Source organism: Diplotaxodon limnothrissa, linkage group LG1, assembly GCF_057381915.1.
Source record: "Diplotaxodon limnothrissa isolate DT_005_m linkage group LG1, D_limnothrissa_male_GT1.1, whole genome shotgun sequence".
Lineage (NCBI taxonomy): Eukaryota > Metazoa > Chordata > Actinopteri > Cichliformes > Cichlidae > Diplotaxodon > Diplotaxodon limnothrissa.
Window position 1 is genome coordinate 28,258,405 of NC_140596.1, and position 68,235 is coordinate 28,326,639.

The 68,235-nt window shown below is 42.1% G+C and overlaps 2 protein-coding genes and 2 long non-coding RNA genes across 4 annotated transcripts; 3 read left to right on the forward strand and 1 right to left on the reverse strand.

Moving 5' to 3' along the window:
* Positions 1-3,918: 3,918 nt before the first annotated feature.
* Positions 3,919-10,571, reverse strand: LOC146639921 (interleukin-1 receptor type 2-like). The gene is made up of 8 exons (XM_085356534.1): positions 10,240-10,571; positions 7,646-7,901; positions 5,714-5,897; positions 5,455-5,599; positions 5,311-5,373; positions 5,091-5,214; positions 4,832-4,974; positions 3,919-4,734 (listed from the first exon to the last, which is right to left on the reverse strand). Exons 1-8 carry the CDS (start codon positions 10,295-10,297, stop codon positions 4,547-4,549), a joined length of 1,161 nt encoding a protein of 386 aa, XP_085212660.1. The 5' UTR covers positions 10,298-10,571; the 3' UTR covers positions 3,919-4,546.
* Positions 10,572-23,998: 13,427 nt separating this feature from the next.
* On the forward strand, positions 23,999-35,368 carry LOC146639922 (coiled-coil domain-containing protein 81-like). The gene is made up of 13 exons (XM_085356543.1): positions 23,999-24,076; positions 24,162-24,236; positions 24,318-24,489; positions 25,206-25,323; positions 25,934-26,006; positions 28,586-28,732; positions 31,141-31,218; positions 31,460-31,629; positions 31,719-31,797; positions 33,089-33,199; positions 33,339-33,445; positions 33,556-33,681; positions 35,230-35,368. The coding sequence occupies exons 2-13, from the start codon at positions 24,168-24,170 to the stop codon at positions 35,366-35,368; spliced, it is 1,389 nt and encodes a 462-aa protein (XP_085212669.1). The 5' UTR covers positions 23,999-24,076; positions 24,162-24,167.
* A 5,381-nt stretch (positions 35,369-40,749) lies between these two features.
* On the forward strand, positions 40,750-41,885 carry LOC146639923 (uncharacterized). Its single transcript, XR_014906268.1, has 3 exons — positions 40,750-40,806; positions 40,883-40,944; positions 41,563-41,885. It is a non-coding gene; the product is annotated as an uncharacterized LOC146639923 (long non-coding RNA).
* Positions 41,886-48,863: 6,978 nt separating this feature from the next.
* Positions 48,864-50,008, forward strand: LOC146639924 (uncharacterized). The gene is made up of 3 exons (XR_014906269.1): positions 48,864-48,920; positions 48,997-49,058; positions 49,686-50,008. It is a non-coding gene; the product is annotated as an uncharacterized LOC146639924 (long non-coding RNA).
* The last annotated feature ends 18,227 nt before the right edge of the window (positions 50,009-68,235 follow it).

The following is a 68,235-nucleotide window of genomic DNA, read 5'->3' on the forward strand; positions in this document are numbered from 1 at the left end:
AGCTAGCCAATCTTTCCACTTTAACCACATCAGTCTCCCAAGAGAGAATATCATTCAAAGCAGGAGATTTTGTGCAAAAGACAAAATTGTCTCAGTACTGTTGAACACGTTGTTTTTCTTAATAAAAATAATTAAACATGCATAAAAACACACCCTATAAATATTGATTGATGTCTTTATGTGCAGAAGTACAACCTACAATTACTGACTGATTCAAACAAAATATCCTTCCATACAAATAATACTATAAACCAACAGAAAAGGTGACAGACAAAAAGAAAAAGACACATGAAAACATTCACATTTATTCAGTGCAATAATTTAAAATCACATTTATTTGGCCACCAGATGTCGCTGTAGTAATGTGTTCCAAATTCTCCAAAAGATCAAATCTTTTTCCAAAACAGCTGTTCCAAATGATTTGATCTCTCAAACGCTTCATTTCTGCCATCGCAAATGCAAAGGTTTAATATGAAATACTGGGTCAAGTTACAAAGTCCAGAAAACCAGAGAATATGTAAATGAAAGCCTGGGAATCCCGTGTCTCCAGAAATCATTAAACATATGGATACAGAACCAGAAGGCTTAGAGAGACAACAACAAAGTACAAGCGGAGAATATGGAGTCCAATCAGTGAGGTCATTCATTATTCAGAAGAACAGCGTGCTTTAATCAAAACGTTGATTGGATAGGGGGAAACATATCAAGAAGTGCAGAAAATCATGGGCTGCTCAGCTAAAATGATCTCCAATGCTTTAAAATGGAAAGCCAAACCAGAGAGACTACCATTCGAATGGATTGAACAATAGCCAGCATGGCAAAGACTCAGCCAATAATCACATCCAGGGAGATCAGAGGCAGTCTGAAGTTACCTGTGAGTACTGTGACAATTAGAAGATGCTTGTGTGAGGCTAATCTATCAGGAAGAAGCCCCCGCAAATTCACGCTACTAAAAAAAAAAAAAAGACATGTGCTAAAGACGATACAATTTGTCTTTTTTTTTTTTTTCCTTCTAAATGACATCAGAAACAGCAGTATGCGACATTACGTGATGGCAGAGCTTCAGTTCATCCTTTGTCATTTTTTTTTTTTTTTTTTAATAAATAGGACAGGGGGAATGAATGAGAGAAAGAGGGGGAGAGAAAGAAAGAAAACCAAAGGGGAGAAGAGACGGTGAGAAGGGGGGGGAAGAGAGAGAAAAAAAAAAAGAACTCCTGGGTCACCTGTATGGAGAAAAAAAAACAAACAAACAAAAAAAAACAAACAGAGGAGACAGCAAACAACAAAGAGCAACATAATAATAGAGAAAACAAAGCACCATCACAATAAACTAGCTAGTCATAGATATCAATATTTACTAAATAATAAACGATATTGTGCAGCACGCAAGATAGACAGCGCACAGTGTGCTTTGAGGCAGCAGCCAAGAAAGCTTTAGTCCGCGTCTGTGAATACCCATGTGTGCATACCTGTGTGGATCAGCATGCTTGCATTCCAAAGGTTTCTCCATGTAATGGTCTGCTAGGGAGTGTGGGGGGGCCACAGCCCCGTCCTCCAGGGTGTGAAGCGGGTATGGAGGAGATCAAAACTCCAGACATCCAGAGGCCCCCAGAACACAAGAGACCATGGAAGACCAACAGAGGGGCAGCCGCGCCACTGTTCCAGTAAGAGCCGAGGAGAGTCCCAGATGAGGGCTCGCCCAGCAGCCGCGGAGCAGAAGTCAGGGGGAGTTGCAGTGACGCGCCCGTGAGCTCCGCCGGCCCCCAGCTGTGCCTGAGTGACCGAGCCCCAGGCCGAGAGGCCGGGGGCACCCCACCTCCAAAGGGGCCCGAGCGAGCCCCAGGCCCCAGGCCCCGACAAGCGGCCGCCAAGGAGTGAGCCGGTGTGTACCCGGACGCCCACCCCCAGACACAAAGAACCACCAACACACCGACACCTGAGGGAGTCCGCCACCGGCAGGGGAAGTGGTGGTGGGTGGAGATAGGCCTCCAAACCTTGGAGGGCCTGAGGTGTCCCCAGAGAGGTGGCGTCTGATACCCAACCTGACATATAGACACAGACATACAGGCACACACAGACACAAACATCCATTCCCACCCTCATGCTCTCATATGCACTTACTCCACACTCAACCAACGTGGAGACAGACATAAAGAGACGCTGTACACACAATCACACTCCCCAAGCGTACTCTACAAACCGGGTCTAGGTACCCTTGCCCCTGGAGGGGGGAATTGCACCCAGACCCAGGTGGTGTTACCCTTTTCCCTGCGGTGGGGAGAGGCAGACCACCCCAACTCCGCAGCAGCAGGGAGGCCCCACACCCCAGACCGCAGTCGGACGGCCAACTCCTCCTACTAGCCCTCCCGCTCCAGCAGGCCGCAGAGAATGGGGGTGGGAGAAGACTCCAAACCTCCCTCCACCCGCTCATTGTAGTGTTGATGCATGTGTGTTCTAAGGTGCAATTAAAACCCAGGAGGGCATGGAGCTACCTGCCAAGGAGCAGCAGGTAAGCGCATAGTCCCTCCTGCTAGCCCTCAATGACTAAGTGTATTTAAAATTGAGAGGTGGGCAACGACGTCAGGGGTGAGGTATACACCCTGATGGTAATTTGGACTCCGTGATTGTGCCCACCCCCAAGATCCTATATGTATGTGTAATGAGAGTGTGAATAATGTGAATGTCTAAGTTGTGGGATAAAATTGAGGCAGAGGCAGCCAGAAGGGGACAGGGGGGGGTAGCCTCCTCTGCACCCTGGTGACATACCCCCACTCCAAGGCCCTGCATGTGTGGGTGGTTGTGGAGGAGCGGGAAGAGGGAGGCAGCTGGAGATGGGGAGGGAAGGAAGGGAGGGGCAGGTAACCCCTCCCTGGGGCCAGCTCCCCCGCTGACCCCAGTAGGCACTCCCACCCTTCGCGACCCGCCAGGGAAGGGGGGCCCAGGCCCATCAGACCGGGGCCCAGTGCAGTAGCGCCCTCCGGCTCCACAGAGCCCTGGACAGTCCACCCAACCCCACCACAGAGAAAACTGCACCCACCCCACCATCCACACATCTTCCAGACTACATAAGACGGTAAACGCCCAGGCTGAGATCTTCCTCCACCTCTCCTGTATCTCCCCCTCCTGCAGAGAGTTCCTGAAGAGAAGAAAGCTCCTGCAAGATGTGACCATCCCCCCCACCAGTTGAAGAGCCCCCCAGGCGGACGATACAATTTGTCAAAGAACATATCGACTGGCCTAAAGAGAAATGGAGAAACATTTTGTGGACTGATGAAAGTAAGATTGTTCTTTTTGGGTCCAAGGACCGCAGACAGTTTGTTAGATGACCTCCAAACACTGAATTCAAGCCACAGTACACTCTCAAGACGGTGAAGCATGGTAGTTCAAGCATCATGATATGGGGATGTTTCTCTTATTATGGTGTCGGAACTATTTATCGCACACCAGGGATCATGGATCAATTTGCTTATATCAAAATAATTGATAAGGTCATGCTGCCAACAAAATGAAGCTTATGGAGTGGCCAGCCCAATCCCCACACCTTAATCTAATAGAAAACTTGTTGGGTGACATCAAAAATGCTGTTTCTGAGGCAAAACCAAGAAATTCAGAGGAATTGTGAAAGGTTGTCAAATCATCCTGGCTGGCATACGTGTTTATGATGATTTTGAGCTTTACTCACATTTTAAAACACACTGCTATTATTTTGAACATAACTGTATAATCAAACTAAAAACTTGAGGCACAAATAAGGAAAAAAAAGAACCAATACCAGATATCAGAAGATAACACAATAAACAAACCCATCAGCATAAGGAAATACAAAATAACACTATTAACAGAAAAGTACAATATTATACAGAACATGACAAAAAATATATATAAATAAATATATCAGTAGCAATAAAAGTGTCTGTATATAATGATACATTTGTGTGATAGTTATAAATAAATGTTTCCTCTAATAGTTAAAATGTTATGCTTTTATCCAGACTAAATTAAGATCTTCTGGATTAGTGAGATGCTGCTTCCTCTCCAGCTTGCAGTCTAAGGAGCTTGGAAAGAAAAGCGTCTGGACTTCTTAAAGTTGCTTGAAGACTTTTCACCTCTCAACCGAAAAGCTTCTTCAGTTCTAGGGTCAAATGATGGAGAGTCCCAGATTTAAGCTCTATGGGAGTAACCCACCAAGAGGGACATGGGCCCCCTATTGATCCTCTACCTAATCACATGAGCCAAGGTGTGAAAACGGGTGTGGGTAGCAATCATGCATGGTTTCGGGTGTACTCATAGTGAAACCTAGCCCTAACCCTATCATGCGATTTCCTGAGGTCAAAAGGCCCAGGATGTGAGTGGTCGTTAAGGCGTCTGGGAAGGGATCTCAAAACTGGGTTATAGATGGCAGACAGTTGGTGTTGTAAGCCACCGCCTCTGTTCATAGATTGTCATTGACAGTGGACATAGACGGCTTCCTTCACTCCTCTTTCAAACCATCTGTGCTCTCTGTCCTAAATGTGAACATTGGTGTCCTCGAAGGAGTGTCTTTGTCCTAGATGCAGATGGACTGCTGAGTCTTGTCCTGTGGAGGTGGCTCTTCTATGTTGTGCCATGCGTTTATGAAGTGGGTGTTTGGTCTCTCCAATGTAGGGGTCTTTGCATAAATAATTGCTGTTAGTACCATCACCATCAGCACAAAGCCCACAATCCATAAAGCCACAAAGTAAGAGGAAGGAGCAGCTGTAGGGAGTGATGGGGATTTTCTAAATTAGCTCATCTAATAAATAAACACATTAAAGAGTATTATTAAGTACTCAAAATGTTCAGCTGGCCATACCTTTTTGTTTTAGAGTGATAGTGACAAAGCTTGTTTGGTAGGCAGATTGCAGTTTACAGGTATAATTTTTTGACAGATCGTCCTCTGACACTTTTCTGAAGATTAGAGATGTTCTCATTCTGATTTCCTCTGTGCTGATGACCCTGAGAAGAGAAGGAAATGACTGAGGCAGATCTAAAAACAGAATTCATATCTGAGCTGATGTGACTACATATAACATCAGTGTGACCCACAGAGGACCTGTGTGTGAAATATTTACCGTGTATCATTATAGAAAACTGGTAGACTAGTGTCTGTATCCACAAATGAACTTCCACTTAACCAAAACAAGTCATCCATTTTTGACATCATAACTGCTTTACAATCAATCACCACTGTTGAACCTAGAAAAAGCAGAGTTAACACAGGTTGTTATAAACGATTAACATTTAAGCTTTAGCCAAGAGTGTGAAGGTGTATGAATATAGACAATAACTCACCTAAATCTACCTCAAATACCTGCTTGTTCTCTGGTGAAATTATCACTGCTTTCTTAGTTATTTCTGTGGAAATAAAAAAAACCTTTTGAAAAGCACATATTAAAATCATTCAAAATAAATATCTGCAAAATGTGTTTTTCTTACTGCTTGGTTGGACATCAAGTTTCACCGTAGAGGTCATGTTATATATTTGACCATCATACAGGTAAGACCGGGTGCAGGTATAGTTGCCACTGTCCTCTTTTTTCACACTTGGGAAGTAACCGTCTTTTGGTGATGACCCGCCCTCCTACAACATATAAGCTCGATTTTTAAGTAGTCAGCTGTCAAATTTGGAAAAACATTAAAACCCTGTAACAGTACTTTACAGTTTGATCTCATTCACATAATCTGCTCTGTTTACCTTGTGCCATGTGATGCCGCTTCTGGTGATATTCAGGTTGTTAAAGGGAAAAAAAATTTCAGGGCAATACAACTTGCAGTACTCCTCTGTGTAACATTCTTTAGAGATCTGGTTCATTTGTTCAGAGTCTCTGGACTGAGCTGTGTTTACTTTGAGGCTTATCCAGGACTGTCTGCTGGAATTCCTACCAAGGAAAGAAAACAGTAACATGAAGTTTTAACTTTCATTCTGAGCAACAAGCAAAATGAAACAAAAAAATGGGAAAGTAAGAGAAGACTTAAAGGATTAGTTTTAAAATGGTGTTCATCTACTTAGCGGGCTATTTGTCCATCAGGATTTATTATTAGCTGAGAAAGTTTTGTGCTGCAAACAGTGAAATTAAACTAACATATCTGGCATTCTGTATAAAAATCCCTCTCAGCTTCGCCTTCAGTAATCCATTCCTTTAACGCTGGATTACTGAGAGGCTCTTCTCTGACCCACAGAAGATGAAACCTAATAACCTGTGATACACTCATGCTTCTTGTGTGCCTTTGTCTGATTTTATTTTACCTGATTTATTTATTTTACTCACAACAGAACTCAGAAAACAAATGTTTTGACTGAGACGTACCATTTCAGGAAAACACTCATTTTGAATTTGATGACATGTCTCAACAAAATTCAACAAAACACTTTTCAACCAATAAAAGGTTGAGAAGGAAGTGTTTGTGTTACACATGAAAATCATGATTTTAACTTTAGGCCTGCAGGCAGCACTGGTTTAAATTTAATTTATCATGAAAATCACAGCATGGGCTCAGGGACACTTGTGCCATCCACTAATGTAGGCTAATGCACCACCATGCAAAGAACAACGTAATCATCTTCTATGATTCACTGAGGCAAAGCGAAAAACTGTCCTGAGGTCAGGCGAAACAAAACTTGAAAGATTATTTGGCAACGTGTTACACAGCTTGTAATAATGGATGCTGAAAGGTATATACATGTTTTAAAGCCACATATACTCTATGACTATGTCTTTCGGAGAAGGCCTTGCATATTTCAGCAAGACAATGCTAAACTGCATACTGCTGTCATTACAACAGCATGGCTTTGAAGTAGAAGAGTCTGGGTGCTGAATTGGCCTGCCTGGTGTTTAGACCTTTCACCAATCAAAACACTGGACAAAAAAAATAGGGCAATGAAGAGTGACTGTTGAGAATGGGACAACATTCCTTTCCCAAATATCCAGCAGCTGCTCTACCCAGTTCCCCGATGTTCACAGACTGTTGTTCAAAGAAGAGGTGATGCTACACAGTGTTAAACATGGCCCTGTCCCACCTTTTAAAGCACTGTAAAGCACTTTGAATCACCTTGTTGTTGAATTGTGCTATACAAATAAACTTGCCTTGCCTTGCCTTTTGAGACATGCGGCTGCGGTCAAATTCAAAATTATTAATTGAAAATTATTAAGAATGATTACAATGATTGTTTTCTTAAAATTTAGTTAAAATGGTACATTAGTTGTTAAACCATCTAAGTTTATAAAAAAATGAATGTTTTCTATGTTCTAGTTTGAATAAAATATGGCTTTGTTCCAGTTTTTCTGTACCTTAACAACAACCCGCCGTCCTCAGTTGTGTTTCAGGATTTGCTAACTTCAGATGGCGGGTTGTTATTTGCAAACACAGGATCCTCACATATATGTTACCAGCATTTAGGGAAACTGTCATACCATAATGCCAACAAGCAACCTGGTTTAGTACAAATATAAAAAGTGCTTTTCTGTTGCCGTGATGTTCAATAACAACCTTAAAATGTTATAATAAAATATAATACAAGTTAAACTTGCTCTGCTATCCTGTCGTATAGGAAATAGTACTTTATGTCAGTGTGTGGGCACGACTTTTGTTTGATGTCAGTCTTAGACAAGGAAACCATTCATTTTACCGAAAAGAGCAGGAGTAATTCCCCTGATGGTTTACTGAAGCTCTGAGAATAACAAGGATTCTTCCATGAACCAGCACACCCATCTGCCTCTGCTCAGCTGACGTTGACATGTTGAAGAGTTTCATTTCATCCATGGTGTGACTGGTCCAGAACACCTCAGCATCTCCATCACGGTACTCTCTGTAAGAAGGGCACTGCAGTACCGCCATCTCACCTGCCTCGACATTTACTTCCTGGAAACTCAGTGGGCACACACCTGTCAATGACATTCATAATGACATGTGAAAAAAAGCATTGCTTTAGTCTAAAATGATCATATTTGTCTGGTTAATGAAACTCGGGCTTCACAGTGCAGTCACTAGCAGTATTCTACTTTTACCCTGAACTAATGTCACCGATATCTTTAAATGCCACAGCATTACCACAAAGGGAGGGCAGTACAGCCCTGGTGCCCCTTAGCAGGCTTCCAGAAACTGGGTAATAAGAAAATGGGGGGGGGGGGGGGGGGGGGGGGGGTTGGTGCAGGGGCTATAATAACTTGTTGCAGACAGAGGAATTAATGAGGGGCTCCCTAAAGAATCAGAATTAGAGAAATAAGTATGACGTTTAATGTAAAAATGTTGTAGATTCCCCTAATAATGTAAAAGATAATGTAAAGGGTTATTGTGTGTTGTCGTATTTTGAAGGTTCTGCTCTGTGAATTCTCTCCACGCTTCTTCCAGTTGGCGCCTGCTCTTGCTACCTAAAAGGAATTTGATGAATACTGCGCTCCTTCAGGCAATGGCTGCCATTCTGGGGTTTTAAAAGGCTTATGAGGCGCATAACTGTCATAATCTGTGTGCAGGCAGACAGGAAAGGACCGAAATGCAGACTCAGACACGGAAATGAAACAAACTCAAAAGGGCAGCTTTATTGCTGGACACCAGAAAGAACTAAACTGGAATACAAAACAAAACAAATGTACACATGTACACTGATGGACACATTTGCAGGACCATGAATGCTTTAGGCAGCTGTAGACTTACACTGTAAAAAAAAAAAAATTCCGTAGAAAAACGGAAAATGTCCTGGTAAATTTTTGCCAGTACATCGGCATCACGGGCATCGGCAAAATAAAATAAAAAATTGCTCGTACTCATGCTGCCCCGACATCAGCCAGCGCATATTGGGAATGGTACAGGCACCGATCGGTTTTCTATCACCCATTTCCTGGGAGTAAGGGCGCCCTCCGTATGCGAGGTGCACCTGCTGCTTGTGGCACAGGGAGGAGAGGGCGGGGCGGCGGGGGATTCACTGGTGGCTGGAGCGGCATCTAATAACCAACTCGCAAAATAAAACAAAACAACAAACACGAAAACACCAGACATTATAATACAGACTTATAATCTGCACCAATGCTTTATCGAAATTCTATACGCGAAAAGTGTGCGCCTGCTCGCTGCTGAAGTCAAAGTAAACTTTATTGTCATCTCTCTATATACATTCCAGTATATAGAGAGACGAGACGACGAGGCTCCTTTTACAGCAGTGCAAGTAAACAAACAATATATATAAGAGTAAGAAAATAAATATACACTTTAGGACTAGGGGTAAAGGGATCAATAACAACCAAACAACCAAACAGACCTGACCCAGCAACACTGCTGCTGGGTCAGGTCGTGATGTCACTGATAACATTGTTAAACACGGTGTTAGGAAGCAGAATTAATAAATAACAGACTGAACTTACTGGAAGTCAGATACGCATTTGAATAATAATGAAACCATAACACAAAGAGCAGTGCTTGGATAAAGTGGGGGCACTGCAGGGGCAATGTTTTGTAAGGGGAGGGTAAAGGGACTAAAATAATTTAATCACACATAATGAAAGAAATGAGAGGAACAAAGTAAAAACGAAACTGAGGATGAAAATGCCTTACATTGCCTGTATTTAGCTTTCTTTAAACTGCCTTAAAATAAAATCTCTGCACACCTGAAGAAACAACAGGTGCCTATGAGGGAAAAACACAACTTCCCCGAACTGTCTTGCTTGTCACCATTTTATTGAATCACATTTCATTCCAACAGACTTTCATCAGTTTTGTAAACTGTTTTGTTTGTAATTGATAAAAGTCAGTTGGAAGGAGATGTTCTGATTGAATTAATTTTTTTTATAGATGTTAGCTTTGGAATGTCAGTCACTTATCTTCCACCAGTATTGCTTAAAAATAACTTTTTAATGTAATAATCTCATCACTTGTCAGCATCACATTTATATTACTCACAAGGCTCTAAGGAACCAGGCGAATGAGTATTGACACAAGCTCATGTGCCTAATATTGTGCGTGTATTTTTAGCAGCTTGGTATACTTTAACAACACTGCAAATTCATTTTTTGAATAAACATATTTTGGTCTTTTTGGGGTTTTTTTTTTGTTTTTATTGTTCACGCTCAAAACACCGTTAACCACTCAGTTTAAACTCGACATTTCCAACAGTGTTTAATAATAAGTTTCACTGTAAATGTAAAAGAGCAATGTTTTTTTAGATTATGAACTGTAGATTTATGTTCTAAATAAAATAAAAATCACCCATAAAACATGAAGAGGTCTTACCTGGTGTCGATGTAAGGAAGACGAGAAAAAGAAGGAGAAGGCTTATTTTTCCGTTCATATCGTCTCACGTCAAAACTCAACACGAATCTTCTTAGGAGCTAAAGTGAAGAGAACTGAACTGGAATGTCTGACTGTTCGCTTATAATTTCAAATAAAGTTCGAAAAAAAAAGCTTACCAACGTGTACGTAATAAGCTAATACTCCTGGGTGCTACACACTACAGTGTACGCTGTACACCTACTTACTGGTTTTGTCGCATCAGTCTGTGTCTCTGAGTTAACTTGTGTTTCTCCTACAGCTCCGGACCGCTAAAAATGCGCGTGCTCTTTGTGAGCTCGTTCCCGGCTCGTAACCAGCGCGTTCTGCCGTCGAGGGCGATCATTGGTTAAATGTGATCATGTGACTGATGCAAGCCAGATCCTTTTATTTAACAAAACTGTGATTAATAGTTAAATATTATTGTTGAGGGGCACAGACAGGACTCCGCACGCACACACACATTAAAAAATAATAATAATAATTTGTTTTTTAAAAAGTTGCCTCAACAAGAGGGCACTTTGGGAACCCATCAGGAAAGGGGCGGGTGCTCAAGCCCCTCTAGCCCCCCCCCCCCCCCCCCTCCCCCCTCTGCACGTGCCTGTTTCCAGGTGCTGTACACAGTCAGTTCAGCATAACAGGAGTGTTCCAGTTATCTGGGGGGCAAATGAAGTTCAAAACTGCCAAGCTTTCTTTGGATTAACTTGCTAAACAAAACCTAAAATCCCAGTTCGTAGGCGTCTTATCAAGCTTATCCTTTAAGCTTGGCTCCCTGCTTTAGAGTGTGTAGGTGGCCTTAAGTTAAGTAAATATTTGCGGATCACGAAATTCATGAAAAGTGAAACATGAACATGAAACGATCCGTGTGAGTTTCCGTCAAAGGCTGATGATGATAAAATGGTGATTAATCCCCCCTCCACACATACACACACAATCCCATAATAATAATAATAATAATAATAATAATAATAATAATAATAATGATGATGATGATGATGATGATGATGATAATAATATGCAACAGTCCTGCAAAAAATTGGAATAAATCGCACTGAACAGTAAGATGGTATTTATTGGTAATTATTTTTTTCTCAGTGGGTAAACTGAAAAATAAAACAACAAAAAAATGACATAAAATATTCCTTATCAGATTATAACAATTAATAACAACATTTACCTTAATTATACTATATCAAATATTTTCGAACCCAAAATTACTCACTATTGCCAAAACAAAAATAAAAAATAAAAAAATAAAAAGGGCAATTTACCAAGTCTTGAAAAATAAAACTGAACAAAATTGTACACGCACTGTACACTAGTGCGTGTACAGTTTCTTGTGAATTTTAAATACCATGTCCAGACATGGTTCTTTATTATTAGTGTTGTAAAGACTCACCTTTCAGCACAATCACTTCACCAGATGCATCTTGCTTCCATTAACTGAAGATTTAAGATGTTCTGGTCGTGAACGGCAACCCCCTGCCTACCTACAACAGTATGAAGTTCAGTATCCTGGAGCTAGAAGTGCTAGATGTGAGACAGGGTGTCAAACTGAACGCCAGCATATTGACACAGACACACATGGCCTGCAGGATCCTGACGGACAGGCAGATATCCAGACAGAGACTGTTACGGATTCAAATATTGGGGATGGATACAAGAGGAAAAACCAAAATAACAACACTGGTCCGGCAGGGTTGAGTCAAACGATGATTTTAATGATCACACGCGTGGGAGATGGACACCGTACGCAGACAGCATCAGATCTCAAAATGGTGGAGCATTGATCAAACTCTTATAGCCTCTAGTGGCCCCCACTTAGTCATAAAAGCCTAAACATTCACATTCTTTCTCTCACACAGCGCCCAAGCTACGACCTTGGCTCCCTGTTTATCTGCTCCTGCTGAGATAGGGCAGAAAACCTCTCCAGTATGTTCTGTTCTCTTCCAATCAGACAAATAAGGCGATGACTTTCTGCGAACAGCATTTCTTATAACTCAGCAGTATAATGCGTCATAAAACAATATCATTCATTCACAATAAATCAGCAGTCTAATGTAATGCAAATCCGTTTAACAAATGTAATAGTTATCACCTTCTTCTATGTCATGATCCTGGGTCCTTTTGACCCAGCGTTTTGTGTTTTCTCTTCTTGTGATTTTGGTTCTGTTCTTCCTCTGTTTAGTGTTTATTCTGTTCTGCCCGTGTGTTCCTGTATCTAGTCCGCGTTTCTTAGTTGTGTCCTTTCATGTGTAAGTTCCTGTTTTATTGTGAAGGTCTGCGTCTTATGTGAGTGTTTTCAGTTGCCTCCCTAGTCTCGTCACGTTAATCACTCCCAGCTGTGTTCCCCACCTGTGTATAATCTCCCTGTGTTCTCTGAGTGTATTTAAGTTGTGTCTTCTGTCATAGTAGTGGCTGGTTCGTCTGTGTTGTTTCCTCTCGTCTCCCCGTATGTATTTCCTCGGACCTCCCTGTATCTTCGTTTCTGGTTTGTGTTGTTAGTTTCCCCAGTTTAGGTTTCCGGTTTCATGTTCACCCACCATTGCTGTTTGTACCCACTCCTGTAAATAAATACTCACCTGCACCAGAGCTGCCGCCTTTTGGGTCCTTTCTCCAACTCCACACGGCTTGCCCCGGCAAACCGTGACATTCTAATTCAGGAGAATAATGCAAACTAAAACTACATAATAATTCACAATCTTTAATTAGGGGTCTAACATGGCATAAAATAATATTATAATCCCACAAGACACACCCTGCTCCTTTACCCACCAATCAAGATGAGGTGATGAGGAACTCCTGATTACGATGAGGAAGATTAGGCAATTCATGATTCATTTGCAGTTCCCAGTGATTGATTCAGCAACCTGTAAATCACCCTCTCAGCTCCCACAGATCAGTCGTCATTCTGGTACAGTTCCTGCTGCCAGCCCTCCTTCATAGAATTCATCAATATTAGATGCTGCAGTTCCTTCAAGTGGTTTGCCTAGACCAGTTTTTCCTACACAAGATGACACTCCCTTTAACTTCCCAGCCACACCGCTGCAGGATCCTTACCAGATCCCCTGTGTTCAACCTGCTGTTCCATTAGATGAACCTTTCATTTGCATTCCAGAATAAAAGCAGCACCCGCCTTTAAAGCAGCAACCAGCTACATCTATGGTTTGCATGCACAGAAACCTTCAGTACCCATTACTGCTAGTTCTAGTCACCCTGTTACTACCAGAACACATGTATATAAGCTTGAGGGTCCTTCTTTCCCAGACCTTACCAGAGAAGATGAAATGCAATACAGTATGTTACGGATGGCTCTTACCAACCTTCTTGACCCTCACGAGACAGAGCACTTCAAATATCATGTCCTTCTCGATCATCTGAAAGTACACCAAGCTAAACGATTAGCTCTTGCCTTTTCCTATGCTCCTGACCCATATACTCAAGCCATCAAAGCCCTCGATGAGCATTACGGGCAACCCAGACAATTAGCATTGAAAGAACTACGGAATACACTAGAGCTTCCTCCTATCAGAGCAGGCGATGGTCGGACTCTGGATAACTTCGCTCTTCGTGTACAAGCTCTAGTTGGTTTGCTTAGCACCATGGGTGATCAAGGACAGAACTACATTGTGGGTCCCATGTTGATCGCCTGCTTGAAAAGCTGCCTGCAGAGCATTCTAGTCGCTTTAAACGGCATGTTTATAGGAAACAAGGAGAAATGACATATACCTTACCTTTGTTCTCATCCTGGTTGCAAATGGAGTGCAGGTGTCAACCAAGAAAGGACCGTGCTGTTTCATCCTTCAACCAGCCATGTGCCCGTAAGTATTCATCTCCACTCACAACAATTCTACATCAAATACATCTGATGATCCGGTACAGCCAGCACAGCCCATCATAACGACTAAGGCAACATGCGCATATTGCTGCTCACCTGAACACCACATCAGCAAGTATCCTGAGTTTATTCACAAAACAAAGGACGAGAGAATAAACTGGATAAAGAGGAACAAATGGTGTTGGGGTTGTGCTAGGACTCATCAGGCTGCAAAGTGTGATCTGAGAAAAGACTTTGCCACCTGCATGGGACGACATCTACAGAGCCTGTGTGACGTAAATCAGAGACCTAGAACTGAAGTTAATCCTGTAGTGAGGACATTGTCAATGTACCATGCTTCTGACATCAGCTGCGCAGCATCTCCACCTAACTGGGAAAGCTGAAAACATATCACTCAGAACTGTCTGTCAAGAAGTTGAAAGCATTCAAGGTTCTTTAAGTTTCAAGATCTCGCCCATTTCACACCCAGAGAAAACTTTCACAATTAATAATGCCTTCGCTACAAGTCAGTTAGCACTTTCAGAACACACCTACCCTATATTCTCGCTCCAAAGGAAATACAAGCAGTCCAAGGTATCCCATTACCATCTGTTAATAAAGTAGCTCCACTACTGCTTATAGGCTCTGATCATACTCACCTTATCATTTCTACTACTCCAGTGAGACATGGTCCATATGGATCTCCTGCAGCGGTCAAAACCCACTCAGGATGGACACTCCAAGGTCTGATCACAGACTTCCATCCCCAGAGTAGTTACGCGCATGTCCAGTGTGTGTTCACATCTTTCAGTTTCAGTTCAGGTTCAGGAAAACCGCTCCAGCACATCCTCATGTCCGCTGATGGCTCTAGTGAGTTTGTTCAGCCACCTCCTACTTTACCATCACCAGTTCCACCGCCTGTGGCTGCCATGCCACCAGACGTCAGGGCACCACCTGGTCCTGCCTCACCTGGTCCTGTCTCTGCCAAACCCAGTGCCTGCATGTACTAACCATATGGTAAATGGCCTGCATTTATATAGCGCCTTTCTAGTCCCTAAGGACCCCAAAGCGCTTCACACTACATTCAGTCATTCACCCATTCACACACACATTCACACACTGGCGATGGCAAGCTACATTGTAGCCACAGCTGCCCTGGGGCGCACTGACAGAGGCGAGGCTGCCGGACACTGGCACCACCGGGCCCTCTGACCACCACCAGAATATCAGAATATCACTTGTGCTTATTTAAAAAAGTCCTTCTATGCAAAACTGAGTTATAGTCGTCACTTTGTAAGAGACGGTCTGACCTGACCACTATTCAACATGAAAAAAAACATAGCATCCAGTTTTAAATGGGGAGATGACGCATGGGGATTTCAGTCTTGTTTTCTGCAGAAGTACTACTTGCGTGTGGGGAAAAAATGACTTGTGATTCCATGTGTTACACACATTCATTATTCACTAGTCAACACTGAAATTAATCTGGATTAGCCATCAAAAACATTATTCAAATACAGCTTGTGGTTCATTTTGAATAGCATGTCCAGACATGGTTCTTTATTATTAGCCTATTATAAGCTGAAATTTTAAAGTTAGTAGATTATTAAGATAGTTTACTAGCTTAGTTCAAATAAATACCTGACTCTGTAGTGGCTGCACCACCTGACTATTGCCTGCTTTTTAAACTGTGTTCAACAGCTTTATCTTCTGCACATTCATGAAGCTCGACCTGATGCTCAAGTTTCGGACATTTGGAAACCTGACTCGAGCATCCTTGCAGGGGTGCTTTGCTGGAGGCCAGGACATGCTTGTCTTGATCTGTTGGAGTTGCAGTCAGGCAGGAACAATTTGGCAAACTTCACCTTCTGAGTGTCTTTCCCAGAAATGACTGACTCATCTGGCAGTAGTTTATGTTAATACTACAAAGTGACCAATTCATCTTAACCTAATGTTTGTGCTTGTATTTAGAAATGGACTACATTTGGGCAAAAGTATCCTCCTACATTCAACACCAGATGACTTTAAGGAAGTTAAATCCATCTGTCTCTCTGTGTGTCTGTCTGTTTGTTCAGTTGATTGATCTGTTGTAAAAGGGGTCCAGCTGGTAGAACTGTGGACCTTTAGCATCTCTCAGTAGAACTTGGATTTGGGAAACAAATTCAAAGTGATCCAATGTGATCCCAACGTCCTTCTGGCTGGGAAACTGCTCCAGTCTTGGGGTTTAAAAGAGACCACACCTCTGGCTGCAGGTAAGCCCAACGAGAAAAAACTTTGCAGTTAAATTTTAAAGAAGTGGTTACATCTCTTAAATCATCATTTACTGACTTTGGGTTGCCAGATTGTGGATTATCTTATTGAACAGGGCTGCAGTGCATCTGGACTAAAAAATAATGTGCAAACTTGGCACATAACCTGTTATTATGATACCATCATCGATCAGTGTATAGACAGAGTGAACTTGCACTTTATATGGGTGCATAGACTGGCATAATCCATTATTTAGATATATATTCATATATTTTACATAACTCAAACTTGAACCTCTCTTTATACTGTTGATCATGTATCTTGCATTGTTATCACAGCACACTGTAAGTGTTCTTTTATTTCTTTTTTTCACAAATATGTACTATGCTTGGTTTGTATTTGAAGCTATTAGCAGTGCTCCAGTGAGCTTTGCTTAGGACAGTGATTTAAAACAGACAAAGGAGGATTACGCATCCGCAGCTTTTAATGTGACAGATTAATATAATATGTTTCCTCTGCTCTTTCTGCTAATCCCTCCTATATCTTTTGGTGCTCATAACGGCTATCCTTTTTGAGATATTAAGCTTTTTATGCCATTTTTTGGCCCATTTTGATGTATGAACCACATTACAAATGTGATCACTCAGTGAGATGAACAATCATTCTCAGAGCGTGAGGCCCAGGTTCGAATCTCGCCCATGACAACATGTTTTCCGCAAATACTTCAAGCTGACGGAACTTCAGGTTGTGCAGCCTGGTCAATATTTCTGCCAATTTATTAAAATTCTGCAATGTTTAATTATTTTAGCAAATTTTCTAATATCCATTTCAGCTTTTTCATCTGTTTTCAGCAGAAAGTTCAGCCTTTTCACCTCTTTCCAGCACAAACTGAACATTTATTCTCTCATCATATCTCTCTTTGGGATGAGAGCTAGTTTGGCTCAGTGAGATGAGCAGCCGCCGTGAGACACGGTGGTGCAGGTTTGAATCCTACCTGTGGCTGTCACACATCTTCTCCATTTGCTCTCACTGTGCTTTATTGACACTGTTCAGTGTACCTTTTCAAATGCAGCAGTTTTCAGCAAACACTACGTTTTTTCAGAAGATATTTCTCCTTCTGCTGTTTTCAGATTCCAATACACGGCATTCACACTGCATTTTCACAGGAAATGCAACTTTTTCTAGTTCTTGTTGCTTCCGTACGTTTTTTGGCCCTTAACTGGCCCCACAGTTTTTATGCGATTTTTGCCATTCAAACTTTAAAAAAATCTGCCCTTTCTGCTTATGCTGGCTATATCTCTTGGTGCTCATAACTTCTATACTTTTTGAGATATTACATTTTTTATGCAATTTCTTTTGCCCATTGAAATGAATTGAGCACATTATCAGTGTGGCCACTGATTTTGCGTGTCAGGGTTAGTTGTGTTTTAACTCAGTGAGATGAGCAGCTGCTCTCATAGAAAGCTGTAGTCTGCGTCTGTGAATACCCGTGTGTACACCTGTGTGCATACCTGTGTGGATCAGCATGCTTGCATTCCAAAGGTTTCTCCATGTAACGATCTGCTAGAGGGTGTGGGGAGCCACAGCCCCGTCCTCCAGGGTATGAAGCAGGTATGGAGGAGATCAAAACTCCAGACATCCAGAGGCCCCCAGAACACAAGAGACCAAGGAAGACCAACAGAGGGGCAGCCGTGCCACTGTCCCAGTAAGAGCTGAGGAGAGTCCCAGATGAGGGCTCACTCAGCAGCCGCGGAGCAGAAGCCAGGGGGAGTTGCAGTGACGCGCCCGTGAGCTCCGCCGGCAGCCAGCTGTGCCTGAGTGACCGAGCCCCAGGCCGAGAGGCCGGGGGCACCCCACCTCCGAAGTGGCCCGAGCGAGCCCCAGGCTCCAGGCCCCGATAAGCGGCCGCCAAGGAGTGAGCCGGTGTGTACCCGGACGCCCACCCCCAGACACAAAGAACCACCAACGCACCGACACCTGAGGGAGTCCGCCACTGGCAGGGGAAGTGGTGGTGGGTGGAGATAGGCCTCCAAACCTTGGAGGGCCTGAGATGTCCCCAGAGAGGTGGCGTCTGATACCCAACCTGACATATAGACACAGACATACAGGCACACACAGACACAAACATCCATTCCCACCCTCATGCTCTCATATGCACTTACTCCACACTCAACCAACGTGGAGACAGACATAAAGAGACGCTGTACACCCGATCACACTCCCCAAGCGTACTCTACAAACCGGGTCTAGGTACCCTTGCCCCTGGAGGGGGTATCTGCACCCAGACCCAGGTGATGTTACCCTTTTCCCTGCGGTGGGGAGAGGCAGACCGCCCCGACTCCGCAGCAGCAGGGAGGCCCCACACTCCAGACCGCAGTCGGACGGCCAACTCCTCCTCCCAGCCCCCCCGCTCCAGCAGGCCGCAGAGAACGGGGGTGAGAGAAGACTCCAGACCTCCCTCCACCCGCTCATTGTAGTGTTGATGCATGTGTGTTCTAAGGTGCAATTAAAACCCAGGAGGGCATGGAGCTACCTGCCAGAGAGCAGCAGGTAAGCGCATAGTCCCTCCTGCTAGCCCTCAATGTCTACGTGTATTCAAAATTGAGAGGTGGGCAACGATGCCAGGGGTGAGGTGTACACCCTGATGGTAATTTGGACTCCGTGTATCGTGCCCACCCCCAAGATCCTATATGTATGTGTAATGAGAGTGTGAGTAATGTGAATGTCTAAGTTGTGGGATAAAATTGAGGCAGAGGCAGCCAGAAGGGGACAGAGGGGGGGGGTAGCCTCCTCTGCACCCTGGTGACCTACCCCTACTCCAAGGCCCTGCATGTGTGGGTGGTTGTGGTGGAGCGGGAGGAGGGAGGCAGCTGGAGATGGGGAGGGAAGGAAGGGAGGGGCAAGTGACCCCTCCCTGGGGCCAGCTCCCCCGCTGACCCCAGTAGGCACTCCCATACTCCGCGACCCACCAGGGAAAGGGGGCCCAGGCCCATCCAGACCGGGGCCCAGCGCAGCAGCGCCCCCCGGCCCCACAGAGCCCGGGACAGTCCACCCAACCCCACCACAGAGAAAACTGCACCCACCCCACCATCCACTCATCTTCCAGACTACATGAGACAATAGACGCCCAGGCTGAGATCTTCCTCCACCTCTCCTGTATCTCCCCCTCCTGCAGAGAGTTCCTGGGGAGAGGAAAGCTCCTGCTAGGTGTGACAATCTCCCCCACCAGTTGAAGAGCCCCCCAGGTGGCTCGACGCACCGGCGGCACCCTGCGCCAGGGATGGGCCCCCATGCACCCACCCGCCCACAACCCCAGCAACACACAAACCAGGACCCAAGGCCCCGAGGCCCGGCCAGGGCCCCAGCCCAGAGACGGAGCGCCCCCAGAACCTCACGCCCATCCCGGACCCACCCAGGGGCAGACAGGCTACCAGGTCAGTAACCCACGTCCGTCAGCACAGACCCTCCCCTAGCCCCGCTGCACGCAGCCACGAGGAAACAGTCACCCGAGAGCCAACAGAGCCCCTAACCGGACGTGACCGCTACCCCGGGTTGAGCTCCCCAAGGAAGATGCCTCCGGGGAACCCCCCGACGCCCTAAGCCTGTCCCTACCCCCACACCAATCACAACAGTGAAGGCGGGACCAAACTATGACCCCCCACCCCCACTAGGTGATGGAGCTGATCAAAGGAGCTCAGAGCAATTGATCTGATGTGGTGGCAGAGGCTGTATCAAGACTAATGTAATCTAATAGATAATTTCTATATTGGTTAGAATTAAGATTGTTTTTATTTTTCCAGTTCATGAGGACAGTTTTCTTGGCTATGCATAGGGCAGTGAAAACCATATGGGCTATATTCTTTTCTGAAGTGACATTATCTAAGCTGCCCAACAAACACACTAAGGGGGAAGTTGGAATGTTACATTTCAGACACTTTGATAAGTCTTCACATATCTCGCGCCAAAACTTCTGCACTGGTGGACAGAACCAAAGAGCGTGAATGTAATTGTCTGGTGTATTGCCTTGACAGTGTGAGCAGTTGTTGGAAGATGTAAAGCCCATCTTGAACATCCGATGACCTGTATAGTGCACTCTATGTAGTATTTTGTATTGTATTAATTGCAGACTGGGATTTTTAATCAATTTAAAGGTTTTTAAGCATACCTGAGACCAGAAGTTTTGGTCTAAACTGACTGATAAATCTGCTTCCCACTTTGCAATAGGAAGGGATATTGATTCATCTAATTTAGAAAGTGTTCTGTATATTTTAGATAATAATTTGGGTGATTTAAGAGTAAGGAAATGTGCCGCACTTGGTGGTGTTTGTAATTCAACTTGACTGAGGTTACATTTCTTTTTTACTAAGGATTTAATTTGTTGATATTCTAAAAATCTTTTCTTGTTGATCCCATATTGTGCAACTAGTCTGTCAAATGGAATAAATTCTGTTCCCTCTAATATATGTTCTAAGTATTTAATTCCTTTACAACTCCATTCTGGGAAATTAATCATATTATTGTTTTGTAATATGTCAGGGTTATTCCAGATAGGTGTACGTTTGCATGGGATTAATGAACACTCCGTTATTTTTAGAAACTCCCACCATGCTGTCAGAGAAAAGCTGATGTTGATACTTTTAAAGCATTCATGTCTTTTGATGTTTGAGCTAATAAATGGTAGGTCTGAAATCTCTAGATCCTTGCATAGTGCCTGTTCAACATCTAGCCAGGGCTCATCTAAGAAGGTATGTTTTGACCATTCTGAGATGAACTGAAGCCTGTTGGCTAAGAAGTATTGGTGAAAATTAGGCAGATCTAATCCTCCTCTATCCTTGGTTCTTTGTAGCGTTTTTAAGCTGATACGCGGGGGTTTATCTTTCCAAAGGAATTTGGAAATATATGAATCCAGAGATCTGAACCAATCTTGTGATGGTTTGTTAGGGATCATCAAAAATAAGTAATTTATTTTTGGCAAGATCATCATTTTTATAGTGGCGACCCTTCCCATGAGTGATATGGGTAAAGATTTCCATCTAGTCAGATCGCCTTCTACTTTCTTTAGAAGTGGGATATGGTTTAATTTAGTTAAGTCTGAAAGCTTAGGAGAAACATTAATACCTAAATATTTAATATTTCCGGATTGCAGTGGGGCAGAGGAAGAATTATGGAAGGAGCAGTTAATGGGGAGAACTGTAGATTTTGGCCAGTTAATTGAATAATCTGAAACTCTTGAAAACCAGTTTATTAGAGTAATTACCTCAGAGAGGTTGGTTTGTATGTTTTGCAGAAAAAGCAACACATCATCCGCATAGAGACTGATTTTATGTTCTATGTTCTTACATTTTATGCCCTTAATTGTTGTAGCCTGTCTAAATGCTGCTGCTAGAGGTTCGATAAAAATTGCAAAAAGTGAAGGGGAGAGTGGGCATCCCTGTCTGGTGCCCCTCAGGAGACAGAAGCTGGAGGATGTCTGGTCATTTGTTCTGATACGAGCTGTTGGGGAATTGTATAATATTCTTATCCAGTTTATGAAAGAGTTTCCAAAACCAAATTTGTGTAAAGTTGCGAATAAAAATTTCCAGTTAACTCTGTCAAATGCTTTTTCTGCATCTAGAGATAATATTATGGTTTCGATGTTTTTATTGTATGAGTAGTCTATTAAATTAAGTAATCTACGAGTGTTTGTTGAGGAGTGCCGACCTTTTATGAAACCAGTTTGGTCAGGATGAATTAAGAGGGGGGTTATTTTCTCCAGTCTCTTTGAGAGAGCTTTGCAGATTATTTTAAGGTCCACATTTAAAAGAGAAATTGGACGATAGCTTGAGGGAAATAAAGGGTCTTTGCCTGGTTTTAGCAGGAGACTAATGTTGGCAGAATTCATATTTGGTGGTAGTCTGCCATTTTCCTCGATTTCCTGCAACATTCCGTGGAATACTGGTGCCAGAATTGTCCAGAATTCTTTGTAGAATTCTGCAGGGAAGCCGTCTGGACCTGGAGCCTTATTATTGGGCATGCTTATCAGGGCTTCCTGGAGTTCACTTGGCGTCAGTGGCGAATCCAGTTCCATTGCTTGACTGTCTAGTAATTTTGGAAGAGTTACGTTGTCAAGAAACAGATCAATTTCATTTTTAGATGGGTTTATTTGTGGTGAGTATAAAGTTTCATAGAAATCCCTAAAAATGTTGTTTATTCTTCCAGGGTCATATATTGTGTTCCCCGATAAATCTTTAGCAGCACATATAGTTGTTTTTTCTTTCTTTATTTTTAACTGGTTGGCTAGAAATCGACCTGATTTGTTACTGTGTTCAAAATTCTGCAAGCGTAGTCTTTGTATAAGGAATTGTGTTTTTTTATTAATAGTTTCATTTAATTCTAGTTTTGTCTTGCGTATTTTGTTCAATGTTTCCTGATCTTGGTCGCACGCGTAGGCTTCTTCTAGTGATTTGATGGTTTTTTCTAATTCCTGAATATTTTTGTTTTCTTCTTTCTTTTTGTGTGATGAGAAAGAAATTATTTTACCTTTCATCACAGCTTTCCCTGCTTCCCATAGAACAGAAGCAGATGTTAAAGGAGAAAGTGTGAATGAATAAGAAAAGAGTGTAGCGGGTTCTTATCTGGAGTGCAGTCAATATAACCACGGTGTGGTGCCGGGGTCGCGGTAGAGCTGTCCGTCCACGTATAGCCGGTCTACGGCGATGACAGCACGGGAGCCTTTCTGGATGAAGCTACGTCGAACTGGGAACAGGACCTTGCGTCGTTCCAGGATCTCTTTGGGGAACTGGTCGTTCACGCTGAAGTCCGTTCCTTTCAGCTCTCTGCCGCGACTCTTCACCTGTTCCTTCTGTTTGAATTGACCGAATTTGGCCACAATAGGCCGTGGTCTCCCGGTCCGCGACCTCACGCCCCCCAAGCGATGTACTCTATCGAAGTCGATGTTCTTTACGGTGTCCTCCGGCAGCTTCACGTGGGTTTTGATGAAGCTTTTCACCGTTGCCTCCGCGTCCTCTCCGGCAGATTCTGGAATACCAGAAAACACAAGATTATCTCTCATGCTACGGGCTTGTAGATCGATAACGGACTCTTTTATTTTTTTATTTTCAATGTTTAGCTGGGTCACGTTATCGGTGAGAGATTTGACCGACTCCCGTAGCGTGGTATTTTCAGCGGCAAGCGTTTCCACCTGCTGCTGGCTGAATTCCAGGGATTCTCTCAGAGATTTAAATTCCCGGTGTAAAATCTCCACCAGGGACAGCTTCGCATCGAAACTGGACAATCGCTTGTCGATTGACTCCAGGATGTCTGCGATGTCTTTGCCGGCAGGCAATGTTGTACCGGGGGAGTCTGCCGGGCGACATCTCTTCGATGACGGCGTCTCAATTTTGGCCGGGGAGGATGCACTCTGGGCCTTCTTCATTACTAAATCTTGAAAACAGCGGTCGATGTAATCTTGGAGAGCGTCTAAACTCTCCCCATTGTCCTCCAGGGTGTTAGAGATGATAAAACAGATGTTGTTAGTTATATGACAATTGATTAGTATATTTGGTAATACTGAAGCTTGAAAAACCTTTGTTAAACTCTCTGCTACCATTTGCTTTTTTTCCGCCAATTCTCCGGCGTCTGACGTCACCTACAACATGGGTCGCTTACCTTACTCCATTCAGTTGAGAACCGTCTGAGGGATGCGTTAGGGAGACTCTGCTGCTGCTCTTCAAAGGTTCCTTTAAGAACAACAAGGTGGTTGTTCATAGTATTTCTTATTATGTGAAATCATTACAACTTTTTTTTCTTGAAAATTAACTAATCTCTCATCAATTTAAAGGTCCAGATGAAATTTAATAGAGCTTTTATTAATGCCATGGATGGAACCGGTATGTTGCCTTTAGCCATTAACAAGGTAAGCTAAAATGTTTGTTTTTCAGTTTTACAGTGTAAAATTAATGCATTATACATGTACTCTGGTATTTCTTCCCCGCAGAGACCTGGGAGCACTACTTCTTTACAGCCCAGTGAACTATCCAGGTTTGAAAACCATCATACTGCAAACCCTGTCACCCTGCAAGCTGTCCGCTGTCTTCAGCCAGGCAACAAAGCCAGAGATGAAAATGGATGGCGCTTGTCATCAGCTCCAGACCCAAGGAACGGAGGAGGTGAATGAGCCTTTTGCACAAGCCTAACAATTCTGTGCTGAGCTGGGATTTGACAGTGCACTGAATCAAATACAGGTTGTTCTAAACAGCTTAACAACAGAGAAAAAACAAAATTCTTTTCCCACAGTCAGGATGAGCTGGAGCTGCAGTAACTATAGAAGCAGAAATAGATTAAATGGTATTAAAAATAAATGGCATTGAGCATGCATATGATTGCTTTAGCTTTAGATGGAAAAATCCAAAATACTATCGGCAGCAAAATGTAGTGTCTTGTTTGTTAAATCTGTCAAACTGCCTGCAGGATTGTGATTTTATGGTGATATTATGCAGGAAAACAGGAAAAGATTATTACTTCTATATGTACCTATGTGTTTTATGACAGTTTGGTATTGAAAAATAAAAGAAAGAAGATATTATGCAGGAAAACTATTAGTCTGTGGTTATACTGACTTGTTTTCTTCTTTTCCAGTTTTAGAACAAGCTGAACTGAAGTGAAAGGGAAATTTATTTTGTTGGCTGATTTTCTTTAAGAACGCCAATGAGCATATTGTATATGTTACACTTGAAGATAAAGTGGTTGCACCCACAGCTTTTTCTGACACTATATAGAGCGACCTAAAATTTTCTACCAATGAACACGTCTTTGATAACAAGGAATAGATAGGTAACTGAACCCATGGCACTGAACCTGCTCACAGTGTTGTGTGTCTCTACAGAAATCCCCCAGTTTAGAGAACCTGATTCCCATCAGACATTGCATCCTGCAAAGGTGAAAACTGTCATTCTGAAGACTGAGAAACTACATCCAAAACCCCCTGTGGAGGGTAGAGACAGGTACCCTGTACACAGTGATACAAAAACACAGACAGGCCCAGACACGCACACACTCTCTCTCTCTCTCTCTCTCTATCTCTTCACGGTCAGTTTACAGGTTGATGAGTACATGAGAGCTGAGCACTCAGTGTTGGTGTATGTTGGCACATATTGTCTCTGCCCTGGGGATGTATACTTGTCTATTAATGATGCACAGCTACCTTCCACGCACAAACCTGTAATCTGGCTAAATTGTAAAGGTGAAAGATTTATCATGATATACGATCCTAAATCCACCGGAAGGCAACTTTAAAACCTGTAATTTATAAATTGTAGATATGGTTAATTATGTGTCATTTTAAATGCACCACTGCTGTTTATTTTGATGTTATTTTATTTTTTTTACTTTTCCATCATCAAGTACTTCAATAATGTGCCTTGGCAGTAATGTGGATTGCAAACATATTAACCAGGATGAAAGCTTTCATAAAAAAGTTTACTATTTTAATTAGAAATTCCTTTTAACAAGGAACCCACAGTGGTTAATATCAAATGACAAAACCACATACTTACAAAGAATTCATTGTCGTCTGTGTGCAGTACACAGTAAAGTATATGGTTCTACTTTCAGGTCCGCCACCACCAAGTCACCCCATGAAGCCCTGCCTAAACTAAAAGAGCACTCTGTGAACTGCTCTAGGCAGGCAAGTATGTGCATGTGTAGCTGCTTTCATGTAAACATACACTTCAGCACTGTCTCAACTTGACAACACTAGTGCACTGTATAATTTTATCTTTCTGCTTCAGATGTTTTTCTTATCTTGGTAAGCCAATGGATATTATTCATCCTCTTTTCAGGCAGCATGCCCCTGGTAAATGTTGACTTAAAGTTACTTTTATTAAAGGGTTTGTTTGTTTTTTACTGGAAATGACACAGGCATCTCCCAAAAGATAATAAGATGATGTACAAGAGGCATCATTGTGAAAAAATATTTCTCAGCTTTTATTTACATTTGAGCAAAAAGTGTCATGTCCAGAATTATTCATTCCCTTCTCAATAATCAATAGAAATGCCTTTATTGGCTATTACATCAATCAAAGGCTTGGTCTGCACACTGAAATTTGGAAGCAAGACCACAAAGTTGTGAAAGTAAAGAAAACAAGAAAGAAGAAGAACAGACGATGTAGGAACACTATGTACACGATGTAGACCTCATAATAAAATATTGTTAATAATAAATAAGGGTGGAAGGGCTATGGAGATTAAGGGATGGAGACTGCACATCTCTTGGTGTTTCCCTGGATAAGCTAGAGGAGGTGGCTGGGGAGAGGGAGATCTGGGCTGCTCTGCTAAGGCTGCTGCCTCTGTGACCCGGCCCCGGATAAAGCGGAAGAAGATGGATGGATTGCACATCTGCCGAAATATTGCACAGGAGGAGCAGAATATTGTACGGAAACAAAAGGAAACTCACAAATGCACACACACACACAAATAGTAATAATAATAAATAGCAAGTAGCATCAACAGAATAATTGTAAGAAACTCTCAGTTTGTATTTATGTTCCGGGAAGAAGCTGTTCTTTAGTCTGTTGGTTTTGCAACTAATGGATCTGAACCTTTTTCCAGAGGGCAGGGTGTTGAGTAGATGGTGGTTAGGATGGAGGCGGTCTTTTATGATTGCCCTTGCTATTGAGGAATATCTAGTGCTGGCATTGGAGTCCAGGGTGCAGTTTTTATCTTGCTGAAGTCCATGACCACTTCCTTGGTTTTCCTGGTGTTGAGAGTTAGGTTATTGTAGTCACACCACTCATTGGGTATGTGGTCATTTACTGTGATTAGGTCACCTGGTCCATTGGCTGAAAAATGACCCCCATTAGGTTCCCACCACCATGTTCGACAGTGGGGATGGTGTTCTTTGGGTTGAAGGCTTCTCTTTTTTATTTTTTACCCCAAATGAAGGAAACATCATTGTGACCAAACAATTCCGTTTTCGTTTCATCTGACCAGAAGTCTTCTTCTTTATCCAGATGAGCATTTGCAAAGGCCAAGCAAGTTTTTGTGTGCCTTATCTGGAGAAGTGGTGTCCTCCTTGGTCTGCATCCATGAAACCCAGCAGTGTGCAGTATCTGTTGGACTGTCTGCCTTGAGGAATTGCCACCAGCAGAGCCCAGATTCACCAGGATGGCCTTGGTGGTTATCCTTGGATTCTTTTTCACCTCTCTCACTATCCTCCTGGCCAGCACAGGTGTTACTTTTGGCTTCTGACCACATCCTCTAAGATTTTCCACAGTGCGGAACATCTTGTATTTTTTAATAATACTTTCCACTGTAACCACTGGAACTTGAAAACATGGCCTTGTAGCTCTTTCCTGACTTGTAAACAGCCACAATGTGCAGCCAGAGGTCATCACTGAGCTCCTTTCTCCTAGCCATGACTTTCCACCAGTGTTGGTCAAGTTACTTGAAAAAAGTAATCAGTAACTAATTACTGATTACTTCCCCCAAAAGGTAATCCTGTTACTTTGCTGATTACTTATTTTAAAGAGTAATTAATTACTTAGTTACTTTTTAAAAACACGATTTACAACCTGAATAGGTGATAAAGCGATAGATCTTTCAGTCCAATTCTACTTTTTCTGCATAATCCGTCATATAATATGTAATCAAATGGAAAAGTCTCTTTTTAAAACTTGTTTTATTAGTTTTAATCTTTTAACTTTAGGCATCAAGCAAAAATTAAATTATATGCAACATTCTCTGACTGGAAGATATTTGTTTAACATTTAAACCTATTTTCTGCACATTCCAGCACATAAAATAAAATATTTTATTGTGTTTACACTCAGTCTTTCAAATAAATGCAAGTGAAACACAGCGGAAAATAGATAAAATCAAAGACTCAACGGTTCTGTTGCTCTATTTTCACCTGTATAGCAGGAGCAGGGTAGGCGGAGGTTTACCCTGGTGCAGGTGATTTCGCTTCTTCACTTGTATTTCGAAATACTCGAAGGCGGGTATTTCGAAGTCGCAAAGGAATGACGTCACAAGAAGGTGATTGGTCACTTGCAATGTTGAACCTGGAACAACATTAATTATGATGATGTGGGAACAATGCTGACACGAGGAAATCAGATCGTCCTTACATGGTTACATTAGACTAGTCTTTCAAACAAGGCTCCAGTGTTTCCCTGGTTTCTGCTGGATGTGTAAATAAGGGTTTGCTAGCAAGCTTAGTGTACACTGTGCAGTATCAGTCACTTGCTTGATTCCTTATGACTATAGGAGCTGTGCTACCAGTGTATGCAGTGGACCCAAAGAAATGTCCCAGTGTATCTGAGGAGACAGCAGCAGGCAGATGAGAGAGCACTGGAGAAACTCCTATTTCTTAAACAACAAGAGAGGGATGAGCAGTACATGGCGGAAGAACAGGTGGGAGCACGTGTACACTTCAACTGCCATAAAGCAACATTTACATCCATTAACTTGATCTTTTCCCAGAGGTAAAACTTGACCAAAGACACTAGTGATCATCCTCTGAGAAACATTTAATTTCTCAGCAACACATGCAACGGTTCAGTAAGACAATATAATCTGCACTGAAGCGTCACCCAAATAATGGACGTAGCATCATCACGATGACTGAAAACATGGCGTTGGTTCGGTCAGGCCACAAAGTCTCAAGTCACAAAGCTCAGTCACACTGTCAATCATATGAGCACATAACCAGACTCGGCAGTACTGTCTTTATTCTGCTACACATACAATTAACAACACATGGGATCTAACTAATGCAAAACCAATACACTACCAGTACTGAATACAGCACTTATAGACATACATGAGTTGATCAGTGCAGTCCTTTATTTTAAGAGTGTCCCAGGTCATTTAAAGTTTTTAATATGCTTAAAGAAACAGATATTCTCTTTTCTATATTGTGACTTTTTTTTAAAGTTGTAGTTCACTTGAGAGTATCTTAGGAACCATTGTTTGTGGTCAAAAACAAAACCATGTCTCCATTCAAAAAATGGGATGTGAGAGCTGAAACTTGTCATGTTATGCCGCTGTTACATGTCACAACAAGTTAAAACGTCAGTCGTACCTTTGGAAAAAATTCACCAGAATTCTCTAACCACTTCTCATTCCTTTATATTTTGATAGGAAAATGGAAAATAGCTACAGTGGGGCAAAAAAGTATTTAGTCAGCCACCGATTGTGCAAGTTCCCCCACCTAAAATGATGACAGAGGTCAGTAATTTGCACCAGAGGTACACTTCAACTGTGAGAGACAGAATGTGAAAAAAAAATCCATGAATCCACATGGTAGGATTTGTAAAGAATTTATTCGTAAATCAGGGTGGAAAATAAGTATTTGGTCACCTCAAACATAATGTATGTGCACATACATTATGCAAGTATGTGCACATGACACTGCATTTGTGTAATCATGAACTTTAGCACTGTCTCACCTTGACTGTTCTAGATACACTTCTGCTTCTGCTTTGGTGTTTTTTCCTGTTAGTAACCTTATTGTTTTCATCCACTTTCACTACTCACATGACATCGTTTTCAGGCAGTAGATTTTATTATTTTAAAAATACTACCTGTTTAGACAGAGACAATTAATTTGTAATAATAATAACACATAGTTGGATATTATCATTTCTAAGAGGATATTCCCTCAAAAGTTACCAAGAATAAACAGAGTGAAAAGAGAGCTGCACTGGACCAGTTTATCACTATGCAACTCTGGTTCTGTTTGATGTGTAAATAATGGATTGTTACTATGCCTGATTCATTGACACATGCACAAACAAACATGAAAATACAGTACATAAGGCAAAAACAGAGTTTATACAAATCTAACAAGCTTAAAAGTCAATATTTGATCAATTGACCACATTTATTCTCTATTCCCCACAGCTTGAACTCTCGTAAACAAGCTTTGTTGTCATTTCTGTAAGAAGTCTCTAGTCTTCCTGAAGAACACTCAACATTCTCCTTTGGATCTTGGCTGGCTTTTGTTCTCGTCTCTGTCAAGATGATCCCACACTGTTTCTGATCAATGACAGCCATACTGAGATGAAATGTTGAGGACATGTTGAACCGTCAGTAACTGCAGCTGTTTTTGCTGCTGTTAGCTGTTGCTTACTGGTGTTAATGAAACCTTCTTTGAAGTGAACGTAACTTTATTGAACTGTGACACATGACGTAAACTGTTATGCAAGAATTTAGTTATACTGTTTATGAGAGGGAACTCTTGATATATGACTGACAGCGGTTGCTTGTCTCTATGTGTGTTGGTGTGATCCCCATGAAGGACTAGCCAGCTGTGCAGCTAGCATACTGTTAGCTTATAACCAGCCTTTTCATTGCCCAAGCACTATTTTATGCCTGTTTTCTTTGGTATTTTCATAGATTAATGCTTGAACGATTCAAAGGTCAGTGATAAGGGACTCAGCAAATGACAAAACATTGCTCTGATAATGGTTAGGCACAAGGGCTGACTAAAAATGAGTGAAAAAGCAGACAATTACATACTCAGAAATAATGGAGAACTGTTGTTTAAGAACAACAAATAAGAAAAATTAAGAAGAATCTCACACACACACACACACACACACACACACACACACACACACACACACACACACACACACACACACAACATATCACAATGTTGCTAACGATATATTTAGGAATCCAAAAAGTCATCTTAAGTTAATTTGGTGAGTTTGATATGCTTTGCTTATAATGTTTTTATTATTATTCTGTTTTGTTGTTTTTCTTTTCATTATGGACTTTCTGATAAGGCTTTTTTGTTTTGCTTTTTCTGGAAGGTGAAACTGAAAGAACAGGTGGCTTCATTCAACCTGCAAATGTCAGAGAAGGAGCTGACTCAGCTTCCTGTGAATTCTGTAAGATAAATGAAAACTGTGATTATTCCCACACTCCCATAACCATTTACATCACAGTTTTGGTGATTCGCAGTTACTGTTCAAGTTTCATGTGAAATGACTCAGTGAACAGTGACTAGCGATTTTAACCAGATGACGTCATGACTCATTTATAAAATGTAATTTATTTCGATCATGTAAGCAATATCCATCAAGCAAAGCACAGTATTAAAATTTAGACCACACTCTGGGTTTTCTGTAGAATTCCTTCATCTTCCTGGCTCGGCCACTCACGCCTCCCAGGAGTATCCAGCAGCATCGTTACATGAACGAGCTTCAGATTCAAATAGACAGACGACAGAAATTCAAGGCTCAAGAAGAACAGGAACGTCGTGTCACGGAGTGTTTAGACCAGCTACATCTGATTAAGGGGTGTGTAAAGGTGCCACAAGCCAGATGTTTCAAATAATCATATGTTGTGATCACAAATACATCATGTAATGTTTACCTGTGTGATTTAGAGTAGCTTTGCAGCAAGCCCAGCAACTCCAACGTAAACGGGAAAAGGCTAAGCAATACAAGAGTGCTCTGGACACCCAGGCAAGTCAAAGTTACTTTCAAACTTGACACAAAGGCACAAATTCTTGCTAAGAATTGTGTTCAGTCGCCAGTGTTGGGAAGGTTACTTTTAAAATGTATTCCATTACAGATTACAGAATACATGCCCCAAAATGTATTCTGTAACATATTCCGTTACGTTACTCGATGAGAGTAACGTATTCTGAATACTTTGAATTACTTAATATATGCTGTTTACAACAACGTGAATGTACTATTGCTGTGATTTATTACTGTTACTGACGGTCCGCGGCTCCGAACTGTAGTAAAGGGACCTCTGGCTAATACGTCGGGTTCGTGTCGGGCTTGTAGCTGAAAACTAGCTTTACTTTGTTGTCTGGGTCAACTTTGTTAGCCAGAGACAGAGAGAGGCGTTGAAAGGCTGCTCCAACGGAACTTATTGTTTCGGAGGAAAACACGAACACGGTGTACAGTCGAGTCTTAACAGCTTACTTACAGCTGGGCTCGTCAGACACTCTTCTTGGCTGAAGTGGTTATTATTATATTTACATGCTTCCAGCTCCCGTTTCTGCTCAATGACAGCTCGTACTTTTCCTTTTTCTCCCTCCCTCGCTCACAAACACATAACGGGTATGGCAGTCCATTCTCCCTGCAGCACGGACTACACTGCCCATGAGGCTACGTTCTTTAGAGCTATACCTGTAGCATTCTCCCTATTAGCTTAGCACAACAACAACAAGGCGCTCTCTCACCCAGGAAACACGCAGAGAGAGCGTCACCCTGTAACCATGGCAACCGTAACGCTGCCGCCTGGAACAACAGAACAGCTGTCAAACAAAACCCAAACAGTCCTGACCCGCAACAATATGAAACAGGAAAGTACCGCAGTGTAATCCATTTATTTCAACAAAGTAACTGTATTCTAAATACCACCTTATTAAACGGTAACTGTAACGGAATACAGTTACTCATATTTTGTATTTTAAATACGTAACGGCAGTACATGTATTCCGTTACTCCCCAACACTGTCAGTCGCATAGTCTTGGTAGCGAATTTGGAATGAATTCAGCGCAAGCAATTATCGGTATGAAACTAATGTACCATATTAAAAATTTTTTCCATAGTCCATAAACGGTTACAAAAAAAAGTTACAAAAACTCACGGGTGAGGCTTTGGACCTCTAAACACAGCACGCAAAACTTATAGGGAGAATGTAGGGAAACTGTCCAGAAAAGTAGTTTTCACGTTTTTGTCATGTGACCATCTGCATTCAGTCTAAAATCTAAAATCAGACTGTTAATTTGCCCTTAGATGTCTGAAAAGAAGCGCGCAGAACCTCCAGATTACCACCCTGACAGCTCCATGTTCAGCCGCCGTGAGACAGCAGCGTGCAAAGCAGAAAGCCGCGAAAGGGCGCAGAAGGTCACCATCCCTCCATAACAGTTTAACATTTCACTGTTAGCCTTATCATACTGCAACAACATTAGTCATACTTGCTCTGTGCGTATTCGGTCCATTGTTGTATTAAAACTGCGATGTGTGATGCGTTTCACACTGACAGATCTTCCAGGTAAATTTTAGTGCTGCCACCAAGAGAACGAAAGAACTGCACAACCAACAGGCACAGCTGGAGAAGGAAAAGGAGATGTTGAGACGCAATAAAATGGAGTAAGTAAAGGCAAATAAAAGAAATGGACCAAAAAGAACATGTAAGGAAAAAGAAGACATAATAACTGTGAAACGTACTTTCTTCTTCTCGTGGTTTCGTTTCTGTCCAGGCTAATGCACGATCGTATCAAACGCTTTGAGAAGATGCAGGACATCAGCAAGTCACTAGAGCAAGACTGGAGTCGCAGTGTGAAGCACAAATACCAGCAAGAGGAAGACGAGAGGCGCTTTCGGAGGTGTGCGGGGGCAGGATCACACTAACTTTTATAGTTAGTAAAATACAGCATCTCTTTGATCCATGATGTAATTACTGACACTGATCTTCTAAGAGCCTCTGGACCTCTAATGAATCAGAGTCCAAAATTTACTCTTTTTTTAGCCCTATTTTTGAGTCTTACTGCCTCCTGGGGGACATATTTGCCTCTTTAGCTGCTTGATGCTCCTCTTTGTTTGCCAGATAGTCATTAAATCTATGTCTGTTGTCTATTTCTTCCAGTCTTTTATATCTTTTTCACTAAATACACAAATATATTAAAGTTGATGTCTGATGCATGATACACATATGAGAAAGAAAATGCACCTTCTTTCAATTCTAAGGTTTTATGTATCAGCACATAATACATTTGGTCCTGCAGGTTATGAAATTACTTCAGTATATTCAGATGAACAGCACATATCCTCCTAAAACCAAGAAATTCATTCTCGGGTGACAGAAGCCTGAGACCTCTATACGTGATGGCACCCAGAGTCGATTATGGCTCCCTGCTCCCCTGCCATTGATTTAAATAAATAATATTTATGCTGGTGGCCAAAATATTTCATAAAACTGTTATTAGGCAATCAGGTTTTTGGAAATGTTAGAGCTCAAAAACTGCAGGAAGGTTCGTATCTGAAGGCAGGTTAAAATCTGAAAGCTTTCCTCAATGTATCTGTGTACATGGCATGACTCAGATACCCTAGTATCCAGACATACTGGGTCATTTTCATAGCAAGTTCAATAAATTAAGCTTCTTCAAGATTAGGCAATCGGTCAAAGTAACAAATGATGGAAAATATTAATCACTTTGTGAATCTTCAGAATTTGTGAAGTGGAGTCAAATATATTCTGGTAAGGGATGAGGCAGAGAATTACATTATAGCACGAATCGAGTAAAAGTTAGGATTTTTTGTATTGAGGGGGAACTGTGGAGTTGGGTGCTACTCCTCTGTTATTTACTACAAGCACAAACTTTCACATCAGTTCTGAAAGATCGTACGGTTACGGTGTAACCTTGGTTCTCTTAGTGAGAGACTATCTCTCCACCGTGAGGCCACTCGGAGACGCGTTCCGATCAAACAATCACCGGTGTCACGTCTGCACAGCTGTTTTATACGTATGCTGTGGGGCGTAGCCGGGCGTGCCGGAGTGTCTTAAAGAAATATCCACGCGCCACGACCAAGGGGGGTCGTACCCTGTACATATGGAATACGTAACGGTGTGGAGAGATAGTCTCAACATGCTAGAGAACTCTAAATCAAATAATCATTCCACATGCAAATCACAAATCTCTACAATAGAAAAAAATAGATGTCACATATTCTCCTTTACATTTCTTTTCACACTTTGAGCTTTAACTGTTTCTCCTTTAATTATGTTGCACCCAGACTGGAAAATAAATTCTGGAAAATGGTAGCGAATGGACACATGCACTAGTTTCTCTGATTTTTTTTCCCTCACAGTCTCAACTTGAACATGTCCATCATTCAAAATACAGCTCATAATAATTCTGTCTCCCTGTGGTTAGGTCTGCTGGTCTCCTCCTGGTTGATAAGCTTGCAGAGTACAGGCGATGTAGCCAGTGTAAGAGGAGAACCACCAACTATGGAGAGACCAACATCTGGAAAGACTCTCATTACCTGTCTGGTACACAGTTCATGATCTGAGGACATGAATGTGAATAAACAACCAAACCTCAACTTATTGTGTGATGATTACCTAAACAAAAATTACAAGGTTATGTACATTGGTGTGAAAAAGTGATCGCCCCTTCCTGATTTCCTATTTTTGTATGTTTGTCACACTTAAATGTTTCAGATCATCAAAGAGATTTAAATATTAGACAAACATAACACAAGTAAACACAAAAGGTGATTTGACTAGGCCACTCCAACATCTTTATTTAGTTTTTCCTAAGAAATTCAGAGATGGACTTGCTGGTGTGTTTGGGATCATTGTCCTGCTGCACAACCCAAGTGTGCTTCAGCTTGAGGTTACGAAGAGATGGTCAGACATTTTGGTAGAAAGCCAGAATTCCTGCTTCCATTTGCCACAGCAGGTCTTCCAGGTCCTGAGGCAGCAGATCAACCCCAGACAACCAAACTGCCACCACCATATTTTACCAGATCATTTCATTTTTATCATCCATCCATCTTCTTCCGCTTATCCGGGGCTGGGTTTTGGGGGCAGCAGCCCAAGCAGAGAAGCCCAGACCTCCATCTCCCCAGCCACCTCCTCCAGCTTGTCTGGGGAAACATCAAGGCGTTCCCAGGCCAGCCGAGAGATATTATCTCTCCAGTGTGTCCTGGCTCTGCTCCGGTGCCTCCTCCCAGCATGTCCCTGGCATATTTTATCAGATCATTTCATTTTTATCACGTCATCATATTTATACGTTGTTCCTTTTCTAAAATGCTGTGTTAGTTTTATGCCAGATGTAACAGGACTCCAACCTTCCTTTTCATGATCTGAAACATGTAAGAGGGACAAATACGAAAAACACTAGGAAATCAGGAAGAGGGCAAACACTTTTTTTAAACCACTGTATATATGATACTTTAATGGTGTGATGTTCAGGGTGCTGTTGTTTTTCTAAATTATTTTTGCTACCCATTTTTGCATGTTAGAAAACTCTCCTCTAACCATAATCTCTTCATTTCTCTGATATGTTACACATGATGACTGTCCTGTACCACTGTTTCTTGAATAGACACAGATAAATGCAGCTACATGTCTCTCTCTTCTTTGCTGGCTGGTAGATTTTTATGAAAATAGTCTGTGTTTGGGCAATAATCGTCTTATGAAGAAGGCACAAGCAGTTAGGTCCATAAGTGGACAATGACAGCATTTAAAATCCACCACACTGGACTTTAAATCCATGAATCCATGAATCAGGATGTGATAGAAGTGCAGACTTTCTGCTTTAATTTAAGGGGTTTAACAAAACTTTTGCATTAGTAGGAATTATTATTATTCCCTCATTTTCATAGGCTCAAACATAACTCAACAACCTACCATAACTACACAAACTAACTACAGTACAAGGACTGTTTTAATACTGGAATGTAAATCCTTTGTTTTCAGTAACTCCCTGAAGTCACTGACTGCAAATAAAAATTACCTGTTTGTACCACATTCTAAAGCTGTGGGACAGGATGTTCATTTTTATTCTCCCTCATGTGCTTCGATACTTCCATGTAATAAACACAAGTATTCCATAAAAAGTGCTTGTGGTAAACTTGATTGTTGCTTTTTTTGTATTCTTAAAAGATTTATGATCACATGGAAAGCATTTTATACTGGGTTAGTCACTTTTACTTCAAATGGAACTTATATTCCTGATATTCTGTTTATTTCTGTTAACATTGCTGTTTTTTTGTTGCTGTTTTTTTTATATGAGCATTGGGCCTGAGTTGACAGTAGCAGCGATTCAGACTGAAAACAGCAGGAAAAGAAAGAAAGGAAAAGAAAAAAAACGTGGGACATTTCAGGTGTTTGTTTTAAGCTTCACCAGACCCAAGACATCGCACGGAAGTTTGCATTACTCACAGACAAGATTTTACAACTTAAAGGTCAAGCTGTCAACTATTATCTTTAGCGACATCAATCACAAGGTTTAAGAAAAGAAAATGATACACGTTATCCTGCTTTGTTTGTGCCAGAGCGGAAAATCCCAACTGAATTTACAGCTGCTTTGTTTTTGTTTTTTTATTTGACCTTAACTGTGACCGTTATTCACTGCTGAGGGTGAGCTGCTTGTACATGTACTGAACATGTCTAGTGTTTGCATGCATGCAGCCAGTTTCTTTTTTAAATGTTAGATCATTTTGAATACAGCTGAAATGCAGCGACACCTACCGAATTTTCCTACAATACCTTATAACCACGGACAACTGCTCGGGACTCCAGGCCAGTGGAGGGCCTCCAAGAGCCGACAAACTTCAAGGTGCAGCAGTAAAAAGGTGCAGTTTGCAGCGACAGCAGGAGAGACCTGGCCTGCCCCACCTCACTTGTTTCACTCACTTTAAAAGTGAAAGGCATGATTTTGTTCAGCTCTACTTTCAATGGCACGCAGTCTTTGCATATGGAGGTCATAATAGAAACACTTCCTCAGTATTTTCAGAGTAAGAAAATGTTTACATTTCATATTTGGTTTGTTCATGTTAAAATATTTATAACGTGACTTCTGTTACAGCTCACAGGCTTGAGCAGACGATTCAATTCAATTCAATTTTATTTATATAGCGCCAAATCACAACAAAAGTCGCCTCAAGGCGCTTCATAGATACAGAGAAAAACCCAAACAATCCCCTATGAGCAAGCACTTTGGCAACAGTGGGAAGGAAAAACTCCCTTTTAACAGGAAGAAACCTCCGGCAGAACCAGGTTCGGGGGGGGGGGGCATCTGCTGCGACCGGTTGGGGTGAGAGAAGGAAGACAGGATAAAAGACATGCTGTGGAAGAGAGACAGAGGTTAATAACAGATATGATTCAATGCAGAGAGGTCTATTACAGTTTTTTCTGATTGCTTAAGCACATTTTTTGTAACTATTGGCTAATTTTGCAAAACTCTTCACACAAATAAGAAAACCTGTCACCCAATAATCAAAACATTGTAGTTCTCTTGCAAAAGCAAACACAGCTGGATTAACTCTTCACACCTTCGTAAAAATGGTGTTTCCGTATCAAACAGTACACACAAGCCATCATCTACTAAGCACACAATGCGCCAACTGCACACTGATGGTATGAATACAAAACACATCTGGCTTTTGCTTTCTCTGTGCACAAGGTAGGCTATGTCAGTTTGAGCTCATACTTCTGTCATAGATCCATAAGCATAGAGGGATCCAAACTTCAAGTACTGGTGTTTATTCAAACACATCAAAACAAACACAAGTGTTCATTTCCAAGTATAGGATTATTTGCAATCGCCATAATGACTATATGGGTTACTTGGTCTGCAGTGAACATGCTTCCTCTGCCCCAGCATCTGGTCATCTAGCAATTCTGTAAAGTAACAATTTCAGTATTTTTACATCAATGGTATTGGTGTGTTTCTCATTGGCATATGGCAGTGCTACAAATCTTTGTGCGAAGTGACTGTACTCACCGATTCTCATTTCAAGATGTCCTTATGGTACTTGCTACAGTGTAGCGGCTCGAGTTAGGCTGGACCCGTTGGCCAGCTACCCTCAGTGTCATTCCACGGTTGATTACATGGTCCACTATTGTAGCTCTGATGTCATCAGCAATTCTATTTCTTACTCTTCCTACCCTTCCTCTCCCCCCTCCTCATCTTCCTCTCCCCCTTCCTCGTCTTCCTCTTGCTCCTCCTTGTCCTTGTCGTCCTCTTCATCCTACTTCTTCACCTCCACGTCCTCTTCCTCGGCCTCCTCTACTTCTTACTCTTTCTGCTCCCTCCATTGTACTCCGCACACACAGCTTACCTGTATTATAGTGCTTAGCCTGATTGCAAAGTGAACTAATTATCTAAAAAAGTTTTCACATGTGAAAGTGTGCCAGACAGTTGGCAAATTAGTGTTAATGATAGCCATACATGTGTATACTTTTGCTAGGAGTGTGTTGGAAATTTGGTAATTGAGTGTTGTGCAGTGAATTGTGCCTACAGTTTTGCAAAGTGTGTGTTACAAAATTGCAAACTGAGTGCAAAGCAGTTTTTGTGCTTTTAGTTTTGCAAACTCAGTGAGTGGTTTTGCTATAAGTCTGAATAGTTTTAGAGATTGTGCTACAGGAATCACAGTTAGGGTTTAAGCATTCAGAAAAAACTGTAACACATAGTGAGTGAGAAAGGTGGCTGGAAAGGAAAAACTCAATGCATCATGGGAATCCCCCGGCAGCCTACGTCTATTGCAGCATAACTAAGGGAGGATTCAGGGTCACGTGGTCCAGCCCTAACTATATGCTTTAGCAAAAAGGAAAGTTTTAAGCCTAATCTTAAAAGTAGAGATAGTGTCTGTCTCCTGAATCCAAACTGGAAGCTGGTTCCACAGAAGAGGGGCCTGAAAACTGAAGGCTCTCCCTCCCATTCTACTTTTAAATACTCTAGGAACAACAAGTAGGCCTGCAGAGCGAGAGCGAAGTGCTCTAATAGGGTGATATGGTACTACAAGGTCATTAAGATAAGATGGGGCCTGATTATTTAAGACCTTGTATGTGAGGAGCAGGACTTTGAATTCAATTCTGGATTTAACAGGAAGCCAATGAAGGGAAGCCAAAACAGGAGAAATCTGCTCTCTCTTTCTAGTCCCTGTCAGTACTCTTGCTGCAGCATTTTGGATTAGCTGAAGGCTTTTCAGTGAGTTTTTTGGACATCCTGATAATAATGAATTACAGTAGTCCAGCCTGGAAGTAATAAATGCATGAACTAGTTTTTCAGCGTCACTCTGAGACAGGATATTTCCAATTTTAGAGATGTTGCGCAAACGGAAGAACACAGTCTTACATATTTGTTTAATATGTGCGTTGAAGGACATATCCTGGTCAAAAATGACTCCAAGGTTCCTCACAGCGTTACTGGAGGCCAAGGTAATGCCATCCAGAGAAAGAATCTGGTTAGATACCATATTTCTAAGCTTTTCAGGGCCGAGTACAATAATCTCAGTTTTATCTGAATTAAGAAGCAGAAAGTTAGCGGCCATCCAGGTCTTTATGTCTTTAAGACATCCCCGCAGTTTAACAAATTGGCCTGTGTTATCTGGCTTCATGGACAGATAGAGCTGGGTGTCATCTGCATAGCAGTGAAAATGTATGCTATGTCTTCTAATGATACTGCCTAAGGGAAGCATGTATAATGTAAACAGAATTGGTCCTAGCACTGAACCCTGTGGAACTCCATAATTAACCTCAGTGTGTGAAGAGGACTCTCCATTTACATGTGTAACCCATGTGAAATACAGGGCTGCAAAATCCCTTTTTGTAATCTAAGGCTATAGCCTGTTATTGTCACAAGGGGGCGCTGTGATGCAGTCTTGTGTTCTGACGACCTTGCGTCTAGTGCGCAGGAAGTATTACCTCTCTCTTCCTGTGAGATCTTCCCTCTGATGGCGGTCAAGTACGTGTCGGAGCGCATGGAAAAAGTATCTTGGTATGCAATACTGCAACCCGGTTAATGAGACCAGATTGTTTTACGTATAAATGCTAATAAGGTACTCTTTTATTAGGCCCCGAACTCTGACCACAAAGGGAATAACGTCTGTCAAGTTATTTGTGTCTGAAAATCCCGGTGAGTCACGTGCTTTCGTTAGCTACCTGTTAAGTTAGATAATGTATTTCACTAGCCGATTCAGCTCAGAAACCTTTGAACAAAAACCAATCGGGAGCTATGAGAATCTGGCGTGTTGTTTCACTTCTCCTGTTGTTCTTTACAGTGTGTTATAAGTGTTGAATGCTTTGAGCTAAACAATGCCGATGCTAGATGCGATGCTAGCTGCTAATAGCTGTTAGCCACCCCACCCCGCTGAAGCCATATTCCGATCGGGGAGGTATTCAAGTAGAAGCAATAGCTCTGTTTATATTAGAATGGTTATGTCTTAATAGATATGAGCATATTTCAAGTTTAATAGTATTTGCACTGAATTAAGTTACATTTGCTTGTAAGCCTTAAGGATGAATGTCGCTTTCATTGCTATGACTGTTTACATTACAGTTTAAGCTGCTGATGTTCTTTGTTGTGATGTAATTTTGATAAAATTGTTGATACTGGTACAAACAAGTTACTGTAACTTGGTAAAGCTAAAGGGAATGCCATTTGTGATTAATACATTTGGAAAAGAAGTTAATGAGCTCATGTTAAGAACACAAAATGGGAAAAGAAATTGATTGTTCTGCACTGTTTGTGTAGATTGGTTTTTTTGAACTACTAGAAGGATTCTGGAGAACCACTGACGGCGAGAACAGCCCAAATGAGATCCTGGATGATCGTGAAATGGTGTGGCCAGCCATGCGATCGGATTGTGGGATTTGCCTGAGAAACTGATTCAAGCAACCCTGGATTACAGATAAGCCCTATGCACTACTTTTCCTACCCGGATAATAGGGTTTGCACACTGACAATTCCCCTACAGTACACCTGTTTGGGTTTTCAACGACTTTAAAGGACAATTCAGACTGGACAATTCAAACTTCACAACAGGAACACTTTAATCTGTTTTCATTCATTCCAAAGAGCTCTGATACTGTTCAGTATAAATCTTCCATTTAAATGTCTTTATTTTGTTTTGTTTTACATGTATTCACCTTTAAAAATGCACTATTAGTGTGCAATTTGGGTTATTGTGTTGTATATGTGTATAAATGGTACTGAGGCAATAAAGGTCCCAGTTATTCACTTCCAAGCCAACTCCTTTTGTGAGTCTCCAAAACAAAACCTCCTCCTGAACCTAGAAAGATGTCTAGGGTCTCTATTTGAAGTGAGAGTGTACTGGTCCTGAGTAGAGGCGCTACACAAAATGTGGCGAGCCAGCCAGGAGGTTTAATTCCTTTTATTTTGGAAGTTGAGCAACTGGTGCTTTCATGCCTTTTGGGTCAAATCATTACAATTGTCCATGACATTCTGGGTTGGAGCAATAAGACAACATGGATGTAATCCAAAGTGAAGGTGTCAAAGTACCTAACTCTGTCCTAGTAGGAGGGTTAACAGGCGATGAGGTTGACAATGAGGTTATTGATTACTTAGGGCAGTTTGGTTCTATTGGAAGAGTAATCAAAGTAACTAGCACAGAGGCACAGTTTAAAAACACAGCCATTGTGGAGTTCCAATCAGGTGAACCAGTCCAGTTCCTTAAGGATAGCTTGCCTTGCAAAAGACAAAGCCGTAACCCAAGTGTTGTCCATCATATCCAGCTTCTGTCTGCGCTGTATGCTGCAGACAGGGGTTCATGTTTAACCCATTCTTACCTAACTGAACTGAAAGGGCTTGCTAAACTGAGTGGTGCAGATTTTGAGAAGGTTTTACTAGATGAGCTGGCCAGAATGAAGAAGTCCACTGAGAGTGATCCCGCAGTTGGGCCAAATGTAACAGTGCCTAATCAGAATCTGCAGCTCACTAGTGACACAGACCAAGATGAACCAGCCATCATAGAGCATCAAAGTCCTCTTAAACTGGGCAGTGATTTAACCCACTTGCCTGAGCATGACTCTCACTCATCCTCTCCAAGTGTAGAAGTGACTCCCTCGCACAGAAAAACCACTATCTACTTACCACCTGAACAGCTCACTACACCTGAAGTACAGAGAGTAGTAGTTGAGCATGTCATTAAGAACAATGAAATGCCTTCTCAAGGTCATGCAAAGCTCAGGCCCTTCTCGGGGAAAACCCCTTGCTCTACTTTCGAAGCTGATTATGATACGTGGCGCAACAATGTTGAATTCCACCTCATAGATTGTACCATATCTGACAAACATATGGTAAGGAAAATAGTTGAGAGCCTTCTTCCACCAGCTGCTAACATTGTAAAGCACCTTGGTCATAACGCTTCTCCCCATGACTATCTCAGCCTTCTTGACTCAGCATATGGTACTGTTGATGATGGGGATGAGCTTTTTGCCAAATTCCTGAGCACAAACCAGAACTCAGGTGAAAAGCCTTCTGCCTATTTACAGCGGTTGCAGATAACCCTGAGTAAAGTCATTAAAAGAGGTGGCATCACTACAAATGATTCAGATCGCCAACTGCTTAAACAGTTTTGTAGAGGTTGCTGGAACAACAGCTTGATCACAACCTTGCAGCTTGAGCAGAAGAAGGACAAGCCACCTTCATTTCCAGAGTTGCTCCTCATGCTACGTACTGAGGAGGACCGGCAAGCGGCAAAGTCCAGCCGAATGAAACAGCACTTAGGCATTTCTAAACCTAAGGCACATTTGAACTCCCTTGAAGTAGGAGAGTATGTCACTGATGATACAGACGTATCAGCTGTTAATGATAGGCTAGTGCCTTTTGATGCACATAAGTTAGAAAGGAAACTTGCAAAGCTACAAGCCCAAGTGGCTTCACTGAAAGCATCAGCTATTGACAGTTCAAGCCAGAACTCTGACAAGCCAAATAAGAAAACCAAACCTAAGTTCAAGATTCTTCCTAAAGAGAAATCTGACCCAAGTGAGACTAAGCCCACTAAGAAGCCACGCCCATGGTACTGCTTCAGGTGCGGCGAGGATGGTCATATTTCTCCCTCTTGCAGCAATGAACCAAACCCTGAACTAGTTGAAATGAAACGTAAGGAGTTCAACCAAAAACTACAAGTCTGGGAGGAACAGAATATGTCAGCTTTAAACTAAAATCAGTTTCTGGGGAGGGACTACCAGGAACTGAAAGTAATCATGAACGTCCCAAACCGGATCCTCAGAGCAAAGCATCTTCTCTCTCTCGTGCAGCACGACCCCAGATTAGGTTACCCAAGGGACTTGTAGGACAGAAATGTACAGCAAATGTTACCGTGTCGGGAGTCAATTGCAGTTGTCTCCTTGACACTGGGTCTCAAGTGACCACAGTGTCCGCTTCATTTTACAACACCAATCTTTCAGAACATCCCATTCAGCCTATCAGTGGCCTGGATGTTGAGGCTGCTAGTGGCCAAAATGTTCCTTACTTGGGATACATACCCATCAGCCTTAAGTTTCCAAAAAGCTTTATTGAAACTGAGCCTGAGGTTTCTAGCCTTGCTTTAGTAGTACCTGACTTACGCTCTAACTGTGACTTGCCTGTGCTGATTGGGACAAATGCACTTGATGTTCTGTACGACGAATATTGTCAAGGTAAAGATCCCAATGATTTGTCGTCGGTCTATGGCTACAGGCAGATCCTCCGTACACTCAAGGTCAGGAGAGAGATAAACCTAGCCGGAAACGATGGCTTTGTAACTCTTAAGGGCAAGGTGCAACACGTAGTACCAGCTCAAGGGAGGGTCCTCCTTGAAGGCTGTGTCAGATCCAGCAGTGCTGGTGAATGTGCCATTGTTGAACAGCCAACGACATCCACCTTACCAGGGGGAATTTTTGTGGAGTGCTGTCTTGTCACTTTGCCCAAGAAGCATCCTCATAGGTTACCTATATGGGTGAGAAATGAAACTGAGCATGACGTAACACTGCCTTCTAGATGTGTCATTGCAGAGCTCCATAGTCCTGCAAAGATATATGACGAATCACCCATTTCAACCAAAAATGATGACACTGTGAAATGTTGTAATGTTACTGCACAGCCAGTTGATGAACCTGCTCACCCAGATTTGACATTTGACTTTGGCAATTCTCCCCTCCCGCAGGAGTGGAAAGAGAGGGTTACCCAGCGTCTAAGTGCCTATGCTGATGTTTTTGCCCAGCATGATTTGGATCTTGGACATGTATCTAAAGTGAAACATCACATAAACTTAAAGGAAGAAGCACCCTTTAAGCAAAAGTCCAGGCCAATCCACCCAAATGATTATGAAGCTGTGAGGAAGCACTTGCAAGCACTCCTTGATGCAGGAGTAATCCGTGAATCAGAGTCCCCTTATGCTTCACCGATTGTGGTGGTTAAAAAGAAGAATGGAGAGGTCCGTCTTTGTATTGATTATCGTAAGCTCAATGCGTTAACAATACGAGATGCGTACGCACTTCCAAACCTTGAAGAGGCTTTCTCAGCCCTTGCTGGATCCAAATGGTTTTCAGTAATGGATCTCAAGTCTGGTTATTACCAGATTGAGATGGAGGAATGTGATAAGCCCAAGACAGCTTTTGTGTGCCCCTTGGGATTTTACGAGTTTAACCGTATGCCCCAGGGGATCACCAACGCTCCCAGCACCTTCCAGCGCTTAATGGAACGGTGTATGGGCAGCCTCAATCTGAAAGAAGTTCTGGTGTTCATAGATGACATCATCGTGTTCTCCAGCACTTTGGAGGAACATGAAACCAGGCTTCTACGTGTCCTTCAGCAACTGAGAGAATATGGGTTGAAACTTTCTCCCAAAAAGTGCTCCTTCTTCCAAAGTTCTGTGCGATACCTAGGACACATCGTGTCTACCAAAGGTGTAGAGACCGATCCTGAGAAGGTCAGAGCTCTCAAAACCTGGCCAAGACCCCAGACGCTCAGTGACCTCAAGTCTTTCCTAGGCTTTGCAGGGTACTATCGACGGTTTGTGAAGGACTATTCAAAAATTGTCAAACCCCTGAATGATCTTACTAAAGGCTACCCACCATACAGGAAGGGCAGAAAGGTGACACCCGGTCCTAGCGGATACTTGAACCCTAAAGAGCCTCTTTCCAGCCGTTGGACACCTGCTTGTCAGGAAGCTTTTGGGGTAATCATAGAGAGACTGACATCAGCTCCGGTGCTTGGATATGCCAACCCAAAATTACCATACGTCCTCCATACTGATGCGAGCACCTCTGGGTTAGGGGCAGCCTTGTATCAAGAACAGGATGGTGAAGTGAGGGTTATTGCCTACGCAAGTAGAGGACTTTCACCCAGTGAAAAGCGGTATCCAGCTCATAAACTGGAATTTCTTGCATTAAAGTGGTCCATTGTAGAGAAGTTCCAAGATTATCTCTACGGGAACACATTCACGGTTTTAACGGACAACAACCCATTGACCTATGTTTTGAAGTCAGCCAAGCTCGATGCTGCCAGCTACCGCTGGTTGGCCGCTCTCTCCACCTTCGACTTTAATATTAAGTATCGTGCTGGTAAGAGCAATCAAGATGCAGATGGCCTCTCTAGGCGGCCACATGATACTGTGGATGATGACTATGCTTCTCTTGAAGAAAAAGAGCGAATGAAACAATTCGCTTCCCATCATCTCTCTTCATCTCCCAACAGACAAGATGTGACAGCTGACACATTCAGTGTCTTGTGCCACCGTCATCTCTTAGGTGAATCTGACAATAGCCTACCTTCTATCACTTTGGTAGAGTCCCTTGCTCTACATACCGATGCGGTGCCAGACGTCTACGCAGATGATGGAACATTAGGTTGTTCTGTCATACCTACCTATAGTGAGGTAGAACTCCAACAGCATCAGAGGTCTGACCCAATTATTGGGTATGTGGTCAACATGTTAGAAAATGGAGGTGAAGCAAATTCCAATCCGAACTCTGCATCCTTAGAGCTTAAACTAATGCTCAAAGAGTGGGAACGTTTGGAACTGAAAAATGGTCTCCTCTACAGAACCCGCAAATCAGGTGAAAATGTCACCTTTCAGCTTGTCGTCCCTGAGTCTTTAAGGTCCACCATTCTCACTTGCCTTCATGACGACATGGGGCATATGGGTTTGGAAAGAACCCTCGACTTGGTTAGGTCAAGATTTTATTGGCCTAAAATGGCAACTGATGTAGAGAGAAAGATTAAGTCTTGTGGACGTTGTGTTAGAAGAAAGACCCTTCCTGAAAGAGCAGCACCTCTTGTGAGTATCCAAACAACCCGTCCCATGGAACTCGTATGCATGGACTATTTATCCTTGGAGCCTGACAGTCACAACACCAAAGACATTCTGGTCATAACTGATCATTTCACCAAATACGCTGTTGCTATGCCAACAAAAGACCAAAAGGCTACAACAGTTGCGAAGTGTCTTTGGGAGCAGTTTCTGGTGCATTATGGTTTTCCTGAGCGCCTGCTTAGTGATCAGGGCAGGGATTTTGAGTCCCAACTCATTAAAGAGCTCTGTGCCCTAGCTGGTATCACGAAGGTGCGCACCAGTCCTTATCATCCACGGGGAAACCCAGTTGAACGGTTCAACCGAACTCTTCTTGGCATGTTAGGAACTCTACGAGACAAAGAGAAAACTCATTGGCGCGATTATGTGAAACCACTAACTCACGCCTATAATTGCACCAAGAACGAGACCACTGGGTTTAGCCCATACGAGTTAATGTTTGGTCGCCAGCCGAGGCTTCCCGTGGATATTGCATTCTGCCTGCCAGTTAAAGATGGCTCTCCTACATCTCACTCTCAGTATGTGAGAGCTCTGAAGGCTCGCCTTCAAGAGAGCTATCAGATCACTGCCAAAAACTCTCAGAAGGTTGCTGAACGGAATAAACGCCGTTTTGACAAAACTGTCAGGGAGTCAACTTTGGAGAAAGGTGATCAAGTGCTAGTGCGGAACCTGCGACTTCGGAATAAACACAAACTTGCAGATAAGTGGGAGTCAACCATGTACAGAGTGGTGGAAAAGATGGTAGACCTACCTGTGTATGTTGTACAGCCTATGAATGGAGATGGTCCTATTCGAACTCTTCACAGGGATCTCTTACTCCCTTGTGGTGACTTATCTGAAGCTGAGGAAGTTGACCAGGTCAAGCCAAAGAGTTGCAGGCCAAGAACGAGGCGCAGTCAGCCTCTGTTACTGGAGGAGCAATCAGAATCTGAAGATGACTCACCTATCTATCCTAGGCAGTCTTCTGTCATTCCTGGAAAGTTGGTTCAGGTGTTTGAAATCCCGAAGAGACGACAGCAAACAGGAAAAACAGTACCGGAGGGTAGTTGTATACCAGCTACGCCAGCAGACTGTGTAAACCCTCAGCCTCAGGATGACCCTTGCAGAGGCAGCTCCCCTTTGCTGCCTGCAGAGCCTGTAGGGGTACCTCCTGAAGTAGCTGAAGGAGAGGAGCCAGATGTTGTGGCTGAGCAACACCCTACTGAAGACGATGTAACTTTACCAACTATGACTAATCAAAAATCAGCTGTGGCTGAAGACAGCATTGATGTACCGTCCATTGATGTAGAGGCTCCTATAGCTATGGAAACCATTGATCTGAACCCACAAACCCCTGAGGTAGCTCTGGAGCATAAGGAAACTGTTGACAGTGCAGAAAAAAATGACCATGTTCGTAAGTCAGAAAGGACACGTCGACCACCAGGGCGCTTCCATTATCCTGAGTTGGGAAATCCCTTAATTTCCTTTGCGCAGAGCCTCATAGAGAGCTTTAACCAAGCACTTTATACGATAGGTGACTATGAGAGTTCATCTGTAGACCACAGCGTAACGCATGAAGGTGCTCATGCTGGGTCAAAGGGGGAGGGTGTAACCCATGTGAAATACAGGGCTGCAAAATCCCTTTTTGTAATCTAAGGCTATAGCCTGTTATTGTCACAAGGGGGCGCTGTGATGCAGTCTTGTGTTCTGACGACCTTGCGTCTAGTGCGCAGGAAGTATTACCTCTCTCTTCCTGTGAGATCTTCCCTCTGATGGCGGTCAAGTACGTGTCGGAGCGCATGGAAAAAGTATCTTGGTATGCAATACTGCAACCCGGTTAATGAGACCAGATTGTTTTACGTATAAATGCTAATAAGGTACTCTTTTATTAGGCCCCGAACTCTGACCACAAAGGGAATAACGTCTGTCAAGTTATTTGTGTCTGAAAATCCCGGTGAGTCACGTGCTTTCGTTAGCTACCTGTTAAGTTAGATAATGTATTTCACTAGCCGATTCAGCTCAGAAACCTTTGAACAAAAACCAATCGGGAGCTATGAGAATCTGGCGTGTTGTTTCACTTCTCCTGTTGTTCTTTACAGTGTGTTATAAGTGTTGAATGCTTTGAGCTAAACAATGCCGATGCTAGATGCGATGCTAGCTGCTAATAGCTGTTAGCCACCCCACCCCGCTGAAGCCATATTCCGATCGGGGAGGTATTCAAGTAGAAGCAATAGCTCTGTTTATATTAGAATGGTTATGTCTTAATAGATATGAGCATATTTCAAGTTTAATAGTATTTGCACTGAATTAAGTTACATTTGCTTGTAAGCCTTAAGGATGAATGTCGCTTTCATTGCTATGACTGTTTACATTACAGTTTAAGCTGCTGATGTTCTTTGTTGTGATGTAATTTTGATAAAATTGTTGATACTGGTACAAACAAGTTACTGTAACTCTTGTAACTTGGTAAAGCTAAAGGGAATGCCATTTGTGATTAATACATTTGGAAAAGAAGTTAATGAGCTCATGTTAAGAACACAAAATGGGAAAAGAAATTGATTGTTCTGCACTGTTTGTGTAGATTGGTTTTTTTGAACTACTAGAAGGATTCTGGAGAACCACTGACGGCGAGAACAGCCCAAATGAGATCCTGGATGATCGTGAAATGGTGTGGCCAGCCATGCGATCGGATTGTGGGATTTGCCTGAGAAACTGATTCAAGCAACCCTGGATTACAGATAAGCCCTATGCACTACTTTTCCTACCCGGATAATAGGGTTTGCACACTGACAATTCCCCTACAGTACACCTGTTTGGGTTTTCAACGACTTTAAAGGACAATTCAGACTGGACAATTCAAACTTCACAACAGGAACACTTTAATCTGTTTTCATTCATTCCAAAGAGCTCTGATACTGTTCAGTATAAATCTTCCATTTAAATGTCTTTATTTTGTTTTGTTTTACATGTATTCACCTTTAAAAATGCACTATTAGTGTGCAATTTGGGTTATTGTGTTGTATATGTGTATAAATGGTACTGAGGCAATAAAGGTCCCAGTTATTCACTTCCAAGCCAACTCCTTTTGTGAGTCTCCAAAACAAAACCTCCTCCTGAACCTAGAAAGATGTCTAGGGTCTCTATTTGAAGTGAGAGTGTACTGGTCCTGAGTAGAGGCGCTACACATGCACAAATTGGAGTCTATTAGATAGATATGATACAAACCACTGCAGTGCAGTACCTGTAATACCTACAGCATGTTCTAATCGCTCTAATAGGATATTATGGTCAACAGTATCGAATGCTGCACTAAGGTCTAGCAGGACAAGCACAGAGATGAGTCCACTGTCAGAGGCCATAAGAAGATCATTTGTAACCTTCACTAAAGCTGTTTCTGTGCTGTGATGAGCTCTGAAACCTGACTGAAACTCTTCAAATAAACCATTACTCTGCAGATGATCTGTTAGCTGTTTGACATCTACTCTTTCAAGGATTTTTGATATGAAAGGAAGGTTGGAGATTGGCCTATAATTAGCTAAGACTGCTGGGTCTAGAGATGGCTTTTTGAGTAAAGGTTTAACTACAGCTAGCTTGAAGGCCTGTGGTACATAGCCGATCATTAGAGATAGGTTGATCATATTTAAGATTGAAGAATTAATTAATGGCAGGACTTCTTTGAGCAGTTTTGTAGGAATGGGGTCAAAAAGACACGTTGATGGTTTGGAGAAAGTAATTATTGAAGTTAACTCAGAAAGATCAATTAGAGAAAAAGAGTCTAACTTAACATCGATGGTACTAAGAGTAGCTGTGGATAATATTACATCTGTGGGATGATTACTGGTAATTTTTTCTCCATCCATCCATCCATTCGCTTCTGCTTATCCTTTTTCAGGGTCGCGGGGGGCGCTGGAGCCTATCCCAGCTGTCATAGGGCGAAAGGCGGGGTACACCCTGGACAGGTCGCCAGTCTGTCGCAGGGCTAACACATAGGGACAGACAACCATTCACACTCACATTCACTCGTAATTTTTTCTCTAATGATAAAAATTTTATTTGTGAAGAAGTTCATGAAGTCATTACTAGTTAACGTTAAAGGGATTGTTGGCTCAAAAGAGCTCTAGCTTTTTGTCAGCCTGGCTACAGTGCTGAAGAGAAACCTGGGGTTGTTCTTATTTTCTTCAATCAGTGATGAATAGTAAGATGTTCTGGCTTTGCGGAGGGCTTTCTTATAAAGCAGCAAACTATTTCTCCAGGTTAAATGATGATCCTCTAAATTTGTGACACGCCATTTCCTCTCCAGATTACGAGTCATCTGCTTTAGGGTACGTGCTTGAGAATTATACCACGGAGTCAGGTACTTCTGATTAGAGACCTTAGTTTTCACAGGAGCTACAGTATCCAGAGTCGTACGTAGTGAGGAGGTGAAATTATTAACAAGATAATCGACCTCTGTTGGGGTAGCGTTCAGATAGCTGCTCTGCTCTGTGTTGGTACAGGGCATTGAAGATGATAACAGTGGGTGGATTATATTCTTAAACTTACAGTTTTTTCTGATTGCTTAAGCACATTTTTTGTAACTATTGGCTAATTTTGCAAAACTCTTCACACAAATAAGAAAACCTGTCACCCAATCATCAAAACATTGTAGTTCTCTTGCAAAAGCAAACACAGCTAGATTAACTCTTCACACCTTCGTAAAAATGGTGTTTCCGTATCAAACAGTACACACAAGCCATCATCTCCTAAGCACACAATGCGCCAACTGCACACTGATGGTATGAATACAAAACACATCTGGCTTTTGCTTTCTCTGTGCACAAGGTAGGCTATGTCAGTTTGAGCTCATACTTCTGTCATAGATCCATAAGCATAGAGGGATCCAAACTTCAAGTACTGGTGTTTATTCAAACACATCAAAACAAACACAAGTGTTTATTTCCAAGTATAGGATTATTTGCAACCGCCATAATGACTATATGGGTTACTTGGTCTGCAGTGAACATGCTTCCTCTGCCCCAGCATCTGGTCATCTAGCAATTCTGTAAAGTAACAATTTCAGTATTTTTACATCAATGGTATTGGTGTGTTTCTCATTGGCATATGGCAGTGCTACAAATCTTTGTGCGAAGTGACTGTACTAACCGATTCTCATTTCAAGATGTCCTTATGGTGCTTGCTACAGTGTAGCGGCTCGAGTTAGGCTGGACCCGTTGGCCAGCTACCCTCAGGGTCATTCCACGGTTGATGACATGGTCCACTATTGTAGCTCTGATGTCATCAGCAATTCTATTTCTTACTCTTCCTACCCTTCCTCTCCCCCCTCCTCATCTTCCTCTCCCCCCTCCTCGTCTTCCTCTTGCTCCTCCTTGTCCTTGTCGTCCTCTTCATCCTACTTCTTCACCTCCACGTCCTCTTCCTCGGCCTCCTCTACTTCTTACTCTTTCTGCTCCCTCCATTGTACTCCGCACACACAGCTTACCTGTATTATAGTGCTTAGGCTGATTGCAAAGTGAACTAATTATCTAAAAAAGTTTTCACATGTGAAAGTGTGCCAGACAGTTGGCAAATTAGTGTTAATGATAGCCATACATGTGTATACTTTTGCTAGGAGTGTGTTGGAAATTTGGTAATTGAGTGTTGTGCAGTGAATTGTGCCTACAGTTTTGCAAAGTGTGTGTTACAAAATTGCAAACTGAGTGCAAAGCAGTTTTTGTGCTTTTAGTTTTGCAAACTCAGTGAGTGGTTTTGCTATAAGTCTGAATAGTTTTAGAGATTGTGCTACAGGAATCACAGTTAGGGTTTAAGCAATCAGAAAAAACTGTAATTGTACCAGTGTGCAAAACTCTGTTGTAGTGTGTGTGTTTTTGAGGGCTTGTGTTTGATGTCTGAGGGCAAAGTTTGGTTTTTCAGCAAGAGTGAATAGTTTTGGGTGTAGAGCTTCATTTTGACCTGGAAATAGGATGTTTGGGAAATTGAGTGAGATGTTATGGATTTGTGTTTACTGTTGTGAGGATATGAGGCGTAGTTTCAAGAAATGTGTTTTAGCAATCGAGAAAAACTGTAAAACAAGATCTAGAGTGTGATTAAAGTGGTGGGTGGGTTCTTTTACATTTTGAGAGAAACCAATTGAGTCTAATAACAGATTAAATGCCATGTTGAGGCTGTCATTTTTAGCAAAGATAAAAGCGAGGAAAATGGAGCAAGATGATGATAAACCGTTTCTTCGGTATGGGAGGATGTGTTCTGGCAGTGGGGAGTTTTTATAGCTGATAAATGTTGTGTTGCAGGATTGTAACAACAGTCTTCTGGCTGGAGTTGCAGTTTTCCGATTACCCAAAACTCCCTTGATTAGCTCATGAAGGGTTTCTGAAAGGTTTAAAACACAGCTGTAAAAAACTGGCCACACATTATGCATGAGAGTTTACTAAACAGCAAACTGTGCTGTGTTATAGGAAAAAAGACGTTTTTTAGGATATAGACTGTGAAAACAAAATGTCCCCAAGCTTGTGCTGTAAAAGCAAGTTTCTTTGTTTGTTTTTTGTACTTAATCTATCCTCTGCCCTAAGTGTTTATCTCTCAGTGTTTGTACTAGCTGCACTCTCAGAGACTTTTCGTGAGTTAGGTCTGTTAAGTGTGCTGGAAACCCCTGAAGTCTACCACTGATGTCAATAACTATCATGGACTCTTTTCTTACAGTGATAAAAGGTTCGAAGAGAATAAATCGCACTGACTCTCCTGACCTCATTTCTGTTTTCTCTGGTTTTATTGAAACGTGGTGACACATATTGGATATTTTTATGACTTTTAGACCAGATAGCAATGGAGAAGATAGAAGCCTGTTCAGTGATGATCACTAATGTCACCTTAGGGTTTGCATTTGTGGCTTTCTGTGAAATGTAAACTACAAGTTTGCTTCATTTTGATTGTTCTGCCTTGTACCTAATACTACTGGGCCTTGTGCATTTTTGTCAGTACAATATGCACTTTGACCCAGAACAGGAAGTCAGACATGTTATCTATTCTATTCAATTCAGTTTTATTTATACAGCACCAGATCACAACAACAGTCGCCTCAAAGCGCTTTATATTGTAAGGTAACCCTACAATAACACATAGAGAGATAAACCCAAACAATCATATGACCCCCTATGAGCAAGGCCTTTGGCAACAATGAGAAGGGAAAACTCCCTTTTAACAGGAAGAAACCTCCAGCAGAACCAGGCTCGGGGAGGGGCGGCCATCTGCTGCGACTGGTTGGGGGGAGAGAAGGAAGAAAGAATAAAAGACATGCTGTGGATGAGAGACAGAGATTAATAACAAGTATGATTCAGTGCAGAGAAGTCTGTTAACACGTATTGAGTGAGAAGGGTGACTGAAGAAATACTCAGTGCATCATGGGAGTCCTCTAGCAGCCTACGCTTATTACAGAATAACTAAGGGAGGATTCAGGGTCACTTGATCCACCCCTAAATATATGCTTCACGTGCATCACTCTGAGACATGACATTTCTAATTTTAGAGACATTGTGCAAATGGAAGATGAGCACTCCTACATATTTGATTAATATGTGCACTGAAGTCATAAATGACTCAAGGAACCCTCACAGTGTTACTGGAGGACAATGCAATGCTATCCAGTATGTGGTTAGATACCAAATTTCTAGGATTTTTTTAGGAAAAAAGTAAAGCCCAATATAATCCTATTTTGAAAAACATGTTTACAATGTTCATGAGGGCTTCTGGAACTACAAACAAGTAAATTACTACTCCTATTATGGTGTATTATTAATGTTCAAATCATGGCTGTATCTTTGTAAAACATTTAAAATGTGTTTGTTTGTTTGTTTTTTTATTTGTGTGAAATATGAGATACTGATCCACCACACAGAGGAAAATAAAATGTCTTCTCAGATTCCCCAAAACAGCAAGCAGGAACAGGAAATCTTTCTTTTGAAACCAGTGGAATTATTTACTCATCTGCACTGCTGACCTGGGTGACAGCGTAGCAACCTTCCCCTCATTTGATAAACGGTCATTCTCAAAGAGAAAAAGAAAGCCTGTGATTCCACAACAGTTCTTTCCATGATCCCGATTTCAACCCGGACTTGTGTGCTGGACTTGTGCGCTGGACTTTTCCAATGGGACATTTTTCCTCCCCTTTGTCAGAACACAGCAGGAGAGCAAGTGACGACATACTTAATGCACTTTTCCTCCCACCATCGTCACAATTGATGGCGGGTGGAAGGGGTTATGTGAGGCTGAGCAGTTTTGTTCTGCACAAGCACAAATATGTAAGCAACATAACTGGTTCAAATGTGATCACAGTGCCTGTGGAACAAATCTGTGAAATGTCTGAAATTATAGAAACACAAAATATATGAAGACCCTCTACTCTCTGTTCTCCCAGCTGTGTTTCTGTGCATGCGTGCGCATGTGTTTGTGTATTTTGCCATTTCCAGATTCCAAGGGATAGTAGATCAAATGGCTAATGGACAGTCATTATAGTTTTACTGGCATGCATGTAGTAGTTGGGTTTCTGACAGCAAGTGTCCAGCTCCACTTCATATCCAGAAGTTCCCACCCTGCCTGCAAACCACATTTATCACAAGTACAATTTCCACAAAGCAAGCAAATCGTGAGTGGAGGGAACTGTTGTGTCACTGAGTGACAGCCCGAGCAATAATGGATAGAATCAGTGTTTGCAGGGGGAAACCGTGTGAAACATTGTTATTAAACACTACAAATTGTCTCAAGATCATTTGTGACGAGATTTTTGTCAGCATTGTTGATGTCCGGTGTTCACAAATTGAGTTTAGCATTTACCTCAGTAAAGACTGATGCTCTGTGCTTGCTATGTGGATAAATACTCAAACGATCTAACATTCATTTCAAATGTTATCAAGCAATTTGTCATGTTAATCTGACAGTAGAGCTTTTATCTGTATAGTCCAGAATGTGCACAATTAGTGTTGTTATTGATGAGGCTGACCCAGATATAAAGTATAACTCATCTAAGATTCATCTGGCCCACTCGAGTGGGTAATATAAGATGATGGGAGAAGAAAACTGTAATCAGCATCAAAAGTGAGCTCTGTTATTAATTAGAGTCGTTTGCAGGACATCTGAGAACCAAAAACTGGAGTCCAGAAAAACCACACCTGCTCCCTCAGCCTCTGAACAGCACGTCCTACATGTTAACATGTGAGAATGCTCACACTCAAAGGCGCACGCAGTCTCCATCTTCATATCTCACGCAAACAATGAACTCACAAAGTCACACACACACACAGTGAGGGCATCACATGTCACACGCTCTGCACCGCAAGAAATGGTGTTTCCTGAGAAAAATAGAATGTGCTGTTCTGATGAAGCCTCCTCCTTTCCTGTTCCCCTCGTAACTGTAACACACACCCTAATGTTTCACACTTAACCTCAGTCTTGTTGCCTAAGAGCTGCTGTGGCAAAACTTGGGACAAAAATAACCTCAAATTTTGGGCTTTCAGTTTTCATTCCCTTCCTCACTTCCTTTGCTTCCAACCTCAGAGTTCCCCAAATTTATCTGCATTTCGCTGCTTCTCTGACCAGCTAAGAGTGCAGGCGCCTTGAGGTTTTTCTCCTCCTCTTGTTTCCTTTTTTCTCCTTTTCTTCCTTTGCTTTTAAACTTTGATTAATGATCTCTTCTGAGACTTCAATTCGCCAACCAGCACTTCACCTTCCCTTCATGAATGTCCTCATGTTGGCCTGTGTATTACCTGAGGTTCCCTAACCCCAACCCTAACACACCATAATACAACACACGTTTTATGTTTTAAGCACAAAGACAGTGAGGAGCAAAGAGAGGAGGGGACAAACGAGGAGCCCATCTTGGCAACAAACCAGGATCAGCATGGATGTGCCAAAGCATGTGTGCATGTTGTGGTTTGTGGTACAAAGTGCCCTGAGAACTAATTTCTCAAGCTAACAGTTGTTTTACAGCGTTCAAAAGCTTGGGCAGAAAGCTCCACTTAGACTAATAATTTGTCATCAGAGGATGAATTAGCTGCAAGGCTTTGCAGAGGCTTTGCAGACAGCATGTTGTGCTGCGTTTTTACTCACTGAAAGACGCACTTCAAACTCTATTAAGTGTGACCTTGCATTCTCACACATCCATGTTAAATCTGCTTGTTGCTCAGAATTCAGCTGTTCCTCATGCCTGTTTATGGTCAAGCTATGCTAAGAGGGTCGCTCAAAACACAGCCAGAGGGCATGGGAACAAGTAGAGAGAGTAACTGAGTGTGCAGACACAGAAAGAGGGAGGAACAGAGGATACTTGATTTACATATGTATAAAATTAAATAAGAAGCCCCCCCACCCCCTTACTAACAAATTTGACAGTAATTTTGTGTTCTGACATAAGTTCAGAACACAGGCCAAGCTTCGGCCGCTCGCTCTCCCCATAGCTGGACTGGCCATCGGGCATACCGGGCATTTGCCCGGTGGGCCGTTGGCGATTTTTTGTTTTTATGGGCCGATGGATTTTTATTTTATTTTTTTTTTAGGAAGGGTATATATAATGAAAGGTGTTGGATTGGCCAATTGGTCATGATCGACTCTGGGCTGGACCAATTACAGCCGAGGAGGCTGGATGCACCCTCCCCCTTGTTTAACAATCACGTGATTTTCGCGCATTGCATGCCGGGAACTCGTGGCAAAACAATCCAAGTACCACATCAAATGCAAACATTTGCAGCACCGCAAAACGTTAATTCTCCGGTTCCAATACCTTCTTTTTTTTTCTTTGCCGCACAAAAAAGGAATGTACAAAACAAAAGGAGAACAATGCCGGTCCGTACAAAGACAGACTCGACGAAAAGACAAAGAAAAGATACGAGGAAAAAAATCAAAGGAGTGAAAGAGTGGACAAAAGACGTCAGCGTGCTGCCCAACTTTCACCACGCTCAGATTTATAATTATACGCTTCTTGGAGTGAGTGCACACACTCATGAAGTTTAGTAACTTCAGGTCACTGCAACAAGCCCAGGTACAGTTTACCGACGGATGGGTACAGGACCTTGAAATGCACCGTGTAGAACGAAAGACTATTGTACATATCATAAGTTTACCAGTCTCACAAATCGTCTTCATAAATACACATTCATTAACAGTTTATTAATATAACCTTTGAGCTCAACGGTAATTAATTAGTAGTGGAAATAATTTCTGGTAGTGTAACAGTGTTTATGTGGTATTATTCCACTTGTCACAAATATCAGTGTAATGGGGAAACAGCGCCCCCCCCCCCCCTCTCGGTGTGGCTGGCTGCAGTAATCGCTGCCAGTCTGCCGTAGCCATACGAGAGGTGAGTTGTATTGTTCCGCACACAATATAGCTAAGTAGTACAGACACATAAAACATGTTTGATTATCTGACGAGCACCGAGTGTAATAAGTGCTTAGTGGACACATGTCCAACACCAGTTTTATGTACTTTTCATTTGTTTATTAATGTGTGAAACTGTATGCTAAAGCGGAATGCTAATGAGATGTTCTGCCGTAGTGTGCTGTGCGGAGTGGTGTGTGGCGAGCCTGTGCACTGATAATACACTGTTGTTTCCATTCAGGAAATAAAGTGGCAACGATCGATCAGAGACTCCTTGTCTTTTTAAAAACACTACACAACGCAGAGTCGAGGAGTCTGTTTGGGCCGAACTGTTGCAGCGGGATGAAGCAGAAACCGGTTACAGTAGCATTACAGAAATGTAGCAGTGACAATAATATTGTATGTTGTAATCGCCAGTGTTGGGAAGGTTACTTTTAAAATGTATTCCGTTACAGAATACAGAATACATGCCCCAAAATGTATTCTGTAACGTATTCCGTTACGTTACTCAATGAGAGTAACGTATTCTGAATACTTTGGATTACTTAATATATTATCGTGCTTTTTACAACAACGTGAATGTACTATTGCTGTGTGATTTATTACTATTACTGAAGGTCCGCGACTCCGAACTGTAGTAAAGGGACCTCTGACTAATACGGCGGGGTCCCTGTCGGCTCATAGCCGAAAAATAGCTTTACTTTGTTGTGTGGGTCAACTTTTCTTGCGAGAGACAGAGAGAGGCGTTGAAAGGCTGCTCCAACGGAACTTATTGTTTTCGGAGGAAAACACGAACACGGTGTACAGTCGAGTCTTAATAGCTTACTTACAACTAGGCTCGTCAGGCACTCTTCTTGGCTGCAGTGGTTATTATTATATTTACATGTTTCCAGCTCCCGTTTTTCCTCGATGACAACTCGTACCTTTCCACTCTCCTTTTTCTCCCTCCTCGCGCTCACAGACACATAACGTGTATGGCAGTCCATTCTCCCTGCAACACGGACTATACTGCCCATGATGCTACATTCTTTAGAGCTATGCTTGTAGCATTCTGCCTGTTAGCTTAGCACAACAACAACAACGAAAAGGCGCTCTCTCACCCAGGAAACACACAGTCGCAGAGAGAGAGAGAGAGCGTCGCCCTGTAACCATGGCAACCATAACGCTGCCGCCTGGAACAACAGCACGTAGCTGTCAAACAAAACCCAAACAGTCCTGACCCGCGACAAAATGAAACAGGAAAGTACCGCAGTGTAATCCATTTATTTCAACAAAGTAACTGTATTCTGAATACCACCTTTTTAAACGGTAACTGTAACGGAATACAGTTACTCATATTTTGTATTCTAAATACGTAACGGCGGTACATGTATTCCGTTACTCCCCAACACTGGTAATCGCAATGGACAATTAGTGATACAAAACAACTGTTTTATCCTGTGAATAAAAGTGTATGTTTTTGTCAATGTACCATGGTTATAACAGAAGCGAAACGCAATATTGTGTCAGGACAATTCACTATTTATGCACAATAAACAAAGGAGCATAGCGCGACAATTTCTGTTCAGCGCCAGACTTGCTTGTAACCTATATCACCAATTATGTTAAGAAAAATGACGTATTAACTACTACAAAACTCTGACCTTTGTGGGAATGCTTGGAGCAGACTAACATGTGAGCTGGAGTGTTCTGAGATGTTATATTTGGTATATCCAGACCATCCGTCGGCTCTTACTTCGGAAACATGGCTTAAAAAATTTCACTTCAACGACGTAATCCGATTAAAAAAAAAAAAACGATCTCTTTACCCGTCGGCTTCCCGTGGCTGTCATGCGACCGGTTATTGCAGTTAATAATACAACAGCTTCTTGCCATTTTTTTGGGTTTCTTTTTATCGCTGTGTAACTGAGTTCAATTGAAAGCCTGCGTGCGCTAGTACCTCTTGCCACAAGTTCCCAGAATCCTTTGCGGTTTTATCCCTGAATGACGTCACATTTTCAATCTTTATCCTGGTGGGCCGGTCTCTAGTCAAAATGCCCGGGCCGATTTTTTGTCCCAGTCCAGCCTTGGCTCTCCCGCCGCTCCGCTCCTCGCTCGCCCGCCAGCCGTTTTACTCACCGGACCTTCAACCTCGCCATGGCACAGCGGCTCCGCCTACCACCTCGGCTCAATGGAGGCTCCCGTGCCAGAGGCTCGGCTGTGTACCCCGCCTGCTGCCTCTTCCCGGAGAAAGCGGCGCACACGGCGAGCGAGAGGGGAACACGAAGGCGAGGGCGAGAGAGAACATGAAAGAGCAGGAGAGAGAAGCATAACAGGCTGGGGGAACATGGGCAAACATGACAGACAGGGGAGGCATGGAATAAATGCGAGGAGAGGAACATTCCTAAATGGGGAAAACCCCACGTAAATAAACAGAGACACACAGAGAGGAACACAGAGGGCAAAGACACAAGGGGAGCCTAAATTTACAAGAAACCAACATAGAATAAACTCAGGACTAGTAAATGAACCTTAAATAATAAACCATAATACAAAATGACATCAAAATACCAGAAACTCAGACGGCTGCGTAAAAATAACCCATAACCATGACAGATACATTACTTTGATAAATGTAAGCACATTCACACCTTGTGTTAAGTGACCTGGCACATCGCTGAGCACATGAAGACAAAATGAATATCAACCCATCATAAAAAAAAAAAACCCCTATAAGTGAAGAAATTGGGTAGTCCACTAAAAAATGTGATTCTTTTCTACTGGGATGACTGGTTGCAATGTGACAGAATTTTCCAGTAGCTATTCCTCACATGTTTCCTGAAAAAAGGGACTCTGTAATATTAGATCTGATAAATAATGTCCTAACCCCTCCTTCTTGCATACACAAACACTTCATGGTACTGCATGCGGGTACTGCATGTCATCACCTGTTAATCTGCTGCAGTTCGTGTCCTCATGTCTCTCTGCACTTGCTCTGTATTCTTCAATAACCAGGCGTCTCCTGACATTTAGATGTAAACGCTCCCAGTGAGCTGCAGTTACAGGCAGTGTCTGACACAATAATCCTTAATGCATCACTTCAGCAGAAAAGAAGCCTTCAGAGAATTCAGTGTAATTCTCTATGTGTGGTTGTTTTAAAATAATGTGTGCCTCATTATCTAAGATACAGAGATATAGTACTGGAAGAGTACTTATCCTTCCTCCATTACACCGCAAGAGGGAGCATCTCCTAAAATGAGCAGCTGTAGTGGGAGTAAACCTGCCAGGCCACTCACTCTAGCAGTGTGCCTAGCAAAAGCCTAGTGACTGTGTACAAGTGTGTAATGGTTACTATGTCTATATATTTGCAGGTAAGCAGATAAAAAATAGTAAATAAGTTGACTTTGCCCTAAGGATAGTCCACAGGTTTGCAGACAATGTGGGAAAGTTGGCTGTTAATCCTCGTTATGTATGTTTATTGTGTATTTAGCGGTTAGCGGTGTAGATTAGCCTTGAAGCTAGCAATTAGCAGCTAGAGCTAATTGACTAGGCTGCTTGCAGACCTCATGAGGCTGTATTTATACACGTACCTGTCTGTAGTTACTGTCAATTAAGACTGAGAATCACAGTATCTTTATGTTTATGTTCTATGTCATTTATGCAACTGTAAGGAGTATTGGTTGTTTTGTATTGTAAAGAGGCCAGGCCTCTCACCATAATGCAGTTAGCCTGGCAAAAGCCTAGAGACTATGTACAAACGTGTAACAATGTACTATGTTTATATATTTGCAGTATATACAGTAAAAGTGGACTCACAGAAAATTAAAACAAAAACTACAGAATTTGAACAACTAACAAAAATAAAATAAAATAGAAGAAATAGTCATAGTTGCCTCTCCAAGGTGAGCGTTTATTTACAAAGTGGAAAACAGGAAATGAGGCACAAGAAACCACTAAAAACCTAAACTGGGAACAGTAATGAGGAGACCTGAAATAATAAAAAAGCGGAATGTAGAGCAGAGAGATGCAGGATGAATGAAGAGAACATCATGAAACGCAGACGAACCGACAAGGAGCAGGGGTAGACGCACACTATAAATACACACACACACAAGGCAATCAGGAAATAACACGCAGGAGGAAAACACAGCTGAAACTAATGAGCAAGACGAGACACAGACATTCAATGTAAAATAGGAAATTCACAGACTGTTTTACCAGCACAGAGACACGAACAGAGCACTGGAAGAGGATATAGGTAGGAATAACAGAACATTAAACACAAAACGTCATGTCGTTAGACCCAGGACCATGACAATCGGATCTTTCAAATACATGGTTTTGTGTGATGAAGGAGTAAGCATACACTAGCAGTTTACAATAATGACAGTGGATGAAGTAAGACACTTATTGTAATAAGCTGCAACAGCTTCCTCCACTGTGGACTCATTGGCCTCCTATCATATCAGAGACATTGTTTCACTGCCAGCTCAGAAATGAAACAGACTGAGTAATATTGACTTTACTGTGAAATTTCACTCTGTGTGTGCGTGTGTCCAGTGTTACAACACTTGAACTACAGCTTGATAGATTACAGTGAAAAACAAGAGAACTGCAATCAGTTTCATAAACATTACAGGAAGGGATCCCAGGAGGAGCTGCTGGAGGTCACGTAAATTCTACTGAGACAAACTGAAACACGTCCATCCATCTTAATCAAAAACGTCTTGTTCAGATCCTCTGTTTAAAACTGGATTAGTTTTACAAGCTAGTTATTTTTACGAAGTTCTTTTTTAACAGAATGAAGATGTCAAAATACAGATGACATGACAGGTAACGATCGCGTGAATAAGTAAAGTTAGGACCATAAAATAGGGCTGCAGTCACCCATTTCCTAATAACTCTGGGAAAATTACACTTAGTTCGTTCTGACTCATTTTGATATGCGGAAATATTTCACAGCTATCGCACACAATGGACGGAATAAAATGGGCCGGATGGAGTGAACCGGCTGTAGGAACTAACAGAGTAACACTGGAACAATATTCCCATTGTCATAAAAACAAGGAAAACCCCTTTGTTGGCGGAATGACGCAGAGGACTCCCTCCTGCTGTGAGTGCACGGAAGCTCTCATTAACCCAAAATGCACCGCTCTTCCTGCTGGTTAGCAATTGTGACCTGGGTAACAGCTCACTATGGAAACTCTTCTTATTTTTGCGGAGACAAATGAGCGAGGTTTAATGATGGCTGCAGAAACAAAGACTGAAGTGCAGTGAGGTAACTGACCTGTTCCTCTAACAAATTCTAAAAAAAGCTGCAGTAAAAAAAAGAAAATCTGTAAAAACAGACATAATGTGCCTACTTGTAATGCGCAGGAACATAACAGGAAGCTTTCTGCTGGACAAAAATGAGTGTACTGATGGGTATAGCAGGTTTCTGCAACACAGTAGAAAACAGCTGTCGTTAAAAACGCATCGCACTTCTGCTGTTTACCAAGTACAAAGCATGAAATATAAGAATTTAAGCTCATCATGGACTACACTTATATAACCGTTTCTACTCTTAAGGACCAGACACTTCATGTAGCATGCATCCAGTATTTCTTTTTCCTGTTTTGTTGTTGTTGTTTTTATTTTTTTATTTTTTTATTTGCTCTTTAAGTGGTTTATTTACAATAAAACATTTTTAAAAATAAATGAATAACAAAACAGTCAAATGATGCTTATTACAACTCAACAAACCCTGTAAGAGAAGGCTTTCTTTCCACACTCTTGTAAGAGGCTGTAGAGTGTTTGTGGGAGTGGTGGTAGTTTTCTAGCCCTCAGGCCCAATATTGTTCTGGGGCCTCTCGCACTAAACTTGCACGCCTGCTTTTGGGTCACTCCAGGGAAACAGTGACTCAATGATGACCTCAGACCCTCAGAATCAGTTATTTTTTATACATTAGCTTAACGTATTTATTACTTGACCATCATGGGTCCAAGTTAAAGGCCCTAAAAGTACAGTTAATACATTTAACTCACACTCAAGTGTCATTAAAACCACATTTTTTTCTGTAACAGTGTTTGAGCATCAGTGTTGTCAGGTGTGCTAGGTTTTAATGCCAAAGCTTACCTATATTTTTATACGAGGATCATAACCTTGCAAGTGGAGAAACTAGATTAGTGTTTAGTCTAAGGAGCCTGGAAAGAAAAGCGTCTGGACTTCTTTAAGTTGCTTGAGATTAGTGTTTACGTGCTTCATATAATAGTTTGGACACATCACATCAATTAACAACTTTAGGCACTAAATATGTTTTTTTAAAATCTGCCATCTAAGCATGCAGAAGGGGCCTGAATTACAGAGGGTCTCAGGACAAATCAGTTTGCAATTTGTTGCTTCATTGCTTGTTCAGCTTGTGACAATTTTCTTTTGGCAAAAATGTAAACTTTTAAGGGATCTGTTTGTTGATTTTGGCCCGTGTCCTTGGTTAACTAGCTTTCATAGCATAAAGCCAAAATATTGCACTCCTTCAAATATACTAAAGCTGTTGTAAAAAGTAATAATAATCTGCTCATTCTGAGGAGGTCAGATGGGAGCTCTTCTCAGATTTGATTGATTTCATAAAGAATGAGCTTTGTGAGGCTGCAGGGAGAAGAAAATTCAACTAATAATTTGGACCAGAGTTTAACAACTCCATCATTTGCTTATAAAAAATCACCTGTGAGATTTTCAACAAAAGACTTGCACCCAGAGAACTGCCACCTACTGAAAAGCAGCAGTTGAATTACACCACCTTGGTTGAGGTACTAACCTTAAAGCACTCAGCTGTAAGGCCTTTTAGAGCTGGTAATATGACAGCTGACTGCCTTTCTTCTAACTTCAGTTTTTTCGGGAAAACAAAGGTCAAGAGAAAGCAGCAATAATTCAATTCAGTTTTATTTATATAGCGACAAATGACAATAATAGTCACATCAAGGTAAAGCAAGCATTCAGGGTCACCTGCTCAGCTCTAACTGTACGCTTTGCGTCAAGTCTAAAAGCCCACTTAAACATGAACACATCCTTGTACACAGTCAGTTTACCAAAAGAGCAGAAGAGTTTACAGGTCAAGGATCTGGAACTGACTGAGAAGTCACTAACCCCATCATCAGCATTCCTAAGGCCTCCCACATGGAAGCACAGAGAGGACAACTGGGTCTGGAGCAGAGAAATAGAGATTATTTCATCATCAAAAGTGCAAAAGGAGCCGATCGCAGTCTCCTGAATGTTTTCTATGGTCAGCAGTGACTTTACTGGGAGGCTGACTGAAATAATAACTTGTGTTATGTGCTCACATTATGTCTCATGGCTGGAGGAGTTTACCCTCTGACCTTCAGCACTCATTTAATCAGAAATAAAGAGTAGTGACCTGAGGGAAACAAGGTTTTAGAATAACAGGAAAGCTAATGCTGAAAATGTTATTGTTCTGATGGTATTTGGGTTATCTGAGTCACACTGTAAAAGGTTTATGTGACTTACATGAACGGTTCCTGCAGCTCTGCAGGGATTAACAGCACCTCCTGCACAGCAGATCCTCATTTTGCATTGTACCTCATTCTCTACCACTTGTTGCTCTTTAAAAAGGTCCACGTGCTCACACATGTGCAGATTTAGGTGCTCTGAGAATGAGACACTTTCTGGTTAAAAGCCTTGGAAAGTATTTTGAGTTCCAAGAAGGATTTGATTCACAGGCATTCCTGATATGCGGGGGTCCATATGGTTTACATGCTGCCACTTTTCCTCAGTATGGGATTTCTCTCTCAGGGATGGGTGGATACTCAGTGTGACTCAGAAGATCTGATCACCACTAAATAATATTTTGTGCCAGAGAGCCAACAAAAAACATAAATACATTTTAAAGCGATGAACAGTCACATTAAGGTTGGCCAGTTGTCCACTTGCTATTAGGAAGTGGAAGTGGAAGGGGTGTCAATAGCCTGACGCTCCAGCATCTCAGCAGTGTACTCACTTCCATCTGGACCTCTACTCCACCACAGAATGGGGTATTATATGTGGTGCACCACTGCACTCATCCATCCAACCATTTTTTAACTGCTTTTCAAAATGAAGCATGATGCATAAATTCAGTGAGGAAGATCTGTAGTCGCACATCTGTTTGCTTCCAATGTGTTTGTGGCAAATCTAAGCTTTACAAATCCTGCTCAAATCGCTGTCACCGCTGGGTTCTCTTTTCCTGTGCTGGGCCATCGGAGTCTAACTGCCAGAGTTTTGGTTCCTGTATTGGCTTCTTGCTTACTCTGGTTATTAGTTTTAGTTCCCTATAATGGGGAAGGGGCCCCACCAGGGGTTTTAATCATCCTACTCTGAGGTACCCCTGAGCAAGGTACCATCCCTACACACTGCTCCCCAGGCGCCCAAAGGCTGCCCACTGCTTCACTGAGAGAATGGGTTAAATGGAGAGAGGAATTTCCCCACGGGAATCAATAAAGTATACATTATTATTGATATTACATGTTTTCTGTTTCTGCTGTGGTGGTATTTTTATATTTTCTCTTGCTTCTAGTGTTTTTCTAGTTACTTCTTCAGTTTTGTGTCAGTGTTGATGATGTGTCGCTCCCCAAGAGCAGACTCCTCTTGGGGAGAGTCGAATCTTCAGCCACTCTTGCTCAGCCCTGCAGAAACGTTCTGCTGCATTCCAGATACCTCTGAACTCGGAAGTGACGTCACTACAGAGTTAGCATGAGATCCTAGTCAGACTCGGATCCATACCATGGATCCGAGTGAAAGAAGGAGGGGGCAGAACAACCAAAGACAGCAGGACAGGTCAGGTACACAGAACAATAGAGAGACGGTGTGTTCGATTTAAATGCATGCACAGTGACAAAATGAAGACTTCACCGTCTGCTATTCCTGTCAGCTAAGAACAGGAAACCAAGGCTACAATTTACAGATGAGATCAGATTTGGACAACAGAAGATCAGAAAAATGTTGCCTGCTCTGATGAATCTCAATATTTGAGAATTTGGTCAGAATTTGGTGTAAACAATATAAAATCAGTTATGACCACAGCCTACACGTCTTCTGATGGCTGCTTCCAGCAGGATAACACACCATTTCGCAAAACTCGGATAATCTCAAACATGGCAATGTGTTCATTGTACTCAAATGACCTCCACAGTCACCAGATCTTATTCCAATACAGCAGCTGTGGGATGTGGTGGAACAGAGGATTTGCATTAGGCTCCATTTTATCTTAAAGATCTCAAAGTACCATATCAACCAAGTGGAGCACTTTGCTCTTAAGCTGCTGGCTTGCTTGTGGTTTGGGAGACAGAGATGCTCTCTGGTTTTAATATTAGGCTTAAAACTTTCCTTTATGATAAAACTTATAGTTAGGGCTGAATCAGGAGACCCTGAATCCTCCTTTAGTTGTGCTGCAATAAGCCTAGGCTACTTTAGGCTTTCCACAATGAAGTGTTTCTTGTTTACTCACCTTTTTCACTCAGTTAATCCAGGTTGTATTTGACTGAACCTTGATTAATACTGACAGGTATATGACTGAGTCACGATGAAAAATCTTTTCATATGAGTTTTTCTAAACACATCTGTAACCTCGCACCGCAGCTCCTTAGGTGTCCTCCTAAAACTGCATCCTTCATGATTTAGTTGGAATCAAGTATATTGCATAAAACATGACGGTATGAAATAATTAACTTGGAAATGAACTAGTCCGAAGCGGGAAACTATCGCAACAAAATCCAACTTTTGCCCTCACATTTGTATTTCCTAGAAAGCTTACAGAGATTTTACA

Excerpts from the sequence above, each read along its gene's own strand:
- LOC146639921 (XM_085356534.1), bottom strand. The coding sequence starts at position 10,297 with ATGAACGGAAAAATAAGCCTTCTCCTTCTTTTTCTCGTCTTCCTTACA. Across the intron at positions 5,898-7,645 it reads AATTACTCCTGCTCTTTTCG|GAATTCCAGCAGACAGTCCT; the intron begins GTAAAATGAATG and ends TTTCCTTGGTAG. Across the intron at positions 4,975-5,090 it reads GTTTTCTATAATGATACACG|GGTCATCAGCACAGAGGAAA; the intron begins GTAAATATTTCA and ends TTCTCTTCTCAG.
- LOC146639922 (XM_085356543.1), top strand. The coding sequence starts at position 24,168 with ATGAAATTTAATAGAGCTTTTATTAATGCCATGGATGGAACCGGTATG. Across the intron at positions 24,237-24,317 it reads TGCCTTTAGCCATTAACAAG|AGACCTGGGAGCACTACTTC; the intron begins GTAAGCTAAAAT and ends TCTTCCCCGCAG. Across the intron at positions 31,630-31,718 it reads CAGCTACATCTGATTAAGGG|AGTAGCTTTGCAGCAAGCCC; the intron begins GTGTGTAAAGGT and ends TGTGTGATTTAG.